Genomic DNA, 72089 nt, shown 5'->3' on the forward strand with positions numbered 1-72089 from the left:
ACGCAGAAGATAAAGGTAGCCAAACGGACGGCAACTACTCACACGTTCTACCCTGTAGTAGCTTTCGACGAGTTCCCGCCTCTACTCCAAGAACTGAAGACACAGAGGAACAGGAGCAGGCACGCATTGGCTCCGCTATAGAAACCCGATCGATCGACGAGAAACACACGTCTTAACACGAGAACTGCACAGGAGAGTGGCCGAGTGGCGACAGCAGGTCTGTGAAGATAAGATGGATGAATTCTTACTTCGAACCAAGAACGAATGGCAGGTAGTCAAGAAAATACGACACCAGCGGCCACCTAAACGAGCCATCCGAGGACCAGATGGCCTCTTCTATGACGAACTCGCCCAGGCAGAGCTGTATGCTACGACTTACCAAGAACAGATGTCTACACCAGCGACCCCCGTGAACGACGTCCGCCTGCAAGAACAGGAAGCCGTCGTTACAGCAGAATGGACTGCTTTTCGTACTACGCCTGTGCAGAGCCGCCCACAACTCACCACACCAGCAGAGATCCGTAAAATTATCCAGAAGACTCGGAATAATGCGCCGGGCAACGACTCCATAAGCAACACCGATTTGAAACAGTTGCCCAGGAAGCCAACTGTGCTCCTTACCCGAATTCTCAACAGCTGTCTTCTGCAGGGATATTTTCCTACGGCATGGAAGACGGCTCGAGTAGTTCCAATACCCAAGCCAGGTAAAGACCCAGCAGAACCCAACAGTTACCGGCCAATTACCCTCTTGCCGACCCTTGGCAAGGTGCTCGAGAGAGTGCTGTTGCAGAGGCTCCATGACACGCTTACAGCGCATGATGTTATACAACCCGAACAATTCGGTTTCAAGGACAAGTTATCTGGCGAACTTCAACTTCTACGGATCACCGAACGGATACAAGAAGGATACAACAAGCAGCACTTCACGATTGGTGTCTTCCTTGACATCGAAAAAGCTTACGATAAGGTGTGGCGGCCCAACCTTATCGTCAAACTGCATCGCACTACCCCTACTGCGGATTGTTACATTAGACTCATAGACAGCTCTCTGCAGGACAGGAAACTGTATGTCCGAGTCAACGATAAAAACTCCGAAATGAAACTGATCTCCGCAGGAATTCCGCAGGGCTCTGTCATTTCGCCTCTACTTTTCAACTTATATATAAATGACATCCCAACAGTCCCCCTTGTTACGGCGAGTTTTTATGCGGACGATACGGCCTTTCTGACAACTGGACGACACTTGGACCAGCCAATCGCTAGGATGCAACGGCAACTTGCTGTAATGGAACGCTGGGCGCTGCAAAATAAGATAACGATCAACCCGACGAAGACGGCAGCCGTTCTGTTCACACGGAGGAAACCAGTTCTGAACGACAAGCTCCAAATAGCTGACCAATTTATCCCATGGTCGCCGGGAGTGAAGTATCTCGGTGTCTACCTTGACAAAAAATTGCTCTTTATGCAGCATATTGACGACAAGAAGACGGCAGCCCAGAAGATGGCCAGGTCATCGATTCCGTTCCTGAAGAGTAACGATCTCAACCCTAAGACTAAACTCCAATTGTATAAGGCAACGGTGGAACCCACAATGTTGTATGGCTCCACCTCGTGGGGAACTACGTGCGTCTCCAACTACAACAAACTCCAAGCGCTGCAAAACATTTGCTATCGATGGATAACAGGAGCTCCATGGTGGACAAGAAACGTCGATATCCGCACCGCACTCCACGAGACCACTATACAAGAGAAGGTCCATGACAAGGCTCTACGAGTTTTTGACAAGATCGATGCCCTTAGGGACGAAGTTCGACAATTACAATCTGTAGGAACGGTAAACCCTGCAAGATGGCACAAGTATCGAGTACCGAAGTCAATAACGTTTCACTCCCCATAGGCAATCTGTCATAACACGAGGAAGCAGTCACACATAACAGCCTTGACACATTTCACCCTCCACAGGAAATAGACATCACCAAAGACAGAAGGCTAAAGGACCCATTGCGTGCCCAAGTCTAACTGAATGTGTAATAAATAAAGTGTTTTCTTTTTATCCTTACATCCCATCTAAGAAGAATAAGTCATCAAGGATGATTTCTTCAGTCCACACTACACACTATATAAAATTAAAAAAAAACATAGTCAACGTCTATTTTCAGGAGTTCTGGGAACCGGGATTATGCAAAACTTTATTTATGTGTGTATAACACACTAATTAATTGAGGTTACTAATTAGTAGCAAGATCGGCAGGGGAAGGAGTAGTAAAGTGGCGAGTACAGGCAAAGTGGCCATTGCACATTTTTTGTGCTTAACAGTGCTGCTGCTTGCCGAGAAGTGATCAAACTAGTTCCGATATACATCGCCATTGTTGTCAATGAGAGTGACCGAGGAAGTTAGTAAGAATGTTTCTGTTTTTTCTGTTGTCTGATGTATTATATTATTCTTGTTACCTCACTCGTAAAGACAATAATAATTTTTTACGACAGCGATGGTTAAACAACATCTTTTGGTCTACAATGGTAGTTCTTTGTTATTTACTTTAGTCTGATAGTTTCTTCTGTGGATCACTAATGCCAACATGGCTTCCGATCGGGAAAAGTGGCTATGGTGTTCACCCCAAAAAGAGTTAATTACTTCAAAAAAACACTAATGATACAACAGATAAAACTGACTTCTAAACCCTTTGTATACACAAAGCTACTATCTGTCTCTCTATTCCTTTGTGACAATTTTGAATTAACTTATGTTATTCAAGACCATCTCTGTTCTGTTATATTTGGCCCAATACAAAAGTCCGATTGAAAAGAGACTGCTGCAGCCGCTTGGCATTCTGTCATACACCAGGGCGTGAGGAGATCTAGAAAATGTACCCGGAACTCATAAAAAAACATGGCATCCTGTTGCGATGGTACTGACGACGTTACCCGGTTATGTACAGGAAACTGATCACTACGTAAGCCTTCAGAAAAATCGGTGTAGTTCCAATATATTACTTTCTTTTTCAGTTAAAAATCTCTGGTGTGAAACCATATAATATGTAGATTCAAAATATGTAAGTGATAAGCTTCTGTCAGTAACCATGATTTGGTGAAACCTGAATTCCTCTTTGAGTGGCCACTAACAATCCTCCCTCCCCCTTCCTACGCGGCCCGAAGGGTCGCCCTATAATGTTAATATTGGCTCTTAAGCAAAAAAGTTTGACGACCACTAGTCCTCTAAGTAACCACCGAAAAGCAGCAGGCAGTTCTGTCGCATTTACCTCGTGGTACGCAGGAGGAATAATTTGTACATAGTGGTCATCAGTGTTATTAACCGCGATTGCACGTCCGAGTGACGTCGTTGTGGTGTATGCCATTTCAGCAGATAATAATCCGTGCTGAGAACCCTTCTTGCCGTAAAGTAACGACGTAGCCGCTGTCTAAGCTTGAAACAACCATTCGGAGCATGTTGACAGGCTGTATACAAGTCACATTTTGCGGACGACAATAGGAAGAGGAGAGGAGATTAGTGTTTAACGTCCCGTCGACAACGAGGTCATTAGAGACGGAGCACAAGCTTGGAAAATTTGGAAATTTGTAGTAAGTTCCTATGGGACCAAACTGCTGATGTCATCGGTTTCTAGGCTTACACACTATTTAAACCAACTTACGTTAAGCACAATACACACACCCATGCCCGAGGGAGGACTCGAACCTCCGACGGGGGAAGCCGCGCGAACCGTGACAAGACGCCACAAGCTTGGATAAGGGAAGGATGGGGAAGGAAATTGGTCGTGCCCTTTCAAAGGATTTAGGGAAAGCACGGAAAGCCTATATCAGGGTGGCCCGATGTTGGTTTGAAACGACGCCCACCAGAATGCGAGTCTAGTGAACCACAATCGGAGACAGTGTGCGCTTTATTCAACGGCACTGAGAATGCAGGCGTACTTTTATCTCCATTATACAGATGGCGGCTTCCTGCGACCAAAGAGGATTGAGAAAGAGGTCTCTGATAAAAGAAAAAGACCCTTACTATGAAAGTCATGAGGGTGCTGCAAAGCGTTTTTGAATGCTTTATTACGTTTATTATTAAAAAAAATAATACGTCGTGTCATGCATACAAAGGTTAGGCTTTCGAGTAGAACAAAATTTTGCGACACACGGCTTAGGAGACTGCTACAGTGTATAACGTCGTGACACACTGGTTTGGATAGCTCTGTTAGCGAAAGCCGACACTGTGATATTCGACTGGAGGAAATGAGCACACTGGATTGTATGTGTGGAATAAACTTTCCAGAATGCACATTTACAGATATGCGAGAACCGTGGCACACAAACAGACAGTAATGGAAAGAGCAACATTTCAGATACATTGGAGACGTCGATGACTGACAAAATTCTTTTGACAACGGTTTACTTTCCGGTACATCGACATAACATTTAAATTAATGATTTCGGCTGTTACCGACCACATTCCAACCTTATTTAAAGGTACATTAAGAGAATCACTTCGTCAGTGTGCTTGTGGGTGATTACTGCTTCGTCTTCTGATCTGAAGACGGCGGGTGGAGGCCGAAACCGGTAGCTTAAATTTTAACTGATACGGGACAATAAATCATTGCACGAAGAATACTGCAAAGGAACACTGGATGAACTTACAATTAGAGAAGTAAACGAAAAACAGAATCGCAAAAATCTTACAGATGAAGCGTGACGGATCGCAAAAGCGGTATTAAGTGAGTTAAATTGTCACTAGTTGTCAGAATTTGAGCGTATTCTGGTTGTTCGATGTTTCGCTCCATAGCAAAAGTTTGTTGGCGCAATGGTTAAACAACAAATGAATTTAAACGAGCTTCGTAAACAATGTAAAGCAATCAGTTACTGTCGACAATGTGACGCAACTTCGCGATACCACACATCAAACCAGGTGAAATGTAAATATTACTCATGTACCAAACTTCACTATGTAAAAAGGTAATGAGGCTCAAAAAAATCCATTAACTGCGAATTTAGTCTTCATACGTTTGAAAACACACAATTTTCTGACAATGATCTATTGTTCCAGCAGGTTAGTAGTAGTGGGCAATCATGCCCGCATAATCCGAAAGCAATATTATTTTAAATTCAGAACCGCTGAAGGTTAATTTTCCCAGGAAATGTTTGTATAAAATAATACAAAGGGCATTTGTATAATCAGCAATGTTAGTAGGTTAGTAATAGCGAGAGTATGTTAGTAAATACTTTAAAGAAGCAGCCTGTAGTGACTCCTTTTGCCTGTTAACGTATAACTTGACTCATTCCAAGTCCCTGAGGACTCTAATTCATGATTTTACTTATGCAACATGAATTGTAAATGAATCAATGGAATCAACTTTGCATAATGCCTATTTCATGGCACGATTAGGAATTGGCCAAAAATATACAGCAAGCAATGGAAGTTACGGAAGATGGAGAATGATTTTAATATATTATGAAAATGCTATCTGCTGTTTGGAGCAGAATTACTGGAGGATACAGGATACCTTCGATTTTGCCAGAGAATGCACAACAGTCGAGCGACATCGACAGATGGGGGAATAGTATACCCAGCGTCTGAGATGTAGGAGGGGCGACTGATATTAGTTTCGCGGTGAAAGACGATTTCAAGCCACATGCCTCAGTGTACACTTGCTACTCATTAATATCCATTAAATGTTGTGGTTCACTTGAAACTGATACTGAAATGACACGTTTATTTGTCTGGCAGTGCAGGATGCGAGAAGATTTGGGAAGGTTGCTTTTTTGTCGGGCTAAGGGGGCAAGGCGTGGCTGCGGCCCTCAGTTGTCTCCCGCTGGGTACGCCCTAGGGAACGGAAGCCGCCGCAACAAACTGTCACTTCAACGGTAGTACATTTTCAGGACGGTGAATCATTGAGGAAATCCTTCTGGAGGAAAAAGAGAGAAGTAGGTTAGTTATTACGAGAGACAGAGAAGCAGCACAAATAAATAACGTTACAATAAACTTGCTTACCATTACTTGTACTCACATTTTCGGAAGTAGTAGTAGTATAAAAGGAGAAGATGCTAATATTATAGTTATTGATAAAGAATATAAAAATGTATGGTATTATTGGTACTAAGTGAGACAGCATGCGTGGGGTTTAGCGCTGCTGACATGTGTTTCCAGCATAACATTCACCAATTATAAAAACTCAGAACACGGGTTCTGCTAGGCTAAACTGACTATAGGAGCATGAAGTGAATATATTGTAAAAACGATATCTGCTACACACGGCTGTACGTTACTTACGCAGTTAACATGTAGCATCAATAAGCATCTTGCTTTCACAGATAGGACTGTATTAATGGGAGCAGAAAGTGTGTGAAAACTATACAGAGGCTAATGAATCGATAGTGATAATCTTACGCCGCCAGTGGTCATGTGTGTGATAGTTAATATGCTTCGGGAATACGTTATCCCATTATCAAATGCATCGTCAAAAGTGCTAGGAAGATTTTTATGTTTGACAATGCATGTTTACAGGCGGGTTTTTACTTTTGACAGTGCCTAATGGCATAAAAGATTTAAGCAGGCACCCACACAGGATTATTTTTTGGGGGTAGATGGAGGGGGACGACTAAGACAACCCAAATGAAGAAGCTACTTTTACCTAGTATGACTTTTTCATATTATAATATAAATACAGATTCGATTAAACAAATTATGTCAGACAGGCGGCCAAGAATTGACTTGCTGTTTCATTCGTCTGAAATGGTTCATAAACGTGTTAACAGCTCAAATTTTCGCTAAACTAGTAGATAAGTGTTTATTTAATTTACCATAGTATTACTTAAGTATCAGTCTCACACAGTACGCTGTAGAAAGCAAACAACTCGAAAAATTGAAAGAAAATAACAGAAGGTTACAAAGTAAAGTCAGGTCGTTGAGGAGAACGAGATAATGTCAGTTATAACGTCGAGGTTCATATTAAGATGTCGGTTAATGGACAGGTGTGCCGGTCCATTCATCTTTCATTGTCGAACGCAAGTAAGTGTTCATCCGACGCAGGGAGCTAAAATTTCGATCACAACTGCGGGTTGGTGCACGAGGTACAGTAAATTTTTGAAGCAGTGTTCCAATGTTTGGGAAGAAAGTCTCCGAACACGCCCCTGCTGTTTCGACTACGTTTTCGGCTTGTCACTCTAGTCAGCATTTTCCCATATCTTCTTCCACCTCTCGAATCCACTTTTTACAACACTTTCAGTTTTTCAATCACTTGATCTTTTTCCAAATCGCCGAAAGATGCACCATTTCCACTCATATCAGAAGTACAGTCCTTAATATGTTGCTTCTCCTCCCCCATGACTGCCATTTCCTCCATTATTATGATGGAAAGAATACACATGACTGTAGAGTGAGTTTGAATTGCCCTGGTATATGCACGACCAGAAAGTATATGGGAAACAGAAACTGCAGCATATACAGTCTCCAGAAGTTGAGAGAGCTCACCGTCTCTCATTAAGAATCCTACTGCTCCTAGAAAAGACATTATCAAGTGAAAGCCTCCTAATTGAATAACTACATTAGTGAATAGCACATTCCCTCCATTAGCTTCCATTCCAACTATATCTGTAGCTTTCATGTAGAGTGGTTGATCAAACGTCAAGATACATGTTTGCTTTGTGGTCTTTTTACTCTCCGTTATGGCATAAGGTAACGCAGTTAAAATAGTGCTATAATCTGTGGGCGGGATGTTAATGAATGGAAGAGCTAATACATTTGAGTGCGTATAAGTTTCTCCACTTTTGATTTTCTCCATAAAACATTGCCATGCAGGAATAGAAAGCTGTAAAACCTTCCCCATCATGCAAGTAAAATCGTGATTGGTAGGCGCTGTTGCTTCAGTGAATAACTGTTCTGAGTAGACATTTTGCAGAACAAATTCTTCCATTCCAACTCTATTCTGCCTTCGGAATGCTAGCAGACAAATTTTTAGAGCACTTGCTGTTTTAGTAGAGCTCGGCATGACAGAGAGTTTGGTTACTTCCTGATGTTCTATCACTCCCTGGAGTCACACACCTGATTCCACACATAGCATGGAATGTACCTTTGCGCGTCATTGTTACAATATTGAAGTCAGCGTTATCAAAAACGAACTGTGAGAACGAATCATTTGAAAATTTGGTTTCTAGAACTGAACGGCAGAAGCCTCAAATACAGCCACAGTGCTATATGAAGAACAGAAACCCATATTCGAGACAACTTCATGAATGTGTTTTGATCCCAGTTTACAAAACATATGCACTTCAAGACCAAGTTGCAGTGGGGAGATAAATGAACGAGGCCTCGTAGCTGACACAATCGCATGGGATATTGCTGTACATTTTTAAAGGGGACTGTTCACTACATTTATTTTTTGACAAAACCACACCCTTCACAAACTAGAGTAAAGTGTCAGGAACCATAACTTCAGCATTCTCTGTCAAGTGGTTGATATCTGGGTAATCGGCCTGCTCTAAGGAGTCATTCTTATATCTTCACGGATGATAGCTGCTGCTGCTTCTGCTATTCTCTCTTTTTTTTTCATTAACACCTTGTTGATTGTACCATTGATTGAAAAGTTTGTGGCCACTGCCACGAAAATATACAGCTGGGGGATTATTTGGCATTGTGGCAAACAAGACCCCATCAACGAAGTGTTCAGTCAGTTTATTTTTCAGAGTTTTTATACTCATTGTCTCTCCTTCTGAGAGACATTCTTTAACTTTTGAAACAAATCGAGCAGTGAAAATTGACATTCCTCTGAACTATCTATCAATTTGCACAACTCTTGAAAAAGGCATGAAAGTTGGTATCTTGAGGACGGCTTTTTTTAGAACAGAGGAGGGGTTCGACACTAATTCAGCATAGTAGTTTTGATGATAAGGGGTTTCTGCAGCTGCTAAACACAAAACACTGTTGATGCGTTCGGCAACCTTTCTACCGAAATAATTATCGCGTTTCTCTGCTTTCTCAAGCAGCGTATGTTTTACAGTTAAAGAGCGAACTTCAAACACTTCACGGAGTTTGTGGTGTTGTTCCTTTGTTTCCGCCCCTATGTCATACTTTTCAACTCATATGAAACAGTCTTTTTTGAAATTCAATGTATAAGAGGAAGAAGATCTTAAACTTTTATCATCTGCTTGTGCAACATTCTGATTAATTAGTTTCCTTATATTACGTTCCTAAATATATTCATGTCAACATACCTTATGCACTTCAATCAGTCCAGCGATCTGTAGAAGATTATGAGCCCCATCCTTCCGTTCCTTGCTGACGTGTATCAGAGCTTCCAATTCTTAGACCTCAAATACAATTCGTATAAATGAAAAGATGCACAAGATCTTTCTCGCGTAAAATTTTTCGAGGAATATATATACTAACAAGAGCTCTGTTCGAGAAATTTAAAATATGGTACAAACTTACTTTTGGAGGGGATAAGAATTTTTCCGAAGTTTCAAAACTTTATAAATTTTTCTCCCATTTGTTGATTTTGTTACTAATTTGCCTGGGGTATGATGTCAGAATCCTTAGTCGGGCAGGTAGTATAGAAAATTTAAAAAGGAAAATCACTATGTGATGAAAAGTATCCGGACACCCCCAAAAACATCCGTTTTTCATATTAGGTGCATTATGCTGCCACCTACTGCCGGGTACTCGATGAAAAGTATCCGGACACCCCCAAAAACATGCGTTTTTCATATTAGGTGCATTATGCTGCCACCTACTGCCGGGTACTCCATATCAGCGTCCTCAGTAGCCATTACACATCGTGAGAGAGCAGAATGGGGGCCTCTGCGGAACTCACGGACTTCGAACGTGATCAGGTGATTGGGTGCCACTTCTGTCATGGGTCTGTATGCGAGATTTCCGCACTCCTAAACATCCCTAGGTCACCTGTTTCCTAATGAGGGCCGTAATGTGTAATAAACAGACATCTATTCAGATCATCACACAGGAATTCCAAACTGCATCAGGATCCACTGCAAGTACTACGACAGATAGGCGGGAGGTGAGAAAACTTGGATTTCATAGTTGACTTGAATCGTATGGAACACCTTTGGGATATACCTCTCCTCAGTCCAGCACTCAATTCTCCAAGAAACCTTCCAGCACCTGGTTGAACGTATGATTGCGAGAGTGGAAGCTGTCATCAAGGGTAAGAGTGGGCCAACAACATATTGAATTCCAGCATTACCGATGGAGGGCACCACGAACTTTCTAAGTCATTTTCAGCCAGGTGTCCGGATACTTTCGATCACACAGTGTAGACAGGTTGAAATTAGGTATAATGGGAATTACTGAAGTTCAGTGGCAAGAGAAGGAGGACTGCTGTTCAAGTGAATACAACAAGGAATACAAGATCAAATAGCGGTAATGCAATAGTAGGTTTAATAATGTTAAGAAAATATGAATGCGGTTAAGCTACTATGAGCAGCATAGTGAACGCATTATAGTAGCCAAGACAGATATTATGCGCACACTCACCTCAGTAGTACAAGTTCATATGTCAACTAGCTCCGCAGACAATGAAGAGTTTGAAACGGTATGTGATGAGATGAAAGTAATTATTCAGATAGTTACGGGAGACGAAAATTCACCATTGATAAGGGACTGGAATTCAATAGCAGGAGCCGGCCGGGGTGGCCGAGCTATTCTAGGCACTGCAGTCTGGAACCATATGACCGCTACGGTTGCAGGTTCGAATTCTGCCTCGGGCAGAACGTGTAACTAATGGGGTGCTTCGGAATAAAAGAGGAGAGACAAATTTGTGGCACAATTTGATTAAAAGAAGGTATCGGTTAACAGGAAGCATTCGAGACACCAAAAGATCACCAATTTAGTATTGGAGGTAGGTATGGGGATAAAAATTGTAGAGGGAGGCCAAGAGATGAATACAGTAAGCGGATTCACAAAAATGGAGGTTGCAGTAGTTATTCGTAGAGGAACAGGCTTGCACGCGATAGAGTAGTTGGAGAGCTGCATCATATCAGTCGTCGGACTGGAGACACAATAACAGCAACAACAAATATCTTCACAGAGAAAATAGAGCTTGGAGAAACATAATACGTTTTCATTGAGCACGAACGGTCTAAAGGCGGAGTTAAATTTTCTGTGAACGCTGTCGAACAGTTAATTCACTGTTGAGAACCAGACATACGCAGTTTTAACACAGTAGCGACTAAAGCACTTACAGAGAGCACGTAGATTATTATGCGCGTCTTCAGATGGAAAGTAAGACTCTGAAACACGCTGACAAATTTTGTAACTAAAATAATTTATGTAAAACATCCATTTACTTGGATAAAATATATCCTTTTAACACTAAAAGCGCTTTCTATCATATTATTCTTATAACAGTTGAACTTTATTGACGTAGCTATGGGCATATGGATTTTCTCAGATACCGTTGTGCGGCATTTCACTTCTTTTCTTTTTCAGAAGTGACAACAATAAGTGTGTTTTCCATCATCTATTTATATAGTTCATACGTTGAAAATCATGGCTCATAATCCGTATATATTATAATAATTATTTAAATAAAAATCTTGTTAATATAACACTTTTTTAAAACGGACAAAGAAGTACAAAGTAATTTCATCTAGTCCCACGTAGACAGTCGCGAAAATTTGTACTTATCAATTTTTAATAGGTATGAAAATACTTTTAGAATTTAAAACGGAAAACGTGGGGCGTATGCAATAGCTAACAGTAAGGAGGTGAACTACTCATGCATCAATAATGTATTTCACGTTTTTCATTTTAAATTCTACAAGTATTTTCATAGCTATTAAAAATTCACAAGTGCAAATCTTCAGGACTAGCTGGATGCAGATAGAATATATATGGGGCAAGGAGAAATTATTTTATACTTTTAAGTGTGTTTTAAAAATGTGTTATATTACGAAGTTTTTTATTTAAATAATTCTTTTCTGTTTTTTCGTCTTGTATGTATCGAATTTTTTAACCGATTTCAAACATTGTGATGAGATTAGAAAGAAGAGATGTAGTAAATTTCAGCATTATTTCACTTTCTCTTTACCTGAATCAAACCAATACGTTGCTCCCACGATTATCTCAGAAAGACCTGGAAGCAACCATTTTTACCACGAAACTTACGCAGGCGAAACAGGAAAAGGGGGAAATATCAGTGGTATATAAAGAACCCTCTGCTACATCCCAGACACGAGAGCGAGTTAATATTGCGTTGTCATTCACTTTTGAGTTATGTGGAAAGTTTCAAGTCTGTAGCTCATCCGGAAGCTAGTTGAAAATCAACTATAAAATCTGTACCGAATAAACAGACAAGAAAGCGACCTAATAAAAAGTGTTGAAAGGTATGTATGTATGTATGTATGTATGTATGTTCCACATCTCCTTCTAAACCAATGGACAGATTTCAACCAACTAGGTACACATATCACTCACTGTGTGGAATGTATCGCTGTGGAGGAAGCAACCACCTAACTATCAAAGGGTTGAGAGTGGGAGTGAAAAAGAAGTATAGTGTACGACGCGCGAATATCCAGACTTAATACATCAAATATTTGAGAATGAGAGCATTTAAGGACTTACGACAAACTTTATATATAATTCCAAACCTTTACGAAACTTTTTCTAGCTGACAGCCACTACAAAATGATAAAATTGGAAACAGTTATATGCTTACTATAGTGGAACTGCCACGAGAAGCATAACGTTTTGATTTGTTACTTATTTACTACAAACTGTATTCACGGTACTTTTCGCAGACAGTACTCACGTATACCACTGAATGTACCTTAAAAATCACGTCATTCTACGAGCAATAGTTCAAGAGATATGACGTCATATCCACTCAGATGCGTGAAAAACTGCCGCATCGTGTATGACACTTTAATTTGCTGCTAATTCGATTCACAACACATTTCGCAGACAATATCTACATAAACCGCTGATTTCATTGATTGATTTATTTATTCTTATGTGTGATTAGCTGTGAAGATATGCGTCATATGATTTCAAATTTAGATTTGTTATTGTTGACACTGCTCAAACTATGTATCTCTGACGGTTGTACGATATATTTGACGTGCTACCGTAAACATAGAGTCTAATTGTACGACATCAAACAATTATCTGTGTTTCGGTAGATTCGATATAAAATGCTGAGCGCTTTACGTCTGCTTTTGCTATTCAGATTTCAGATTTGCTTTAAATCTAGATTTGCTGTAAGTGAGACTGTGGAAAAAAATTAAATTCTTCTCAATCAGGTAGTTGTACGTATCGTTGTGTTAGAAGATCTTTGGTGTAACTGTTGAAGTTCTTAGTTGTTTTACAACGATTTAGGCGACTGGTTGCAAAGAAAAGGTAAGTGTAATTTATATCAGTTGCAATCGACGTTTACGATAAAATATTTTACTTTTTGAAGAGTTTTATCGTCCGCACTTTGACAGGGAGCGAAGCATTTAAATATTACTTAAATAAAATAAACTAAAGCGCCATTTTGTGTAAGAAGTATTATAAAAGTTTGGACATGTGCACATAAGATGAATTTACTCCGTGTAGACATCTAGAACCAATGGGCGCATTAATTTGTGTAACTTACGCTACGGATGTTTTTAAAATCACTTGGTTCCAGTGACTGAGGCTACCTGTTTTAATATTTTCGTACAGGAATTTGCGCCCTTCATGATGTATGAAGTGCAAAAACCAAAAATAAATAGATAATGTATGAAGTGCTAGTTTAGTTACTAAGTAACGTGAAATAACTTTGGTTACGTTTTGACTTAAGCAGCCCAACAGACGTGTTTTTTTTTTTTTTTTTTTTTTTTTTTTTTTTTTTTTTTTTTTTTTTTACTGATGGGCAAGTAACATGCACATCCCCACCGTCAGCGATCGGTTATATATACTGGTCTTTTGGTGCACGTCAAAGATATACGTTGACAGCATTCAAGTAATTGTCTCATTATAATTACATGAATGTTATCAGTCAGCAGGTGTCTGGCATCCGTTAGAAAACCATTATACAGGGTGAATCAGAGCACCACCGACAAATTTTCAGAGATGATAGTATGGACCAGAACTATAAAAAAAAGTGTCTAGTAAACAGGGGCTCTACAGCGTATTACTGTGAAACACATCTCTTCTGCGGTGGAAGAGTGTTTTCACTCATTAATCAGGAGTGGACGAAAGAAAGAGCCTAGAGACGGTTTCATAACTCATAACAACTAAATATAATTTCAGAGATTTGAATTGTGTTGATTTTTATAAATTTATTTTAAGTAAGAAAGCCATTTTGGAGATTCTTGAAAACACTGATAAGTGTGAAAAGTCTGAGAAATACGACTGTTGTTTTGAAAGTTGTTAAGGTTTCTTGCTCTCGAATAATCAGAGAAAAAGACATTCGTATTTTGCTTTATTTATAAATAAATAATTGTGATATATAATTATTTTACTTGTGAGGTAAAAAAATTGAAATGTCTGAGTTTAACGCAAGGTAATCCGGGATTTTCGACCTCCTTGTCCTGGTTTATAGATTTTACAGATGGTAGTCTACTTCTACTGACCAAGTGCTCATAGCTCTTCGATATGAGTTTTAGAGCCCATGTTTACTGGACGCTTTTTCCCTCTTGGCCTACACTACCTCTTCCCAATATATGGAAAGCATCGAAGATGAACAAGTGCTCATAGCTCGTAAGGTATGCATTTTAGAGCTCATGTTTACTAGAAATTTTTTTCTTGCCTTGATCCTTACCACCAACCCTGAAAGTTTTTCGATGGAGCTCTGATTCACTCCGCATGTAATACGGTGCTGAAGATAGGCTTGTGCACGATACAAGTCCATTTATCAATTTTTAAAAAAGTTCAGTCAGGTGGGCAGCTTATGTCTATCCCATGTCTACATCAAAGAGATAATTCAATTTGTGCAGTAGTTAAATATGATTACAAATCTTTGGATATTTAATAATTATAAAGTAAAAGAAGAGGAAAAGTTATCAAGGTTTTTAGCAAGCTTTATGTTGGATATCTCTTTTCGAAAACTGCAGTGCGATGTTGAATGATAGCCCTGATTTCATATTTTTTTTAGTCATCGTCCCACCACCAGACTGTTACTACACAAATTAGGAACACATACAACAAGGAAAAACATATAGGCGTGCACTGTGTATTTCGTAGTTAAATTTATGCCACCCATAAAATCTTTCAGTTTTGCGTTGGGGGCCAATATTAGCTTTACGTGTCTGAACGCGTTAATGACAGGAACATACCGCCCAATATCCACATGATCCCGCGGAATTCCCGGTAGTTATTTGAATACATCTGATTTTATGACATATTAGTCACCACAGTGGTTGTTAAATGATGCACTTCACTGCGTTTATTTTCAGTGCTACAATTAGGTCTATATTTCGTAGGGGTTCCTTAAATTATGCTCAGCGCATTTAGAACGATAGTACTCTACAAACTCGCTAGAATCTTGAGCTCATTTAATTACAACTCTATGATATATTGGTTTTATTAACACTTGAAATATCACCATAAGACTGATGTTTGGTTTCATTTTTTTAAAACGAGAATCCATTTTACAATTAAACAGCAATGTTTTATGCTGCAACTGACAAACAGTGGGCTTTTGCGTTTCTTGTTGTAATTCTGAATCTCATTACCTCAGTTAATTAATTATAAGTGTCAACTTCAAGAAGCTCCCTTGCTTGTGTGTAGTTTAACGGACAAATCTCCGATGTAACGCTAAATCATTACAGCAAAGGACAACCTAAGTGCAGTAGTGAGGTGAAGAAAATTTGTTCGCTCAATATATTGTGTTTTTTGTACAATGTGATCAAAAGGCAGTATATGAGTAATATTCAGGCAGTTTATAAGTCTCTTTCAGCACCGTTTAACGATAGCGGTGGCAGAGCCCTGTGGATGTGACAGCGACATGGCAGCACGGCCATCTGTATCGCAGCAGCACCATCAATTCGTACTTGCTGCTCTGTTGCCAAATTTCGCTCACTGTCGTTTCCACAAGAAAAAATAAACTTGCAGCCAGTGTGAAGTGAACATTTATCAACAAGGTAGATTCTGGTTCCCAGCGTGGCAGTGCTTGTGTGTTTGCTACAGGGGGAGGGAGAGAGTGAGTGAGAGAGAGAGAGAGAGAGATAAATCGAAGTAGAAATCCACAATCTCCGATCTGTTTACAGATGGATCGCAGGTACACACTGCTTGAATAAATGAACGTTATACTGCCACAAGAAACCTCACAGGACTTTCTTTTTCTCTATTAGCCACGGCCCTTCGCTGTTGATATATGAGCAATTATTTTCTGTGACGGTACCGCGATTTTCGTTATCTGTGGCTGTAGGAACTGTCATCTCACGATTGTGCGCAAATGTTCATGATTGTTCATCGTTTGGGTATGGTCCTACTGATATTACGCTATTCAGAATTTCATATTTAAATCCCTGGAAGAGACACGGGACGGTTGTATTTCCGACATTCAAAGTAAGGTGGATGTCAGTGGCTGCTGGAGAGGCTTAAGCAACAATATCACGTAGATTTGTTTTGGACAGCACTGTAGCAAAAGATAATCTGTTCTCGTTGTGGAAAAGAGTTTGAAATCATCAGTCATCAATATTTCTAGTTATTAGAGCTGTCGATGAATTATCTTCCAAAAGTCCGATGACCGCTACGCGCATCCAGTGCCTTATCCTCTGAGCAACCCCTCTCGGAATGGTCATTGTAGACTCATGTTAAAAAAGGAGTGTAATTTTAACGTCATAGTCTATACGTATTTTATACACAGTTGCAAGTAGATTAGACGATATTTGGTAACAAGTACAGAGTGGTTATAATTAAACTTCCGCTGCTTGAGCCAGTGTAGACGGAAAACTATTTACTGTATGGGTAGTGAACTTTATAGGCATGAAGTTCATAGCTTGCTGTGTAGGATTTGCGTTGTTAGTAGTGTTGGTCTCATGACCTGGCGTTAGGTGGCAGTACTGGTATGGGGACGTAGGGCTGAAATACGGGCATCAACTCATTACAGTTTCAGACTGCAAAATGGGTCTGGACAAGACGAGCAGGATTTTACTCGGAGAGCTGTTTTACCAAAAAACAACAGCAGTAGTGCTGCTGCTCCTCACGGGTATTAACGCATTAAAGGAATACGGAGAGGCTCTCTCTCCGAATCAGGATTGAACAACATAAATCGTAAGTTAGAATTAACTGGTGACTTTGGAATTGCTCCTAGGAGAGGCCGACGGCCAGTTGCGCCGCAAATTGTCGCAGAAGTTACTGTTGCCATGGCTGAGAATGCTGGATGCAGCATGAGACAAGCAGTGCACGAGCTGTGTCATAGCTGCTGAATATTCCATGGTCCACCGTTCAAAAATTATTGCGCACAGTTATGAAATAGTAACAGTACAAAGTTCCTGGCTGTTGTGGATACAAATGGTCGTCGCATTGACCAATGTTTGTTACCAGAAGCATAAACATGGTACACAATTAATAATTGTTACCCTCTCATGTGGAAATCAAAAATGTGCTTCTTTCAATGGTTTATTCGTTACTTTTCTTCGCACGTCGTTACAAATTTTTGCACAAAGTTTCATTGTCCTACGATCACTCGTTTTTCATGGGACCCTCTGAAGTAGCGAAAGTTTTATTATTATTATGCAATGATTCGCTAGGCGAGAATGGCAAAGGCAATTACAAACGAAATCGTAACAATTGAAATTTTCAACAATCTGCTGCTGAGAGATAGTGATGAACAATATAGCGGATAAATCAGGACAGCGTCTTTTGTAGAAAATAATGAGACTTTTTCAGATAAAGAAATGAATTAAAATTAATAAAACAGCTCCAGCCTTTGAATAAACTGTTACCTGTAAGATGATTTTTCTTGTTGTTATCGGCGATCTGTAAATGTGCTTTATAGTTACGTTTCACTGACGCCAGGCGTTCAGCATTGTCAGCCGTTGACGAGCTATTGGAGCCATTATCTTTACCACAATACTCCGCAAGTAATCTTGTAGTGTGTGACGGAGGGGACCTCGCGTACCACTGTCACGTCTCCCATTTCCCGTTCCAGTTGCGAACGGTTCGCGGGAAAAACGATCGTCGGTAAGCCTCCGTGTGTGTTTAAACCTGTCTAATTTTATTTGCATGACCTTTTCGTTTGATACATGTGGGAAGAAGCAATACATTTGATGAGTCTTACAGGAACGTATTCTCTGGGAATTTTCAATATATATTTTATTCTTATAGGAACGTATTCTTTAGGAATTGTAACTCTAAACCACACCGTGATGCAGCTTCAGTGAATGGCAATGGAAGAGACGTTATAGTTTTACATCTCACTTAAAAATTTTACTAACGACAACGCAATCTTCTTCATAATGTGGCTACTGGTATTCCGCCTGTATTGAATCAGTTGTGAGCAGGGCGCGGACTTTTAGGTTTTTGTAATAAGGATTTTAAACTTTTATTTTCTTGTTATAGCCATTTTAGGCTTAAACAAACTACTTTAGCGTTTAGGAGACCTTTAATGAAAAATCTAATGAAAATTGATATTAACATAGAAAATATTATTGTAATTTTGACCCAGTTATTCTACTTCTTTGTGGAAAATACACAGTTAACTATTCCATATACCGATACTCGAAAAAATACCCAAAAACTGAGACATTTGCTCGTGATACAATTAATTTCTATTTTTGTAATAATTCAGTGAAAAACCTTTTACCCAAAAATTTTGTTTCATGTGTCACTCACGTGTGATGTGTACCTATCTATGACAACAATTCGTGGCCAAATCTACAACTGCAAGAAATTTTATCTTACATTATGGTGTTGCAGTGCACAATTGTAAAGTGAAGCTTTTTCTATTGTGTGTCAGAACATTTTTGTAGGCTGAGAAAGATATATTTGCAGCCAGTGTTCAGTGGTGCATAATTCATCGTCGCAACTGTTTTTGGCCCCTAATACGATCCACATTCGTACATTATAAGCTCAATAATGACGGACACTTTCTTCATAACCCGTATTCATCTGCAGAATATTCCTTAACTTAGTTACGCACGTTGTACCCGCTTAACGTGGTATTTATTCCAGGTTCATCTGCACCTCGGAGATCATGCTTACAGCATCTTTCAGTGATGGAGATGTCGACATAATATAAAGTTGCCAAGAGCAAGATGCACCGACGTGTAGGTGTGGATTCAGGTGGGAGAGGAATGTTTGGAGGTATTTTCTTAAAGAAGTGAATGCGAGTAGGAGCGCTAGGAAATACTTTCTAAACAGAGAAAATGATACTATTAACCTCAGGAAAATTATTTCTGACTTCCCCTGCTATACGTTGTAGGTTTGTAGGTGATGGTCGCGGCAGGTGCGATGCATCATATTGGGATAGGATCATTCATTGTTGCTCCTGCTTTTATCATATAGACAGGACAGTCTGTCACCAACAGCAAAAATTCCTATCTTTTCCTCGTTATAGAATACATAGGTAGGGAATCTCTGATAGTGTGGGCTACAGTATTGTGATTCGTCTTCTCCAATTATTTATACATGAGTAGGTGAGATTTCCCTGGTGCTCTGGAATCTAATTTCCATAGCATGATATTAGCTATAAATCTGCAACTGTTCGTGGTCACGTCGACTGAAAGCCAAATATAGTGGTTACCCATGCCTGTTTTAATATCAGCAATAGCCTTGTCATATATTTTTGCACTATGTCAGCTCATCTGGTATACTGCGGCTGCTGATACTCTCCAGGAAACCCTAAAAGTAGGGTTCTTCAGCACGTTCTGCGGCACAAGTGGCGACACTAAAGCCTCACACAACTTCAGATTAAAGCTGTCCTCTGCACTACATGTCATCGAGGAAATTAATGGTTGAATGTGTTTTTTGTTCTTCTTCTTAGTGATGCTTGTAATGTGAGCTGCGGAATCTCTGTGTTGAAGGATCTGTGACATTTTATCATGGCTTATTTAAAATTAAAACAAACGAACACTAAGGGGATGACAGTAACTAAAATACAAGAACCAGGTCATGCAAAATATCCACTGCAGTTGAACAGCATATGTATGTTAGTAAACGAATTTTAAATATCGATTTGGAATCGAGAGAAAGAGAGTCGCAAGAAGACTGGTAAACAAAATGAATGATTAAAATACCCTGTGGTTACCCAATTGCTTTTGATAGACTTGGAAAAAAATTACTCGGCCGTTAGTTTTGAAATTGGAGTCTTCCCAATCCACTGCCGGAAAGACCTATTTTTGACGATTTTTGTTTAGGCATGACAAAATTCCACTTCAAGTGCACTACTTAATGCGAATCAACACACGACACCACTTTATTTTGTAACTACAAAAATAAATAGACTAAGTGACACCGACTTGTTCCTTCAGTATACCACTCTGTTCTCGGACGGCATTCAAGTAAAGGCTGGTTGAGTTCGTCCCAATGCAGAGGCGTGTGGACATATTCCCAAATCGACAACGCGGCAACAACGCGTCAGTATCTGTCTTTTAACATCAGCATCAAAGTGGTTCCAAGAATTAACTAAGTCTTTGAATCTCTAGAGACGTTTGGATGCTTCACTGACGCCTAAGTGAAATGATTGACGTTCACATTTAATTATCGGTATCCTGGACTCCATTCATAAAAAGGAGTCATCTGAGACTTTTTGGGACTATCATCACGCTGCACTCAACTGAAAACAATGTTGTCAGTGGGAGTGCTACACTGTTTAAGTTTTATAGTAACACAAAGAAACAGATGCACCGTCTTTAGCATTGTCATACAATTCAGATGCAAAATATTCCGTAGATTATAAAATTTGGTGACTTATTCTGTATTAGTGCTTATCAGAATACCTAACCACAATGCCGGAATATCTCATGGGTTAGATTAGTGAATTCACACGGGTCGTATATCAATAAATTCAAGAGGAAATATACTAAATTTCAGCAAAATTTATTTAGCACTTTCTCGTTAAAATTTTTTGCAGTGACGTTTTCACTCATTTCTGTACACTTCGTCGACTTCATTTTCATTCTTTCCACGATAAATGAATCGGTCCGTTGCTCTTTAATCACTCCTTGCCATTGTTCCACTGGTCTGAACGATGTTTTTTCTTAATTAAAGAACCTACACGCTTTGTTCGTGAATTTTGAACTCCCACCATTCTAGTCGGTTTGGCAAAATGAAGTCTCAAACCTACATTGACTGGCAGCTAAAATACCTATCATTTTTATTACGTATTTTTACAGTTCTTGGTTATGAAATATTCTGGATGTCCCAGGCGGAATGGTCAGTATTCAAGGATAGGAACAATCGTTCGAAGCAAAAAAAGTCTAGTAAACATAGGCTCTAAAATGTACACCTCAAGAGCTATGACCACTTCCTCATCTTCGATACTATGAAACAAATGTCCTCTACTACAAGCTCTTTGTTTTCCACATTTTGGACGGAGGTAGTCACAAACTTTACACTTATACGATACGATATTGCAGTATCTGTGTTATTCTTATTACGATGCAAAGTTCCTTTGGACTTGCATGCAATATCTTATTTATCTGCCGTTATCAAGAAAGCGACTTTCAAATACAACGTCTGACCTGTACGGTAATATACATAATGGATGTACGAGTACAGGTCGTAGACGGATGGTTAACGACATATGGAAGTTTGGATTTCGCCATGAGCCCTGCACGGATAGCCAAATGATAAGGTGACCGCTCGCGATAAGCGGGAATCCGAATTCGAGCCCCGATCCGGCACAAATTTTCATTGTCGTCATGCCATTCCACAGCTGATTGTAATCTATTGCGAGTAAATTTAATGTATAACTTTATACTTTGTCTGTTCTTCGCAGATTGATGTACTGTATGTGGAGATAATAATGCTTTCAGGTTCTAAAAATTTCTCACCATCTTTTCTTCTGTTGCTTCTTTCGCCTAATTTGAATTGTACCTTTTTCTGAATTAGAGGGGAAAGTATTGCGTCGCAGTAACACAAGTAAGGGTCATAGAAAACTTTAGTAAGCCACAAAAGCAAGCAGAACAGTGTCGCACACAAAGCTTCCGTCGAATCCTACCTTCAGTGCGCAACGTATTAATCTATCGCTGTTGGGCCCGAAACGCCTTTTCTGTCGATCTTTACCCACTAAAAGGTGCACCGTTTTTCATAATATGAGTGGGCGCGTGGCGTACTTTGTACGCAGGTAAAGAATAGATGTCTTTATGTTACCAAATTAAACATGTATGAGGAAAATCACAGTTTAATCTTAGTTTAATTAAACAACGATAAAAGAAACTTATAACGTGTGAAAGTCTAATTAAATAACGATAAAATAAACTTTCATTTTACGAACTAAATCAGCGTTTAATTAAACAATAAAAAAATAAACTTTCGTAACATCAGTCTGTTGCCGCGTACACTATTGCCACACACTTATGACCCAGTCGAAGCGTTAAACAGCGCAGCTACATCAGACCCCTTGCCAACGGCTTATTTTATTGCTAGTTATCTTGCAGGTGACGCCTCAGTGTGGGATTTGCTGCTATCTCGGAATCTGGGTCATTTTCTTGCACGGATTGTACATTTATTGTACGGAACTCGCTGTTTATTTTATATTACTGATGCTCGCTTGGACGTGTGAGAACACAGCTTATCACTGTTTAGCTGAAACAGTAATAAAGCAATAGGTACGGACTCGCAATTGTAAAACAACAATGGAATGGCACAAAACAATATTTTTTGTGGCTGATGCAATTTATACATAGGCGCGCCTGCTCGAAAGTTAAGGCTGCAATCTCAGTATTACGTGTAGGTCAGTGGATATGTAGATGCAACACTACAACTCAGAGGCCCGATAATCAGTTATTAGTCTGCCCTATGTCTCCATTCCGTCACTTATCGCTTCGTTCCTATCTAGCAATGATTTCTCTTTGTGAAAAATGGTGAGGTGTACTGTAATGCTGAACTGCAGGTCCCCTTGTAACTGGATTAGTGAGTCAAGAGCAGACACATCCAATAGGACCATGCGTAATAAAGCACTGCGGTGTTCAGGTCATCCTTCGGATTGAGAGAAGCTTTACGAAAATGAAATACACGTCAAACTCAGTTAGCAAAAGCAGAATGTTTTACGTATTGACGTAAAATATCTCCTCTTCAAATTATTACACGTGAACGTCACCGCGGCAGCATTTAAGCCTTTCGTTTGATTTGGATTGTATACCGTACATAAGTGTCACAAATGCACATGTACCATGAAACAAAACGTTTGGTAAGTCTATAACCGCCCAATCACCTCGGTCGCTTCACAGTGTCGTTGTGAGAGACGCACTGTTCAGTAGCTACATTGTTAGTGTCTTTTCAAACAGTATGCGCTAAGTATTGTTAGACAGTACTTCGTGCATACTGCTTCGTCTAAATAAATCATTGGTCACTCCAATTGTGCAACAAAACTTGTTGAAAAAAATCCCATATCGCGACCATGTTTAGTCGTTCGTTAAATACCACTCGTTTACTTTTGCCCATCTTCAAAATGAATGTTCGAGATAGGTCATATTTTCCTAATTCTTTTTTTTGTTATCTTTGAAATCCGTCTGCGTGTTAGAAATCCAGAAATTTTTTCACACTTTGATGGTATCTTCAGCAGGATATTTCTTTTCAGCATTTGGCTTGTTAGTATCTGGCGAAGATATTCGAATGCTAGAATACGACTTCCATCGGCATAATTATGTGTACATAGTCTACCTGTTTTATCCTCAACATTTTGCCATCATGCTCTGTAGACGTCTCTGCCGGCAATGCCCCTTCCTTTCTCTCTCTTTCGCTCTCGTTGTCAAGAACTTTAAAGATGTTAATACCAAGCCATCACGCCTATCCACATAGAGATTTTAATCTGCGACCGCTCGCACCTATTGTTGTCACGCAGTAACTCTCGTGTTAATTTTTTTTCTAGTAAAGATAAATTTTATGTTTTTTAACTGTAAGCTGCATACAAAGTTACATTTATCAAGTAAATTTCTTCTTTATTATTACCAACACATTATAAATTCGTATGACCATTAAATGATACATGTGTATTATTTGCCTAAAATATATCAGTAAGCAATGGTTACAGAGTTTAGCATTGCATTCGCTATATATGCCTGAACAGCGCTTCAATGCAATCGTACTAAGTGAACAACTAAGGTTAACTTCAGTCTCGTTTTACCAAACTGTGTCAGGCCCCTCTTTTTGTGACATTTTCACTTCTGCGAGGTACATGTAAAACACCAAGGAAAGCCGATAATTCTTCAAAAACTTTCTGTGGGTAGTCTCGAGCACTCCGTGAATAAGCGGCTATTCTGTCTAACAGTTCTTGGTTTGTGTATTTTGCAAGACCGTCAATTAAGTGGCTGTATAAAGTAGTTTCCAGGAATCCAGAGCCGTGTTAGAATCCTTTGGTCCCACTTTTCACCTGGAAAATTTATGGTAATATTTTGACGAGCAGTTTTGCTCAGGAGATTCATTCTTGAATCAAAATATTTATTTACTTCATAAAGAAAACATTTTAATTGTACTCACTTAGTTGTCACAACTGTATGAAAACTCAGAATCGAGGATCAGTATTTAAAAAATGAGATTTTGTCATTGTTTGTCCTCCACAAGAGTGTCAGTATCTGGATGAAAACTGGTTAATTTTAGCGTCAATTCACTATCTACGTTCAGACTACTCCCGTACTTATTTTACGGAAGGGTTAAGTTGAAAATGCTCTTTTACGTTGATTGTTTGTCGGAAAGCCCATCAATTGTCTCAACGCAGTTTTGGCGGTTGCTGGATAGCCTTTCCGAAACACTTACCCAGAACATGACTAATGGACTGTTTAAAAAAAGGCGATTTAGGTTCTTAGACACATGATAGTTCAATTACTTGACGACATTATTAATTTTTTTAAAAATAATAATCTTTAAAGGGATTTATGATCCATTGGATTTCGCCCTCAAGTTTACGGAAGTAGTTCCTAAAAGAAACATAAAAAAGCTTAAACACTCCTATAGTAAGTCTGGTCAGTAGATTTCTTATTTATATGAATGAAAAACAAAATGTATAATCGTGGTATAAGGCAAGTTACTATTAATTTCAGAAAACCCAGTGTTTGAAAAGTTAACTACATCAGAGAAAGCTACAGTTTAAAGGATATTAGGGTTTACAATTAGACCCAGTAAAACGTTTGCATAAAATTTAGGAAAGTATATAATTTTATGTTATCTGAAGTTGGAGGACAAAGATCTGAGATTATCTTTTATGGTTGTAGCTGTTGTTTTATGACTTTTGGCTATGCTGGTTTCCGGAAAATCTTGTAATACTGAAATACGTCGAAGAAATCTTGTTCCACTGTTGGAGCTCATCGCTGAAGCTTCATTATCGTTGCTTCTGCATTGTCTAGCACAAAAACTTTTAAACGTCCTTGCCTTTCGGAGTTAAGAACCTTCAGGAAATTGAGAATATCCGCCAGACGTGCCAACCGTGTCAACTAATTGCCATTGGTCACGCAGTCTAAGTAGGAACTTGCAAATTTTCCATCACAGACTCCATCCATGCTGTAAAAAAAATCGTGAGTTCGTCGCAGAGTTCAAAAAATCTGAACGATCCTGTACCTATCGCCAACGATCAAACTTTACATTGAAGTAGAAGCTGTGTGTATTCACTGTCGAATTCATCTTACAAACCACCAAATAGTCTCCAGTTTTTAGGCCTTGCATTAACAAAGTTGACGATTTTACTGCATAATCAAGAGATTCTTTGAGATTCTCGTCCAAACCTTTAACTGCAAGAGCCTCTCCCTGTATACTGTAATGTGCCCACTTAACCAAGGGAGCAACTGATCTAACTTGGGTGACTGAGCCACTATGACTACCAGACATAGCAGGTGCAACCCCCCCCCCCCTCTCCCCTCAAAAAACTTATACAATTCGGCCAATCTGGTACATTCCCTCTCATAAGTTTGAAAATCTCTTCGCCAATTGTATTTGTCGGTGAAGAATGGCAAAACAATATTGTTTTTCAATATTACCGTTAAACTCAAACGACCAAAAGCTAATAAATTAGCTTGACCAGCAACATTTATACACTCATCAAGCTGCAGCGGAAAAAAACGATTTATTGACAAACAGCACGGATTCAGGCAAATCGTTCTTGTGAAACACAACTAGCTCTCTATTCTCACAAAATAATGAGTGCTATCGACAGGGGTTGTCAAATTGAGTCCGGATTTTAGATTTCCAGAACGCTTTCGACACTATTCCTCACAAGCATCTTCTAATAAAATTGATTACTTATGGAGCAATGTCTCAGTTGTGCAACTGGATTCGTGAGTTCCTGTCAGGAAGTCACAGTTTGTAGTAACTGACGGAAAGTCATCGAGTAAAACAGAAGTAATATCTGGCGTTTCCCAAGGAAATGTTATAGGCCCTCTGCTGTTCCTGATCTTCAAAGACGACGTAGGATACAATCGGAGCAACCCCTTTAGATTGTTTACAGATGATGCTGGCATTTACCGTCTTGTAGTCATCAGATGATCGAGACCAAATGAAAAATGATTTATACAAGATATTTCTATGGTGACCGCTAGGTTCGCAGGTTCGAATCCTGCCTCGGGTCTACAGAGTCTAGGGGACTGATGACCTCAGATGTTAAGTCCCATAGCGCTCAGAGCCATTTGAACCATTTGTTAGAGAACATCAAGCATTTAGTGAAGTGTCCTTATAAACGAGAGCTTGGTAAGACACAAAAAACGGGCCTCGCCTTACAATCAACGCAATCCGGGCGTTTCACAACTACGCTCCGTGGCAGCCGTGCATACATTACTGCTAATTAATAATTATTTCACACATCCCTTTGTCACAAATATTACTATTATTCAACGGTTCTGATAAATATGATACCAGCGAAAGCTCAAACTGCATTAAATACCCGATAATCAAGTTTCAGCATTTTTCGCTTGACGTAATTGTGATAAGGCGATTAACATGAAAACAATAAATTGAGAAACATTGTATCCTTAACATGTATTGTACATAGGAGATTGCTCACAAAAATGTGGTCTGTCTTACTGAAATCTTTTACAAAATTATCCCAAATATCATCTTTCTCGTAAGTAGTTGCGTATACGTCACCCGCCCCCCCCCCCCCCCTCTTTCAACTAAAATAAAGTACTCTCATTGTAAACGGAAGAAGACGATTCAGCGATTATGGCGAGGTGTGATATACCTATGTGTATGATCCGATGGACCGACAACCGGAGCTCGAAACGAAAGGTCGGTTGTTATGAAATCGATATCACTACTATACGTAACATGCAGTACTTTCCCATTCGGTTTCTAACGACTTCTTTAGCAGTGGTTGCACTGAAAACCCACCTGTTTTATACCCACATTTAGCCCATCAGTTGCGTGACAGTTGAACAATGATGTCTTCTGCTTGTTACCGGCATCTAGGTGGCACTTCAAGTACTCGGTGTTACATGTCGTACATTCCTCACCATTCCGGCTTTCAGAGTTGCTCTTGCATCTTGTGCACTCAGCAGTCTGTAAGTTTTTTTTTGTGGTCTTACAATCGAGTGAACTTCGGCTTCTGTTGAAGGAGGAGGAGGATATTAGTGTTTAACGTCCCGTCGACAACGAGGTCATTAGAGACGGAGCGCAAGCTCGGGTGAGGGAAGGATGGGGATGGAAATCGGCCGTGCCCTTTCAAAGGAACCATCCCGGCATTTGCCTGAAGCGATTTAGGGAAATCACGGAAAACCTAAATCAGGATGGCCGGAGACGGGATTGAACCGTCGTCCTCCCGAATGCGAGTGCAGTGTGCTAACCACTGCGCCACCTCGCTCGGTTTCTGTTGAAGGAAATGTTTATATGTCTTTAAATTACAAATTGTCTTCCACAAGCCGTTGGCAAGCATCAGATTTCGTACTAAACAAGATAAACGTGTGGTTTCAATCTGTTATCATTGGCAGGTAAGGGTCATGTCATCTCCTCTTCTCAGCCAAGTAATCATAGAATTTACAAGCTGCTGACCTGACTAGTAAGTTGTTATTTTAGGTACTCGACGAATTACCAAGTTACCATAGGTCACTATTCTCCGACAGTGACAATGAAAGTGGATGTGGAAATAGTGAAGATACTAAGCTAAAAAAAAAAAATTGTGACAGTGAAGTCTAGTATTTCAGACGCGGTGTGACAGAAAATGATGCGGAAGAAATACGTGTGTTACCAAATTGTAAAAACGAAATAATTTATCTTCAGCATCTCGGACACAATACCATTACCAACTTTTTGGGTTGGACTAGACCTAACGTTTCCATTGTATCAAGTATTCCACCATAATGTTTACAGACTCTTCTTACTCCTGAACTTGTAGAACATGTTGCACATCAAACTCATTTGTGTACGACATAGAAAAAGTGAGGAACAGCGAACTTTCAGCCAATGAATACACGTAAAATAAAATAAAAATTCAAGACATCTCCTTATTAGTGTGAAAAGGCTTCGCAGTTACTCATACTACTAGCATTCAGAGGCAACAATGCGGACAACTGCATCTCGCTTATTATGCCTTGAAACAAATTTTCATGTCTATAAGTAACGTTCATGTAAATGCCAATATCTAACAGCAGAAATGTATGTGCTATACATGTGACGTTGGACTCCGCATGAGTAACAATATTAACTGTTCGCGGGGTACCACAAAAAGTGAACATGCGATGATTTATTAGTGGTTTTGTTCTAAAACCATATACAATAAAAATACAACACTTGTTCTGAAAATGCTTGTGCTTGCTTTGTTTTTACTTGATAGTATGTACGAGGGCATTCTGAAAAGTAATGCTCCCGAGTGTTCTATTCTATTCTAAATATCGGTTGAGGTGTTACATATCACACATATTACTCGATTGGTTCAAATGGTTCAAATGGCTCTGAGCACTATGGGACTTAACATCTATGGTCATCAGTCCCCTAGAACATAGAACTACTTAAACCTAACTAACCTAAGGACATCACACACATCCATGCCCGAGGCAGGATTCGAACCTGCGACCGTAGCAGTCGCGCGGCTCCGGACTGAGCGCCTAGAACCGCTAGACCACCGCGGCCGGCTTACTCGATTGACTTTCCCGCTTCGCTGACGCAAGTTGTAGCCCGCTGCCGCTAGAGTGCTCCGAATCGTAGCGTGTAACATGGCGGTGTGTGATGTAGCGATGTCAGTGAGTGAGAAAAGTGAAAGCTACGACATCTCTAACAATCCGACTCCCCGGTTTCACTGTCATCGATGATCTTATACAGGGTGGTCAGAAAATGTGTGAAATGCCTGTAGGAATGTTACAGGGCAGGTTGTACTGAGACATAAATGTTAAGAAAGAAATTCGATACGTTGCTCCGTTTCCGAGTTATTTAGCATAGAGTTTAGCCAATCGGGGCGTCGCGCGCTCGCATTCAAGCAGCCTGCCAGGGGCGGTGTTGCCCAACGAATGCTTTGTCTCGTTAGCTGAAACTTGAATTTACGCGCGCGACCATCTGATTGGCTAACTTCAATGCTAGATAACTCGGAAACGGCGCAATGTATCGAATTTCTTTCTTAACATTAATGTCTCAGTACAACCTGCCCTGTAACATCCCTACAAGCATTTCACACATTTTCTGATTACCCTGTATACTGTATTGAATTGGCCCCGTCCGATTTTGATCTGTTTCGAAAACGTAAACAACATCTTCGAGGACTTCACTTTGGCAGCGATGAAGCGGTGAGTAGAGGTAAGGTCGTAGCTCTGCCAACAATATCAGACAGTGATAACAAGGTCTATAGTGACAGTATTAACAGACTGGTCTCTCGTTAGGAGAAATATGTTCGTTGCCAGGATGACTATGTTGAGAAATAAATATGTAGACATGAAGAATAAAGATGCAGAATGTTAATAAACTTTGTTTTATTTAAAAGCTTTATGAATTTTTACGTAAAACATTCGAGGCATTACATTTGAGCACGCCCTTGTATGATGAGAAAATCCATTACAATCTAAAATTTCTCTATGCGTTCTCATGTTATTTCTGATAAAACAATTATGCCTCCTGCTATGCTGTATATAAAACCATTAAATGAAAAAAGAGAGTTATATGGCATCGCTGACTGGAGGAAGCCGAGGGTTTGTTCATCTCCATAATCAGAATGGGATATCTTCCGCCAAGCACAATGCACCCATTCCACGCGATGTGTTAAGAGTTGTGTTTTAAAGTGCATCATGTTGAGTGTGTGTGATGGCAATTAATGAGTGTATAGTATGGTGTTATGTTTGTGTTGTACGATGGCGAAAAATGTAAGAGGGTGAAACGAGATGCAGTTTCATAGCTGACTCCTCTCGATTAGAACCGATGGTGCCGTCTAACTTACGTTGACATTGAACGCGCGGATAACCATCAACACCGCCACCGTGAGACACTGCGGAGAGGTCTCGAACTTCATCCAGGACACAGGCCGAAAGTTCGGCGATCAGGAACATTACACTGCCAACTCTCTTCCCCTTTTCAATCAAATACTGGCGGTGAACAGTTACTTTCCCATCAGGATTCTATCCGGCTAACTCCAAGTCGAGCAGTACCACCCTGGTGTACGTTAGTGACCTCGGCTACGGGGGTGGGTAGCCCCGCTGGTAAAAATATATCGCTAAACTTGATTTTATGGTAATACTGAAGCTGATGCTTATGAATTTCCTTGACTTTATTATGATCTTCCGTTTTCTTATGGCTGTCATTAATTTTGATTCTTTTACAGCCCTGTTAAGACTTCCTTGTATTTCGTATATGAGTCAGTATATTCAACTTCTCCTGTTGGCGACAATATGATGCTTAAATTGGGGCTGATGGTCTTCTCTGTGAACAGTTGCTGTGAGCTGAACTTCTTGCTACAATGTGTAAGTGTGGTACAAAAATGAAATATTCGTTTCCGACCATTAATTCTTTATCTAAAAGTACGGAGGTTGCACAAAACTATGGAAAAACTGCGAGAGATGCATCCTTGAACATAAATGCAGATGCTAACCAATACTGCAAGTTGCGTTGTTGTATTTCACCATGAATGGCAAATGGGCAATGTCCTCAAGATGTTGCAAGTGCCAGTCGTCTTCAGAACAGTGTTCTTTGAAGTTGTGAGTGAATTATGTCGGAGATAAGTGAATTCGAACGTGGCCAAGTTGTTGCTGCCCGCGTGAAGGGTTCTTCTGTAAGGAAGGGAGTCGCAGTGCTGTTTCAAGAAGCACCGTACCGAAGATTATACCACACACATGGAAAGCGGAACAAACATCATCCGCTACCATCACAATGAATGTGTGTGTTGAGTGATTGTGACAGACGATCATTGAAGAGGATTGTGACGAAAAATCAGGGGAAGACAGTTGCAAAAGTCACTGCAGAACTGCGAACCATATCAGCACAAAAATAAAACGAATTGAGGTCGATGAGCAGGGAATTGCAGGGAGAGCTGGAATTTCAAAATAAGTCATCAGCGATGCAAAGCTGCATGACAGGAAAACGTGGTGCTGAAGCCACAAAACGTGGACTATGGAGCAATGGAAGACAGTCATTTGGTCGGAAGAGTCTCATTTCGCACCTTTTCACAACTTCTGACCGAGATTAAGTTTGGGTACGCCGTCCCAAGCCTACCATGCAGACTGCTTGCTGCTAAGATTGAAATACGGCGGAAGTTCGGTGATGATTTGTGCAACCATATCGTGATATTCAAAAATGGTTCAAATGGCTCTGAGCACTATGGGACTTAACATCTGAGGTCATCAGTCCCCTATAACTTGGAACTACTTAAACCTAACTAACCTAAGGACATCACACACATCCATGCCCGAGGCAGGATTCGAACCTGCGACCGTAGCGGTCGCGCGGCTCCAGACTGTAGCGCCTAGAACCGCTCGGCCACTTCGGCAACCTACCGCTGTTTAGCAGGAAGGTTGGTATAAGAATCCCTTGAAAATCATAGAGGACATGTATTTATCCATTCCGAGACGACTGGAAGAATGTGTTTTGTTTTTGGTATTTCCATATTTTTGCTGTCCCCTTGTACTCAGTTTAAGATGATCCATCTACATAATTTTGATCCTAAAAGTTTCGGACACCCTGGCTCTCTTAAGTTTTGTGGCTTGCCAATGCTCTCTTTGAAACATGTTTCATCTTAGTAAATTTCTCCTGGTTTCTAGTCGTCATTCAGTTCTGTACGTGCCGGACTAAAACGTTGACTACCTTAAAGTTCAGATGGGATAAGAAGTCGCACTGTTGGAATGGTGGAACAAATTTTTGTGGTTAATCTTGTATTCTCTTTGTATGTTATTAGTTGACTTACCGACGTGGACTCTGTCCCTACATCCACCTGTACATTTAGGCCATCGATTGTTAATATGACTACGGTCTTCTCTCAACTATGTACTTAAGGCACCCGGATACTCTAGTGTGTTTCTGAGTTGCAGTTTGAGTAACAAAAATAATAATAAAAAAGCAAACACTGTCGTACGTAACGTGTTCCAAGATCTGAGGTCACTGTTAACTTTCTTTTGCAATGTTCTTTCTAAATTTGTTGAACTTAATAGAAGAGACAGAGAAGATCAAAAGTAGAGTGGTACGTTTCGTCTCGGGTTTGTTTACTAGGCGCGGCAGTGTTATATGGAGACGCCCAATAAATTCTAGTGGCAGACGCGACAGGAATAGCTTTCGCCTCAGAAATACCTCTACGATTCGAAATCTGATAGCGTGCGTTCCAAGATGAACGGGGCACGATATTACTTCTCCCCCCATACGTTTCACGAAATGACTACGATGAGAAAATCATTGAAATCTATGTTCATACGGAACTTTGCTGACTGTTGTTCTTTTCACAAGGAGGTAACGCAATACCATCCGGGACACACCATTTAGTGGCTTGCGGAATATAGACGTAGATGCACTTCGTGGTAAGTCAGTTTAAGTGGAGTCATTTTGCATTGTTGAGCTTCTTTTCTTGTTAGTGTTTCGTCCACCAATGACGTTGTTCGTTAAACACAATTAAGCCTCAACCATATATCAATAATGTTATTTTTATTTTGTGGTCGGGTGCTTTCCTTGCCGTTACAGTCATCAATTACGCAATGGGAGGAATGTCATGGGCACCATCTACCTGTGAAACACATTTTTGTAGACTTTGTTCAGTATGTATTCATATTTTTCGCGACAGGTGTAACTCATATCCATGTCTTGAAAGAAAGCACATTCCACGTTAACTATTCGAGCTGGTCTGTTTTGCCATATTAAATGGTAACGTATCAACTAGCATGGTTACAGTGCCCCATGCAAATAGCTGTTGTAGTAATAGAGTGGCAGTTGGACCATCAGTGGAAGAAACCACGTCAAATGTAAAAGGGTGATTACCCTTTAACGTTTCTTCGATGACGAGGTCATTAGAGACGGATCACAATCTCAGAATTGGGAAGGAATCTGCTGTGCCATTTCAAACGTAACTTCCCGGTATCCACCTTAAGCTGTTCAGGGAAATCACGGATAATATAAATCTGAACGGTCCGACGGGGATTTGAACAGCTGCAATGCCGAATACGTGTCCTGTGTCGTACCACTCGGGCACTTAGCTCGGCATACCAAACTTTTTTGCTCGTCCTTTCTGTTTTTGAGGGGCGGTGGGGGGGGGGGAGGGGGAGGCACGTTGCGTGTACCCTAGCATAAGATAGTTGGTTAAAAGAGTAGCAGTTATCATAGTAATAGCAATTTACTACTGATCGTTTTATTAACGTCAATAAGTAATTTGTTACGTTATGAAAGATGAATGAATGAGCATACCTTTTCCAATTAAAGCACGGACTCTTGGCTGCAGCTGAATATAAAAATCTCATTCTAGAGAAAGCGAAATAAGAGGCTGAGATTTTTGGACAAACAGATTGGAGAACAGTCCGACGATTTCCCGCATTAAACTACAACTACAACTTTGTCTCCAGAGGTTTCTGTCACTGAACATGATTTTGTAGACATCTGTATCACTTCGTTTGTTTTCTCAATCCATTTCGTCTACAGAGGCCTAAGTAAGGAGAAATCATGTGAAAAGCAACTGTATGAGGATGTTACGAACAGTGTAAGCCTTGTGAATAGCATTATCGACAGTATGTTATTTGTATTCTCTCAGAGAATTGCTATCCAGAAATTTCCTACATTTAGTTAAGGCGTAATATATGGTATATGCTACGTCAGTCGAGACACAACGGAAGCTCAGATAAACATGCGGGCTGGAAGCAAATGACAATATCCTTTTTAAGGGGCCATTGTGAATTTAGACTGCGCCTGAAGTTTCTGGGAAATGACAAATTCACACCTCGCCGTATAGAAATAAATGGTTTTTATTTCCCGTAAATGATATTTATTTTGCGTGACTGATTTCGAATCTTTCTTTCTCACATTTTATGAATATAGAGTAAGTGGAATAAGGACGGGAAAGATCCGCCGTGGTTTAGTAACAAAAGTCGGAAAATTGGAAAATGCCGAGGAAGCAGAGACTGCTGCACTCTCAGTTCAACAAAGAAAGTGCACATGACAAACACGTAAAAGAAGTGAAACTTCCTGGCAGATTAAAACTGTGTGCCCGACCGAAACTCGAACTCGGGACCTTTGCCTTTCGCGGGCAAGTGCTCTACCATCTTTTTTTTTTTTGTTTTTTTTTTCGTTGCATCTGCTCGGGGCGGACGTCTTAAGACGTCCGTTTAAGTTCTTTGTTGATCGATTGACTCAGTTTTTTTATTACAGAGGGCTGCTAACCCTCTGACCGAACACGCTGAGCTACCGTGCCGGCTAACCATCTGAGCTACCGAAGCACGATTCACGCCCGGTCCTCACAGCTTTACTTCTGCCAGTATCTCGTCTCCTACCTTCCAAACTTTACAGAAGCTCTCCACGTAAAAGAAGTAATTCATGCATCTGTAAAAATATCGGTCCACGAAGTATACAATAATTCCACCGCCATACCTTAGCATAATATCTTGCTGAGAACTCGAGAAAATCCTGATTCTGCATAAATTCACTAAGCGGAACGAAGGCTTATACTCAGTCACTCATACACCAGACTGGTGTGGCAATAGAAGACAGCAAAAGAAAAGCTTAGTTTTATTTCATTTTATTGGCGTTTGAGCATTCCCCATACAGCCATCCACTAAATCATAAAGCGATGCAACTGCCCTAGACACAAATGCCAACTGATAAAACAAATGCAAATGATGATGACATAAAACAAAAGCAAAAGCAACGTTCAATAACATACCGCGGTCACAAAAAGTTATTTACTTCACGTGAGCTAGCTCATATCTCTCTTTTCGCTTCCGTTAGAAAAGCGTAAAGTTGTTTATACCCTGCGAAGTCTGTAGTTGCCAATAATGTTCGCGCAGGTGTTAGTAGCTGGTATGTCTTGCTCACAACATTACTTAGCAGCTTTGATGAGAGGTCCCAACGGCGGAAAATATGTGATTTGTGTATTTCATTTCGCGGTAGACACAAAGTGGAGATGGTGCTATGCCCGTGCAGTGTAGGTGCAGTGCAAATCGGCAGTGGTTGAGCTTCAATCGAACTATGGTAGCTGCAAATTTCCGTGAACATCTAAGTCCGTGGTTCGAAGGCCTGTTTGGTGACACTGGTTTTATTTGCGCATAGTATTAGCTTAAGTTTTGAGTTTCGCGTTCAAGAAATCATTCAAACAGGAGGATCGTACAAACTTACCGTAGTTTGATCGTCGCGCAGACACCGGTATGGAGGACATAGAAATAGGCATCCTTGCGGTTGAGAAGAAACTTGAAATGAAAACAAGTAAGTCGTCAGGTTCGGGTGGTGTCCCAGTTCGGCTTTACGGGAAGTACTCTACGCTACTGGCCCTTTATTTCGCTTGCGTTTCTTGCGAAACTCGCGCCCAGCGCAAAGTCCCCAGCGAATGGAAAGAAGCACAGGCGGCTCCCGTATATACGAAGAGTAAAATAACGGTCCTACAAAACTGAAAACCAATATTCTTAACATTAGTTTGCCGCATAATTCTTGAGCATATTCAGAGTTGGAATATAATAAATTTGCGTGAGACGGAAAAGATTCTGTCGACAAATTAGCTCGTGTGAAACTCAGCTTGCCCTTTTCTCACACGACATCATACGCACCGTGGATGAAATGCAAAAGGTAGATTTCGTATTCCTAGATTTCCGGGAAGCGTTTGACACGGTGCTCCACTACAGACTTTTAACAAGTTTGGAGCATGCGAATTATGTTCATAGATGTTTGAGTGGCTTGAAGACCTTCTAAATAATATCCTCTGCGGTGAGTGTTCATCAGAGACAACGGTATCGTCAGGAATGCCCCAGGTAAGTGAGATAGGGCGGCTCTTATTCTCTATACACTGTAAATAAGTGACTATCACGGACAAGATGAGCAGCACTCTCCTGCTGTTTGTTGTGGACGCTGTGGTGTACGGGAAAGTGTCGTCGTTGAATCACTGTAGGATAACAGAAGATGACTTAAAGAAAATTTCTAATTGGTCGGATGAATGTAGACAAATGTAAATTAATGCAGATGTTTGGGAAAAATAATCCTGTAGGGTTCTAACACAGCATCAGTGCTATGCTGCTTGACACAGGAGCATATAAGGGCGGTAATAGAGAAAACGAATGGTCGACTTCGGTTTATTCGAAGAATTTTAGAGAAGTGTAGCTCATCTATAAGTGACACTGCCTACGGAACACTAGTGCGACGCATTCTTGAGTACTTCTGAAGTATTTCGAATTCCAAGCAGATCGGACTGAAGGAAGACATCGAAGCGATTAAGAGGTATGCTGCTAGATTGTTACCGGTAGGCTCGATCACCACGCGTGTACTGCAGAGATGGATCTTGAATTCAAGTGGGATTTCCGGAAGGGAACACGACGTTCTTTTCGCGAAACACTACTGAGAAAATTTAGAGAACCGGCGTTTAAAGCTGACTGCAGAACAATTCTACCACCACCAACGTACATTTCGCGTAAGGACCACGAAGATAAGGTGGGCAGCATGCAGCCCAAAGCAATCATCAGTGCGGCCCAAGAAGTGCGCATCTATAAGACGCTCGTTTTTTTTTAAATAAAAAATAAAAAGAAATAAAAGAATTATGCATAAAATTCCGTTTATGTGAAGTTATGATAAACTGAATATTTTCCATTTGATACTCCTGGTCCTTCCAATTTTTCCTTTTTTTCGGGGATTATTGTTAGTGTTAAATACACTCCTGGAAATTGAAATAAGAACACCGTGAATTCATTGTCCCAGGAAGGGGAAACTTTATTGACACATTCCTGGGGTCAGATACATCACATGATCACACTGACAGAACCACAGGCACATAGACACAGGCAACAGAGCATGCACAATGTCGGCACTAGTACAGTGTATATCCACCTTTCACAGCAATGCAGGCTGCTATTCTCCCATGGAGACGATCGTAGAGATGCTGGATGTAGTCCTGTGGAACGGCTTGCCATGCCATTTCCACCTGGCGCCTCTAGTTGGACCAGCGTTCGTGCTGGACGTGCAGACCGCGTGAGACGACGCTTCATCCAGTCCCAAACATGCTCAATGGGGGACAGATCCGGAGATCTTGCTGACCAGGGTAGTTGACTTACACCTTCTAGAGCACGTTGGGTGGCACGGGATACATGCGGACGTGCATTGTCCTGTTGGAACAGCAAGTTCCCTTGCCGGTCTAGGAATGGTAGAGCGATGGGTTCGATGACGGTTTGAATGTACCGTGCACTATTCAGTGTCCCCTCGACGATCACCAGTGGTGTACGGCCAGTGTAGGAGATCGCTCCCCACACCATGATGCCGGGTGTTGGCCCTGTGTGCCTCGGTCGTATGCAGTCCTGATTGTGGCGCTCACCTGCACGGCGCCAAACACGCATACGACCATCATTGGCACCAAGGCAGAAGCGACTCTCATCGCTGAAGACGACACGTCTCCATTCGTCCCTCCATTCACGCCTGTCGCGACACCACTGGAGGCGGGCTGCACGATGTTGGGGCGTGAGCGGAAGACGGCCTAACGGTGTGCGGGACCGTAGCCCAGCTTCATGGAGACGGTTGCGAATGGTCCTCGCCGATACCCCAGGAGCAACAGTGTCCCTAATTTGCTGGGAAGTGGCGGTGCGGTCCCCTACGGCACTGCGTAGGATCCTACGGTCTTGGCGTGCATCCGTGCGTCGCTGCGGTCCGGTCCCAGGTCGACGGGCACGTGCACCTTCCGCCGACCACTGGCGATAACATCGATGTACTGTGGAGACCTCACGCCCCACGTGTTGAGCAATTCGGCGGTACGTCCACCCGGCCTCCCGCATGCCCACTGTACGCCCTCGCTCAAAGTCCGTCAACTGCACATACGGTTCACGTACACGCTGTCGCGGCATGCTACCAGTGTTAAAGACTGCGATGGAGCTCCGTATGCCACGGCAAACTGGCTGACACTGACGGCGGCGGTGCACAAATGCTGCGCAGCTAGCGCCATTCGACGGCCAACACCGCGGTACCTGGTGTGTCCGCTGTGCCGTGCGTGTGATCATTGCTTGTACAGCCCTCTCGCAGTGTCCGGAGCAAGTATGGTGGGTCTGACACACCGGTGTCAATGTGTTCTTTTTTCCATTTCCAGGAGTGTATATTGTGTGTGACAGAAAAATGTTCGTCTTCTCCCAATGTGGTCCAGCTAAGCTAAAAAGTTGGACACCCCTGCACTAGAGGCTGCATCGTGGTCGCAACTAATATTATGTAAAATAAAAAGTGACATGAGCGCATAATCTGATAACTATGTTGCATCAACAGTTATAACAGTAATCAGATTTTTAAGTGTGAAATGCGAGTGTGGAAAAAAATACAATGTTAGACACTTCATTTGGGGCAGGCGTAGGCAGGAAGAATCAAATTCCAGTACACATATTTTTAATTACATTTAATTTAAGATAAAGATAGAATGGGATGGCCAGACAAGGATTTGGACTCACTGACTCCCAAGGAAGTGTTGTGAGTCGGTCAGTCAGGTACCGAACGTCCCTCTATAGGTTACTAGGTGAGAATCCCGGCTTTACCCAGGTATCTATTGACTCCAGTCTTTTATTAGTCCACCTACTCCTCCCTCCTTTCTCTCTCCATCTCTTCCTTCCTCCTCTCGTTGTCCGTCTCTTCGTGCCCCCTCTCTTTGTCCATCTCCCTCTTCCCAATATCTCTGTCCATCTCCTCCTCTGCCCTCCCTCGGTCAATGTACTCCTCCCTCCTCTGTCGATATGCTCCTCCCCTTCTAACTCCACCTCCTCCTCCTCTCATTGTCAATCATCTCCTCCCCCTCCCTATGTCCATCACCTTCTCCTATCTCTCTGTCCATCTCCTCCTCTCCCTCGTCATCTCCTCCCCTTTACTTTCCGTGTCCATCTCCTCCTCCCTCCCTCTGTCTGTCCATCTCCTCCTCTTCCTTTTCTCTGTCCATTTCCTCTTCCACCACTGCCTGTTCATATTCTCCTCCCCCATCTCTCTACCTGTTTCTTTCGCCACATGTTTCTGTCCATCTCCTCCTCTTTCCTGTCCCTGTCCATCTCTGTCTCTCTCCTCGCTCTGTCCATATTTCCCTCCCTTATCACTGACCATCTACTTCTCCTCGTATATGTGCCTGTATCCTCCTTGCCTCTCGTTTTCTGTCCATATCGTCGTCCTCCCTTCTCTCTCCACATTGTCACACTCACCCTACAGTGTTTGTTTCCAGAATGTAATTGATACGTGTACCAAATTTGATTGAAATCGTTCCAGGAGTCTGGATGAGCATTTTACCCATGGCTTTATTAGCATACGCACGTGTCAAATATATTTCACATGTACTAAACATATTTCACACGTATTTGTAAACGTATTTAGCCCTGTAGTTTCATTTTCACGCAGTTTAATGTTTATACCTTCGTATCTCGTGAACTATGTGTTGTGCGGTAATATAATTTTGCACTTACACCCAGTGGTGCATGTTCCTACTGTCTGCTTAATGTATTGTGAATAGAGTTAGTAGTAACGAACTAATAAATTAAAACGTCATGTTTGATGCGGCAGTTTCTGACGCATCTCTGTGTTTATGACGCCACATCTCCCGAATCATGTGTCGTACTTGACATATTTTTCTATGTACATTTAGCGGCATAAGCGGACACCGTCTCCGAAATATGTTGCGAATAGAGTTAGTAGCAAAGAAGTAATAAATTAAAGCGCTATTCATTATACAGCAGTTTTCTCTTGCATCTCAGTTTTGACATCATATCTCCTGAACTACGTGTCGTACAATGATATATGTGTGGAAAGTGTTACAAATAGAGTTAGCAGCAGCCAAGTAAAAATTTAAACGTCTTGCATGATTGATGCGGTGGTTTCTCACGCATTCAGTGTGTATGACGTCGTACCTCTTGAACTAAGTGTCGTAGAATGATGCAATCTGTATGATACATTCAGTGGTATATGTGAATACTGTCTCCAAAATGTGTCATGAGTAAAGTAGGTAGTAAAAAAGTAATAAATTAAAGCGTCATGCTTCAGTTAGCAGTTTTACTGCATGAACAGAGAAAATGTAGTAAGCGACAATTTTTTTTTCCTTTCATCATTTTGCGGGGGTCTTTAGCTAGAAGAAGTTCCGTAAAGGTTTGAAATTATGTTTGTTGCAAGTCTCTAAGTGCCTCTCACTCTCAGATACTAAAGTATTGGTATTCGAGCGTCGTGCGCTAAATGCTTTTTCACTCCCCCCCCCCCCCCCCCCTCCCGCGTCCTCCGTCCCATCCCCCTGTCCCTCCACCCTCCTTTGATAGATGGGTTATTCTTACCCCCACAGTGATTCTTTCCGGAAGTAAATTACACGTGTACCAACTTTGGTTGATATTGATGCAGTGGTTTAGGAGGAAGTGTGGAACATACATACATACACATACTAATCAAAATATCCACGGGTGTGCTGCCGGTCTATAGTGTCCAACAGGCACAATATTTCGGCGATCATACATGTCGCCATTATCAGGTGAACTGACGGACTGAGCTCCTGTGAACGTGCCGGCACGGAGATCCGTATGCTATGGCTGCTCAGAGGGAACTGGGTTCGGTCGCCGTACCGTGTGAGTCACGTGCAATACCCTGCACGATTTGTAGCAGGTTAAGCAGATCAACTGCTGTTCCTGCGTAGCGGATTCTTTTGATAGATGTGGTCCTCACTTTGTTGTACGTCTTCTCGTAGTCACGGATTGCAGGTCAACCTCTCTGGCTGCATGGTGTTATTCCAGCAACCGGTCCGACCATCTGGTCGCTGGACGCCAGTGGAGTTGGTTTCCCAGTCCACTGACCAGCGGGTTTCTAGGCGTCCTCGCCGACTCGTAGAAGTTCCTTGCGAGCGCGCGGAAGCGGCGCTTCAGCATCGGAACTCCCGCGATGTCGTGGAGCATCCGAGTGTCGTAGTCCCTTGGCAGGTGGAGCGCCAGCCGAAGGGCCTTGTTCTGCACTCGTTGCAGCGTCTGGACGTGAGTGTCGGCGGCATTTCCCCACACCACGGCCGCGTACTCCAGCACTGGCCTGATTAGTGCTAGGTAGAGCGTGAGGCCGCAGTGGGGTGGCAGTGTCGTCGTGGGGTTGAGGAGGGGGTAGAGCGAGCGCATCCGTCCAAGCGCCCGGCCCCTCAGCTCCCTGATGTGTGGACCCCAGGTCAGGCGTCGATCCATTGTGACGCCGAGGTACTTTCCAGTACGCGACCACGGGATGGGGCCTCCCATGATCCGTACTTGCGGCAGCGCGTCGGGTATGCGGCGACGCGTAAACACCACCGCCTGGCTCTTCCCGGCGTTGAACTTGAGCCGCCATTTGGTGGCCCAGGCTCCAATCTCATTGCAGGCGAGCTGCAGGCGGCGGCGCATCAGCTGCGCGCTCATGCTGCGCGTGTGCAGCGCGGTGTCATCGGCGTAGAGCGCCAGATGGACCCTCGGCGTCGTCTTCGGGACGTCGGCGGTGAAGAGGGAGTACAGCAGGGGGCCAAGGACGGACTCCTGCGGCACTCCAGCACGTATGTGGCGCGCCGTTGATACGCCACCGTCTGCACGCACATGGAACGTGCGCCCTCGCAGGTAGGACTGGAGGAGGCGGACGTGCGACACGGGTACCCCCTGTACCAGCAGCTTATACAGGAGACCGTCGTGCCACACGCTATCAAAGGCCTTGGAGACGTCGAGGAGTACCGCCCCAAGGTACTCGCGACGCTCCAGGGCCCCCATCGCCTGCTCCACCAGTCGCAGTAGTTGGTGCTGTGTCGAGTGCCCACTGCGAAAGCCAAACCGCTCGTCAGGAAGCAGGCCTTCTTCGCTGACGTGGCGCTGTAGCCATTTGGCGAGTATCCTCTCGAAGGTCTTCGAGAGGGAGGGCAGTAGGCTTATTGGGCGATTGTTCTGCGCCAGCCTGGGGTCCTTCCCAGCCTTCGGAATGGCGACCACCTCTGCGTGTTTCCACGCATCGGGATAGGTGCCTGTGCGAAGGATGGCGTTGAAGATTGCTATGACAATACGCACTGCTTCCGGTGGCAGCTTCTTCAGCAGTGCGTTGTCGATCCTGTCGCAACCCCCTGCCTTCCTGGGCTGTAGGACGTCGAGGTGGTGTTGCACTTCCTCCGCAGTGGTTGGTTCAATGACGTCGTCCGCCTCCTGATGGGTCAGGTACAGCGGAAGTCGCTCTTGCACCTCCAGGATTGTCTCTTCGTCGACCACATCGTCCAGAGTGGTGAAGTTCTCGGCGAAGGTGTCCGCAAGCACGCTGGCCTTCATGTCCGGCTCTGCGGCGACGTCACGGCCAACTTGTAGCGTCGGGATGCGCTGCCCCTTGCGCAGAAAGCTCCTGGTCATGGCCCAGGCGCTTCCGTCGTCGATCCTGAGCGTGGCTATTTTGACAGCCCAGTCCCGATTACGGTGGTGGCCGACGGCCGCCGAAATCTCCCGGCTGCGCTGCCCCTTGCGCAGAAAGCTCCTGGTCATGGCCCAGGCGCTTCCGTCGTTGATCCTGAGCGTGGCTATTTTGCCAGCCCAGTCCCGATTACGGTGGTGGCCGACGGCCGCCGAAATCTCCCGGCGCAAGCGGTTTAGCAGCCGTTTGGTGGCAGGGTTTCTCGTGATCTGCCACTCACGAAAAACCCGGTTTTTCTCTCTGATCAGAGCCAAGATGTCCGGCGGAAGCTGCTTGGAGTTGTCCTTCGGCTTCCGCGGTCCTCGCGGCGCTGCTGCATCTGCCGCCGCAAGTGTGTAGTGGGCGAGTGCTGCTAGTGCTGTATCCACCCCCTCCTCGTCAGGGTCAGGTGTGGCTGTGACCGTCTCCGCCAGGTGCTGCTGGAAGTGCGCCCAGTCGGTGTTGAGGCGGGCGCTGCGGTGCTCAGGTGGCGCCATACCGTCTGTGTCCAGGTCGAAGATCACTGGCAGGTGATCGGACGATAGGGCACAGCGAGTGCTCGCGATCGCGTTATGTGCTGCCCCTTTCAGAATCGCGATGTCGAGCACGTCGGGGCGGCCGCGCGCCGGGTAGTGCGTCGGGGCGAAGGGACCCAGCACCACGGCGTCGTGGTCGTTAACGACACGGAGCAGCCGTCTGCCGCTGATGGTGGTGACCCTGGAGTTCCACTCCGTGTGTTTTGCATTGAGATCGCCGCCGATGAACAGGTTCCCGCGCATCGACAGCAGCGTCTCGATGTCCCTGGAGTGGAGGTGTCCTGACGGCTGTCGGTAGGCCGCCACGAATGTTACATGGCCCACGGAGGTGTTAACCACGACGCCGGTCGTCTCCAGGGTTGGCGTCACCGGGAGCAGCACCTGGTGGTGGCGTAACGACGTCTTCACGTACACCGCCGTTCCGCCGCCGTGGGTGGCCCGGTCGGTGCGGTAGCAGCGGAAGTTTGCCGCCCGCACGTCCACACCCGGCTTCAGCCAAGTTTCTGTGACGAGACAGACGTCCACGTGTTCGTCTCGCAGAAACTGGCGGAATTCTCCCGCTTGGGAGCGTATGCTGTTCGCGTTCCACACGCAAACGGTTAGACCCTGGATGTGTCTATCCATGATTGGGTGTGGGAACAGCTGGTGTGGTGGTGGCCTGGGCGGCCGACTGCACTGCAGACGCGATCATCTGCGGGAGTTGTTGGAGGAGCAGCTTGAAGTCCTCCCTCAAGGCCCTGACTTCATCCACGACGCTCGCTGCGGATGTAAAGTCAGTGCGGGGAGAGGATGCTGCCTCCTGCGCTCGAACAGCGGGCTGTGCGGCTGCTGGCTCGCGGGCCGGGCGCTCCCGCCGATGTCCGCGCCGGCGGACGACCCTGGCTGGCGTTGGGTGCTCTCTCGGCGGTCCGCGCCCGCGCACGGCTACCGCCGCTGGCGCAGGCTCCGGTTGACTGCCACGCCCCTGGACGTCAGCGGGGGCGACAGGGCGCTGCTCGACCGATTTTGCGGGTGCCTTGTCGGTGGCAGCGGATGCGTAACTCCTTCCGGTTTGCACCCGCGCGGAACGCGCCGGCTGACCTCTTCTTGATGCGGCGCGCCGGAAGGCAGTGCAGCCGCGGTAACACGCCACATGCTTTTCGCCGCAATGGCAGCATGTGGGCGCGTCCGTCCGCGGGATTTTGCACTCCCGACTGGGGTGCTCCCCCGCGCATTTGACGCAACGGGGAGGCATCTTGCAGTACTTCGCCACGTGGTCCAGGCCTTGGCAATTGAAGCACTGCGGTGGGCCGCGTCTTCTGCGCAGCTTCTCCACGGTGACGCCGACATCGGCCACGTGGGTCAGCTGGAAGATCCTCCGATTCTCGACGGTTCGTCGAGAACCGCCATAAATAGCGGCATGTCGGAGAAGTCCCTGGGTGACTTCATACGCGCCGTGGCGCGTATCGGGAAGCCCAGGTCCTCGAGCAGCTCCCGCAAGTAGCCAGGGTCCATACTGAATGGGAGCTTGCGGAAAACGACTTTCAGCGTCTTCACCGGCTCCGAGGAGTAGGTGAAGCTGTGTAGCCCTTCTCTCTCTGCGAGGTCCATGACCCCGCGGTAATCTTCTGCAGTCTTCGTTATGACTCGGTTCAAGTCACGCCCTGCGACTCTGAACGTCACGTTCCCTTTGACGACAGATTTCACTTTCTCCCTGAACTCGCGGAAGTCGCCAGTCCACTTGATGACCACAGGAGGTGGTGGGGGCGACTTCATCTGCTGCTGCTGCTGCTGGCTGTCCATGGGCTCACTGGCATCATTGGAGAGGCCAGCGAACCGGTTGCCGGTGTGCACCGCGGACTGTTGCGCAAGCACCACAGCCCTGGCAGTGTGCTTGCGGGAGGGCTGTATGAAACCCTCGTCGTCCACGGTCGGGGGAAGGGTCCTGGATCCCTTCCGCGACGCCTTCCGCTGGGTGCGGAGCGTGGGCGCGCTACTAGACGTGCTAGTGGCGGTCCTTTTGCTGTCTGTTTCCGCACTCGCGTCAGCTGGTCGCTTACGTGAGTGCTGCACCACTTCCCTAATATCCGGAGCTGGTTTGGCGCCTGGGATGAGGCCCATCAGGAAGGCGAGCTGCCTTTCCGCTTCCGGCGTGTGGGCTGGGTCCCCAGAAGGCGCTGCCTCCGTCGAGGTGGTAGCCTCAGGTGTCGAAGCCGTCTCTCTTGCGGCTCGCGCCTGTTGGGCGGGCGGCTGTGGCGCGCATGAGGCCGAGGGTACGGCCGGCGGGCCACCAACGTCGAGCGTGCGGGCAAAGGCGTGCAGGGGCATGCCCCCATCCGCCGAAAGTGCGCGCCTGCCTCTCTGGGTCACGCCCGTCCGTCTGGACCGGTCGGTCGTAGGTGGGCGGCGGTTTGTGACCGCCGTCGGGGCAAGCCCCGCCGTGCGGCCGTCCGCCGCGCCACTCGCTGCCTCAGACGAAGCTGGGGTCGCATAACGACCGCCCTGGTCCCGAACGGCGATCCGCCACCCCCTCCGCTTCCACACTGCAGTCCGCTCGGTACGGCATCACAGCTCGGAATGGGTTCGGTCGCGCTGACGCTGACGCTGCACTGGTGAGGGTTGACCCTCGGCTTGAGACGGAAGTTCTAGCGCCGGGGCGCTTCGCCTTCCTCATGGCGGTGTGGTGAGTGGAGTCGTGGCGGTAGAGAATGGCTTGGTGGTGTGCATGTTGCTTTTTTTTTATTTTTTTTTTTTTTTAATAACCCAAAGAAGACAGGAGGGAGAGAGAGAGACAGTAGAAGTGGTGGAAATCGAAAGGCCTCATATGGCTGGCCTGGTGCGGGTTTTTTTTTTTTTTTACATATATATAAAGAGAAAAGGATAGTAGAAGGGACAGTAAGAGAAGCAGGAAGACGAAAGGCTCAATTGACAAGCCGGTCGTTGATGAGGTGGAAGAGAAGAAGCAGAAGTGAGAATGACAGATGAAGATTATAAACATGAAGACCAGCAGAGCCGGTTGGCGACTCTGACGGTAAGGCAGACACTCGTAGATGGAGGGGTCGCAGGCAGGAGCAGTTGGCAGGGAAGGGGCAGGAAGAAAGGAAGGGGACACAGGGAGTGAGGAGGGATAGGGAAAAAAGGGAGGGCGACCAGTGACCAGGCGGCAAGGAGGTCAGGCCATCGGGTGGTGGCCAGACGGTGGAGGCGAGTGCCGAGGGAAGGGTTCGGTCGCGGCGGCGGCAGATTTAAATACCCTCCGCCCGCGGCGCGCTCCCTCCGCCGTCCGCGCCACGGTCGTGCGGTGGAACAGATTGCGACGGCGTCTGAGATGACGTCGGTGTGATGGCTCTGTCCGCCGTGGTCGTCACAACTATACGTTTTCTCGATTTACTCTTGATTAACCCGACCGCTGGTTCCCAAGCCTTGCTAAGATTATAGCCACAGTCACGGTTTATGAGGTCGCCATTGGTGCGAATTTCGATGGCCTCTCTAACAACGCTGTCCCAGTATCTCGACGTCTGTACCAGAATCCTCGTGCGGTCATACTCCATGGCGTGATTTTCCGACAAACAATGTTCAGCGACCGCCGACTTGCTCGGATACATCAGTCGAGTGTGCCTCTGGTGTTCACGGCATCGATCCTCGACGGTACGCATCGTCTTACCAATATACGACTTGCCACATTGACACGGAATCTGGTACACGCCGGCCTTCATCAAACCGAGGTCATCTTTGGCGCTCCCCACCAGTGCACGAGTTTTATTTGGAGGACGAAACACAGTTCCGACCCGGTGTTTCTTCAGAATGCGGGCGATTTTCGCCGAGAGTGCGCCTGTGTATGGAACAAATGCAGTGCCTACCTCCTCCCTCGTGACTTCATCCATCTCAACAGGTTGTGCTGCAGTGGTTGGGCGGAGAGCACGTTGAGTCTGCCACTCTGAGTACCCATTTTTTCGAAATACAGTTCTCAGATGTTCCAATTCCTGGGGTAGACTCTCTGCGTCAGAGATAGTGCGCGCCCTATGTACTAGAGTTTTAAGTACCCCATTCCTCTGTGAAGGGTGGTGGCAGCTGTCTGCGTGCAAATACAGATCAGTGTGCGTAGTCTTCCGATACACCCCATGACCTAGGGTGGCGTCAGCCCTTCTCTTGACCAAGGCTCAAGGAAAGGTAATTTACCCTCCGTTTCAGTCTCCATAGTGAATTTGATGTTGGGGTGTATGGAGTTTAGATGTGTAAGGAAGTCAAGGAGTTTATCCATACCATGTGGCCAGATGACTGACGAACGTGTCGTCCACGTAACGGAAAAAAGCAAGTAGGTTTCCATATGGATGACGACAGGGCTTCCTCCTCGAAGTTCTCCATGTACAAATTCGCTACCACCGGTGAGAGTGGGCTACCCATGGCGACTCCCTCCGTTTGTTCGTAGTATTCTCCATTAAAAAGAAAATACGTGGAAGTCAAGACATGCCTAAAAAGTTTAGTGGTCTTCTCGTCAAACTTCTGACTAATCAATTCTAGTGACTCTCGCAGGGGTACCCTCGTAAACAAGGAAACGACGTCAAAGCTCACCATGATATCTGACTCATCCAACCTGAAGCTATCAAGGCGTTTAACAAAATCCACGGAATTACGGATGTGATGAGGGCATTTACCCACATAAGGACTTAATATTCCCGTCAGGTATTTGGCCAACAAATATGTAGGTGCCCTGATGTTGCTGACAATGGGGCGCAATGGTACCCCTTCTTTGTGAACCTTCGGGAGTCCATATAGTCTAGGCGGTACCGGACCTTGGGGTAACAATTTCTTAGCGTCACCCTCCGGTAAATCTGCGTCCTTGAGAAGCGCCCTCGTCTTGTTCTCCACCTTCTTTGTAGGGTCAACGCTGATCTTCCGGTAGGAATCGTTATTTAGCAGGCTCTGCATCTTATCAGTGTAGTCCTTATGGGAGACAACAACTGTAGCATTGCCTTTGTCAGCCGGTAAGACAACAATTTCAGAGCGCTCCCTCAGATCACGAATGGCCGCCCTCTCTTTACTGCTGATATTTGACTTCATCGGCTTGGATTTCGTCAACGCACGACAAGTTTCACGACGTATTTCCTCGGCTGATTCTGGCGGAAGTCGAGCTGCAACCTGTTCAACAGCACTAACAATTTCTGCGACCGGAGGGAACTTGGGGGTGGGAGTGAAGTTGAGACCTTTCTGCAAAACCGAGACCGCATCATCACTCAACACCATGCCACTCAAATTGATGACAGTCTTGCACGGAACCTGCAGAGATGGTTTGTCAAGGAGACGTGAGAACTTAGCTGTTTGACGTCCCGTAGCCTTCTTATGGGCGGAATCAGCTGACACCCAGGTGACACCATCAATCCAATCCCAGGAACAAGAAGTGAACTTACTAGCCAGTTGCAAATGTATTTTGAGTAATTCCTGTGAGATAAACTCAAGGCTCCGGCGGGTGAATTGCACTCTCTCACGTACCAATGCGAGGCTGGCTCGTTTCTTGATTCTCTCAACTGCTGAAGAATCGATGTGATGCATAACCTTAGCAAAATTTGGAACAACATTCTCGGAACGACATCTCTTTAGAAAGGCAAGAGTACTTAGCAAACGACATCTACGGTGGCGTAACTTTTCAAATTTCTTCATGCTGCGATACATCTCCTCCCCGTAAAGGTGTATGATGTGATTCTTGAGTTTCTCCCGGAGTATTTGATAATCAAAATATCCACGGGTGTGCTGCTGGTCTATAGTTTCCAACGGGCACAATATTTCGGCGATCATACATGTCGCCATCATCAGGTGAACTGACGGACTGAGCTCCTGTGAACGTGCCGGCACGGCTATGGCTGCTCAGAGGGAACTGGGTTCGGTCGCGGCGGCGGCCGATTTAAATACGACGACCACGGCGGACAGAGCCATCACACCGACGTCATCTCAGACGCCGTCGCAATCTGTTCCACCGCGCGACCGTGGCGCGGGGCGCGGACGGCGAAGGGAGCGCGCCGCGGGCGGAGGGTATTTAAATCGGCCGTCGCCGCGACCAACGCCGTCCAGGACGCAATGGCAGGCACCATACCTGATCGCACCTCACAACAACGCAGTGCGGCCCTGCCCCAGGAAATCCTGGGCCTAATCTCAATGAGGAATCGCCTCAGGAGACAATGGCAGCGCACCAGGCGCCCGTACTTCAAACGGCACATTAACAGACTACAGGGCATCATACACGATAAAATACAAACACACAGAACACAACAGTGGAACCAAAAACTCGAAGGGCTGGACACCACACGACCTGGCGTGTGGCAACTAGCCCGACACTTCACCAGGGAGAAAATATACACCCCAACGCTTCAAGGGCCTGACGGACCTGCATACTCAGCGGAAGAGAAAGCAGAACTAATGGCCCGAACACTCGCAGCGTCATTCACACCATCAGATCCACCGTTCACACTTGCTACTGACCAAGAGGTTACACGCATTCTAGCCCAACCATCGCGCGACGACATTCGACATGCTATCACAGCCGAAGTCTCCTGGGCTATAATGCATTCCGCTGCTAGGAAAGCCCCTGGTCATGATGGCATTCAAAACCGTGTCCTCCAGGAGTTCACGGATAAAGCAACTGAGTACCTAACACACATAACGAATGCCATACTAAAACACCAACACTTCCCTGCCTTTTGGAAGACGGCCAAGGTCCTGATGTTCAGGAAGCCGGGGAAAGACCACAGCCTCCCACAAAATTACCGACCCATCAGCCTTCTGAGCTCGCTCAGTAAGGTTGTTGAGAAGGTGATTCTCAAACGCATCACTAGGCACTGCATAACAAATGACATCCTGAGACCGGAGCAATTCGGCTTCAGGAATCACCACTCCACAACACAACAACTCCTACGGGTCGTTGAACATATAACACATGGCTTCAACATAAACAAAGCTACAGGGGCAGTGTTCCTGGACATCGAAAAGGCTTTCGACCGTCTATGGCACAACGGCCTCATCCGCAAACTCAGCGACGCGGGGTTCCCCGACGGGCTGCTGCGTCTAATACACTCATACCTCACAGACAGGAGCTTCAACACTGACGTGCAGGGAAAACAATCAACACGACACGGTATACACGCGGGAGTACCCCAGGGAAGCATCCTAGGGCCCCTACTGTTTAACCTCTACACAAACGATCTCCCAACCACACACAACACAATGATGGCAATCTACGCGGATGACACCGCCATCCTCGCGCAAGATTGGAAACCATCAAACATTACGTCACGCCTACAGACTGCACTCAGAGTGGCCGAGCCTTGGTTGGAGAAATGGCGTGTTAGAGTAAACGTCGACAAGTGCGAAGCCGTTCTGTTCACTAAAAGACCGAAGCAACTGCGCAAACACCGCTCCTGCAGACCAATAACTCTACATGCACGTCCAATACGTTTCCGCGAGAAAGTCAAATACCTCGGTGTCTGGCTGGACCGGAAATTACTCTGGGGGGACCACATACAACACATGACCAACCGAGCTAGCGTGAGGCTCAAACAGCTCTATCCTATGCTCAACAGGCGTAGCACACTGAACAGAAGGGCGCCGAGGTCCATGTACATGACACTTATCCGACCCCTGATGACGTACGCAGCTCCCGTCTGGGGATACGCTGCGCCTACACGCCTGCGCCGTCTGCAACTCATACAAAACAAAATGCTCAAAATCATAAGCAATGCTCCACGATACACACGCATCGCGGACCTTCACCGGGAATACCGACTTGAGACTCTCACGGAGGTAATCCACAAACTCACCACAAGACTATACAGAAACTCCAGACATTCGCACATCCCGTTTATTCTGAATCTGGGGAACTACGACCACAACCATAGATGGAAACATAAAAGACCAAAAGACATACTTGCAAGGACATAACATCTATGGCCCAAGCATACGCAAACATAACGGCACAGGCGAACCCCTGTTAATCAGACGCATGTACTGGATATCCAGCTGAAATACACTGCCGAATAACTGGCACCACACAGGGAAGCCGTACCGTACACTGCATGCAAACAAGCTCCACACACCCCGACACAGTGAGATGATCTATGGCCGATCTCCCACTACTGTATAACGATCTTGATTGTTCCAGGAATGTAGCAACTGCAGCAACTGGGACACATCGCCATCGCTTGTCACGGTAATGATGCATGATACCTATACTAACAAATCCAACCTTGCCTGAGCTATCGCAGCTAGTAAGCCACTACTGCTCTTACTACCCATCCCACTGTCGCAGAGGTTTTTTTTCCCACGGCACGAGCCATGGCACTTTTTTCCCTCTGCTCTTCAAATCGCTACCCTCACTCGCGTTTCGTCCACTATCTATCACCTTATGGACCGTGTTAATGCGTAGCCTTACCCAGACGCACGGACATCATCACAGCCCAGCATCCTGTGATCCACCTACTAGATAACTAACATGTTTACGGAGGTGACAGTAGAACTTTTGGTTTGGTCACCACGTTGGTGCGGGCGTGGAGGGGCCCCATCTCTTTTAAAAGGACCGAACCCAGTTCCCTCTGAGCAGCCATAGCGTACGGATCTCCGTGCCGGCACGTTCACAGGAGCTCAGTCCGTCAGTTCACCTGATGATGGCGACATGTATGATCGCCGAAATATTGTGCCCGTTGGACACTATAGACCGGCAGCACACCCGTGGATATTTTGATTATCAAATACGCCGGGAGAAACTCAAGAATCACACATACACATACTGATCAGCCAGAACATTATGACCACCAACTTCCTGTCGATATAAACCCGTCTAGGCGATAGCACTGTCACCTGGTGATGAATGACTGCTAGTCAGACACACGCACTGTGTATGTACGAGGGTTGTCCAGAAAGTAAAGACCGCATTTTTTTTCTTCAACAATTCTTTATTGAACATAATGAGAATTACACACACGGAAAAATGGTGTTTCATCTACATATCCTATTTTTCCATGTAAACTCCATCCCGTTCCATGGCTCTCCTCCAGAGCGAAACAAGGGCGTGTATGCCCTGTAGGTACCAATCCTTGTCATGGTGGAGGAGCCAGTGCTTCACTGTGTGACTCCCCTCCTCATCGTCCGCAAAATGTCTTCAATGAATGGCGTCCTTTAATGGCCCAAACAAGAGGAAGTCCGAGGGGGCTATGTCAGTGCTGTAGGGTGGATGGGGTGACGCTGTCCAACGCTGTTTTGCGATGTGTTCAGCAATCCTTAGACTTGTGTGGCGCCGAGCGTCATCGTGTTGCAGAAAAACATCTCCTAGGTTGCTGTGGCGCCGAAGTCGCCAGAAGCGCGTCTTGAGTTTTGTTAATGTGTTCACATGTGCTTTTCACCTCTTGGCATCACATCAATGAGAATCACACCTTCACAGTCCCAGAACACGGTGACATGTGCTTCTCGCCTCTTGGCATCACATCAATGAGAATCACACCTTCACAGTCCCAGAACACGGTGATCATGACCTTACCGGGGGAAGCAGTCGCTGTGAATTTTTTTTACTGTGGGGAGTGGGAATGGCGCTATTTCATCGACTGTCGTTTTGTTTCGGTCTCAAAATGGTGAAACCAGGTTTCATCACCTGTCATAAGTTGGAACAAGAAGCCTCGCACTCAGTTTCAAAACGTTGTAACAAATTAAGAGAAATGTTTTTTTTCTGTCCGATTGCCATTTTCATTGCGAAATTGCCGGCTTACTCATGTCTGGAGTAACAATAGAGGGCTGTTTGCCTGGGTTGTCTGCTAGCGTAGTGAAAGGTGTTTGCTACTGCAAGGGAAGTCTGGTTTGTTTTCGGTTCTAATCTCGATGGTGGCAGATAGACTATCATTAAAGCAATTTTAAGAAATTCTCGCGCCCCCAATACGTTTTATTGCTACCATTATTCTGTACTGGCGCCCTGTGGATGTCAATATGAAACTCTTGTAGAATTTCATACTTCTTACTGCCTTCCTTTTTCCACTTCTGTCAGTAATTGAATTGACTTACGTGTGGCACTGAATGATTTTTAACTGACTTTCGTTATGAATCTTCACGCATTGCTAAATTTGCACACTTTCATGGAAGGTCAGCAACGGCAATCCACTATGACTGGTCTGAACGTTGACATAAACCGTTTCGCGGCCGAATGCGCATAATATTTTGCTAATTCGTAACGATCCGGGGTACTTTGTCTTACTAGAACAGCTGTCTTATCTCGATAAGTTGAAATTCATTTTTATTAGTACAGTTCATACTAATTAGCGTTTCTTCTTTCTTTTATATCTTATATTTACGTGTTGTGTTTAACACACTAATCAGCATTAATGTAGTCTTACACATGATTGCCGGCCGGTGTGGCCGTGCGGCTAAAGGCGCTTCAGTCTGGAACCGAGTGACCGCTCCGGTCGCAGGTTCGAATCCTGCCTCGGGCATGGATGTGTGTGATGTCCTTAGGTTAGTTAGGTTTACGTAGTTCTAAGTTCTAGGGGACTGATGACCACAGATGTTAAGTCCCATAGTGCTCAGAGCCATTTTTTTTACACATGATTGAAAACAGTCTGACAAAGTTCGGATAGTTTGTCAATTTCAGGCCTGTGCATAGTATGTTGGTAGCACTTCGTCGCCTTGTTTGTTATGCTGTGTAGCAGACTTTAAAGCTGTGCGGATCGGCATAACGAAAAGGCGAGGGGTCTCGCTCGTTTTGTCCACGACTGTACCTGATGCTGCATATTTACAACTACAGCGCTCCAGTATATAGTTACTCTGTTGCAACTAGCTGCCGGGCACGTCTTTAGAAGCGACAGAGGTCTTCTACCACATTTTAATGCAGTAAGGAGTCGACAGTTGAAAAATGGGGGAAGTATTGGGGGAGGGGGTAAACGTTCTAGAGGGAGACCTAGGCTCGACTACTTAAACAGATGGAAGTAGAAATAGGTTGCAGTTGTAGTGCACATGTGAAAACACTTGCACAATGCAGACTAGCATGGAGAGCTGTAAAAAACCATTCGTCGCATTGAAAACACTATAACAACATGAGTTGTTTTCTAAATCGTATGGTATTTGCCAGCCATTATTTGGAATGAATCAAAGTGATTGCTGGAATCTCGTTCATTTTACGTCGTTCGTGACAGTTTTGCGGTGATGGAACCCTACCATTTGAAAAAATAAAACGCACGAACTAAACAAAAATACGTCAGATGTGAGAGCACTTCATTAACCGTTTTACTGTACACTCGTTTCTACCCATGATGAAAATTCATTTGCCCTAGATGGGTAGGTTTCCGCGGTTCTGCAAGAGGAATTCAGTGTGTTTTGAACTTAAATCATGCAAGAGATCCAACCGTCTCGGAGTATCATTTCAGTTCTTTAGGTAAAAGAGAATATGACTTGCCCTAATACCCCGTTGTTACATCTCATTGCATTGTCTGAAGAACCAACAAGAAAAGGTGTCAGACTATTGTTACCGCAGCTACAAATAGCTTCGTGGTTTTGTATGTTCGTAATTTCAGTATCAAGAAACATGCATTACATTCGTGTATTGTGTTCACTGACTTGAATTGCTATCGTTATATGTATTATTGAAAAAATTCTTTAATAAGCTATTTGTTTTACACTGATGTATATTTCTTGTGACTACATCACTGACATTTATTCTTTTCTTTTTTTTCAGCTACGAACCAACCAGGATGGCCAATGTAAGTTATGCCAGCTTATGACTTGTGGACATCTGTATTCATGTAGACAAATTAAAATCTACTTTCCTTTCGTGAAAAATAGTCGTTTCAGGCTAGTACCAAATGCTGGTAGTAACACAGAGAATCACCGAAGATGAGGCCTCAAGATTAATGATAGCGTAAGAAATTTAAATATCCTAGAGGTACGAGATAAAGACGCTGGCTACTGTTGTTTGTGATCACGAGACTTTTATATTATTCGCACATTATCATATGACTGTTATTAGCCTGTAATTCAAACGTTTGGCAAAGCACGTACTACAGTTAAACGCTATACGTATGTACAGAACGGTCTACAACTTCTCAATTTCCAGGTTCCACGTTTCTGTAAAATCATAGCAATGATTAACATAAATTAGACTGACAGTAGAATGTACTCTGCAGGAATTGCTCTCCGGTGTTCTTTAAGGACAATGTTCTTTCGGCTGGTTCCACACAATTCAACCTTATGCAGCCAGGAGAACTGATGTGGATAGTGCCGGTCTTGATTCCACAGTAGTATGTAAAATTGGATCACAATCAAAATAGGAAACTACATCTGTCAACAGAAGACCAACAGAGTAAGGTAAAGCGTAATCGCAAGACATCACTACACATTACGCCAACGCTTGATTTAAAAATTGTGAACTGAAGATACAAACCTGAAACAACTAACAAAACTGGAACTATATCTTCTACAACAATGAACCCGTGGGTTCATTGGTATACGGTGGCTTCTATCAGTCAACATTCTTGTCTTTTTTCCAACGGTAAGTCGAGGATCATTCTGCATTCCTTTGGTCCATTCTTATAGTCAATGCTACTGACTCCACAATAAACGTGTGTATATCAGCATCGCCGTGACTGCGACATATAGTTGCCATGAAGGCCATCCACTATGCAGTTTGGTAGGAAACAAAATACCGAAGCAACTGCAGCGTGTGTATACAATTCTCTTGCGGACATCGTTGGCTTCTGTCGTGTATTTGTGATTATATATTTGTCCCGCCATGAAATGAGTACTCTTCATCGATTTTGCGCTGGCTTCTACGACTAACATTTTACTGTTTTCGGAACCGTCGCCAGAGCCTTCAAATGACGGTTCGTGTCACATGCGAAGATTTAAAACTTTTATTTTTATTCTTGCATGACCAGCTTCAGTCAGGTCAAACAATCATTGTAGATCTACAACTATACAAAATTGGAAATTGCGATTGGTCCTGTTTGCTACTATACCTTCTCACTAATTTAAAGGAGGTTCTGTTACATGTTGCATAACAAAACAGAAAAAAAATAAAATAAAATTCGCTATCGCCAACTGTGTAACACAACCGAAAAATGTTTTTCTTAACCAAAATTTTATACTTGAGGTGCGATAAGTCTCGTTAGACCAGTAGCGACAACGTAGGTGACCCCATTTCCTCTCTTCACGGACACAGATACGGTCGCGTCAGATGGGTAGTGTCCTAGTGCAATATACATAACTGAAGGTTTTACTGCGATTGCTGAGGAGAGGCCTCAGAAACAAACATATATGTTCCTTCTTCTGTTTAAATGTCGTCCTTCGTCGACTCTGTATAGCATTTTCGTATTTTCAGAAATATTTATGTTTTTCCTATTGTAAGTGAAAAAATAATGTTTCATTACTTGCACGTTTCTGTCCTTGCAGCACGTCAGAAAATTTCACCTCATCTTACAATCGCAGTCATCAGGCGTAATAATGAAAGAGATACAATCAGTAATCTTAGTATTTTGATCTTGACGCTACGTCACATGCGAAATTATAAATTTTCTTTAACTTTGAAACATACGTTACCACGTTCTTTTAGAAATATACAGTCACTTTCGTTTGATATAATTCCACTGTACTTCATAGACATATATATTTGTTTGCATTGCAATTATAAAACAGTTTTCTTTTTACACTTAGGTTTGTTAATGTGTGTTCTATATTTGGATCAAAGACCTCGCCTTCTTGGTGCTTGTTTCAAAATTCAGAGCTCTTTCTCAGTTTCCTCAGTCATCAGCAACTATATTAATGAAGAGACCCATACAAGTGGGCTTTTTGTTTGTACTAAAAACGTCTTCCTCATATCTTGACATCACAAAGTTAGAAAAAAATAGACTTTCTTGCGTAAAATCTGTCTTTAATTTCGTCTTCTGCCATATGTTATGCATTTTATGTGCTTGCTTATTTCATATTGGTTGACTTGATAAAGGCTGCCATCAGTCTAACCTTTGAATATTATTTTGTTCTTTATGACTTGTTTATCTTCAAAATATCTGTTACTAAAGGAGTAATTTAAGTATTTGCCCTGTGGTTACGAAGTTACTGCTAGTAGATAAACCATCTGTTCGAAGGCTTTGTCAATAGACATGCAAACTTATTTTAATACACTATTCTCAACAATATCTACTTTATTTTCAGCATGCATATTACCTACATCGGAAAAGGGATAAAGAACGGCATGTGGGGCATTTATATTATTGACTAACCTTTTACCCATGGCTTCATCCCCATGTATGTGTCACATATATTGCACACATATATGTCTCAATATCTCCTGTTTTACACCAGACTACTCCAGATAGTAAGTTAAAATTATCAATGGTAGTCAGATGTATGGCATGATCTTTGGTACCTAAAGATGTTGAGAAAAATATTGGCTCACCGTAGTGCATATTATCACGAGTTGTTTGACTCACCGAACAGCGAAAATAACTGCCAATGGCATGATATTTTTTAAAAGTATTCTAAGTCAACTAAATATAGAAAGGAAGTGCCAATATCTTTTTAAAGAACATTTTTACCCAGTCCCCATACCTAGGTGTAGTATGGCAGGCAGGCTCTGAGCACTATGGGACTTAACTGCTGAGGTCATCTGTCCCCTAGGTGTAGTATGGGTACCTTAGCCCCATACTGCACACACACAGAAAAATGAGTCAGGTTTATATGCCAGGTTTTATTGAAATGACATCATGAAAATAAATAAGAAAAATTTTAATTTCTCCCCATATCTGCATTTCCCCTTCTACTCCTCTCTCCCCTCTTCCTCACGCCTCCTCTAACCCTGTCCATCTTACACTTGCCTCCTCACAACCTGTCCCTCTTCCATCTACTCCCCCACAGTCCCTCCCACTTCCATCTGCCTCCTCACACCATCTCCCTCTGCCACCTCACAGCCTCCCTCTTCCGCTTGCCTCCTCACACATTTTTTCCATTTCCGCCTGTCCACTGCAACCTTCTTCTTCCATATGCCACCAGCATCTTCCCCTATCACCCTCTGTCTTGCAATTTTCCGTCTCCTGCTGACCCCATTCTCTTTATCGATCGCCTTTATCCCATCTCTCTGTCCATCTCCTCCTCCCCTCCCTCTCTCTCCATCTTCTGTGTAACCCGTTTTTCACCATTACCTCAGTGGGGAATGAGAGTGTGGCCCCTACGTGTACAGTACTTCTTTCCAGACAATAAGTGATATGTGTGCCAAGTCCAGCTGGAATCAATCCAGTGGTTTAGGAGGATATGTGGAACAACACATATACATGCAGAATGAGATTTTCACTCTGCAGCGGAGTGTGTGCTGATATGAAACTTCCTGGAAGATTAAAGTGTGTGCCGGACCGAGACTCGAAATCAGGACCTTTGCCTTTCGCGGGCAAGTGCTCTACCAACTGAGCTACCCAAGCACGACTATGCCCCGTCCTCACAGCTTTACTACTGCCAGTACCTCGTGTCCTACCTTCCAAACTTTACAGAAGCTCTCCTGCGAACCTTGCGGAACTAGCGCTCCTGAAAGAAAGGATATTGCTGAGACATGGCTTAGCCACAGCCTGGGGGATGTATCCAGAATGAGATTTTCACTCTGCAGTGGAGTGTGCGCTGATATGAAACTTCCTGTATTTGCAGTAGTAAAGCTGTGAGGACGGGGCGTGAGTCGTGCTTGGGTAGGTCAGTTGGTAGAGCACTTACCTGTGAAAGGTAAAGGCCCCGAGTTCGAGTCTCGGGCCGGCACACAGTTTTAATCTGCCAGGAAGTTTCACATATACATGTATTTCAATGAAATATACATTTTGTGGAAAACAGGTTTAATCTTTGATATTTGACTAGTTTGTTATGTGTATATCTCTTTCAGCTTCTCATTTGTGTTTCATTTTTCATGTAAAACATATGTTATTAATTGTCCTGATAATTTTCTCCTTCACTTACTTTTAAATGCATGCTTTTAAACAATTTCTCCTCTGATCGAATAATATAAGGAGTTCAGTCTTCTTTCCATAAAATTTCCTGAAATTACCTATTTGAACCTTTCTTGGTTTATTTGATATTATGGTTTGTTAAGAAATATTTTTGTATAATACCGCGAACTGTGGTTCATGCAGTACAACGTAGTTGGCTGGCATGTTGCGAGTCACCAGTTCAAACCCATCCACCAGAAATTATTAGTTATTTAGCATTTATCAACTAGACCAGGGCTTCACAACATACATGCTCGCGGAGCAAGCTGTGAGCAGCAAGGCGCGAGCTTGGAGCAGCGCGAGCACGCTACCCCCACTACTGGACCAGAGCGGAAAGTGGGGAGAGTCACGTGGGGCACACAACAGCTGCCGCCAGTCAATGTAAATCTGCGGCCACCTGCAGGGATATCACTCACGAATTATTACTGCAACAAATGAAACAAATAAAGGAGAATGTACACGTGCCACATAATTTTATTAGCTTAGTGTATGCCTCTACATTCGTATTAATTTGTGAACTGTTACACAGTAAAAGGTGTCACTGAAGTGTGGGATTCTCGGTTATCTTGTACTATTTGTCCTGTACAATTGCGTTTATGTTCGGAGTAATTGTTCTTGTGCATTGTAGGCGCAGCGTGCAGTTTAAATTTCGATCAGAGAATGCGTTTCTCAGGTGCGTCTTGTTACATTTCATTGCAGAGAACAGTTGTTCACAAACATACGTGGAACCGAACATTGATATTATTGCAGCCGCCAGTTTGTGCAAACGAGGAAATCTATCCTGATGGAAGTGTCTGTAGAATTACAATATGTTTTTCTTGTTCTGAAATTTCTGTCTATTCTCTGTCACACTGCAGGTTAATAATTTCTAGTTGCAGCTCAGGACGAATCTTTTCAATATTCACAGAATATGGAGAGGCGAACAGATCAAAATCTCTGTCTAGTGCTGTCAGATCTTGAAAGTGTTGATCAAATTCTTCCTTAAAGACAACTAAACTATGTGAATGACGTTCACAGTCTTTGTGAACATCTTTCATGGATGAGAATTTGGGAAAATGAGCTATATTTCCTGTTTCCAGCTGACTCACACAAAGTGTCAATTTCATTTTAAAAGCTCGTATTCGATCTATGAAATGAGTAATTAGCAGATCTTTACCTTGTAGTGAAATGTTCAAAGCATTCAGATGGCTAGTTAAATCTGCTAAGAACGCGAGATCACATTTCCATGAAGGCTCTTTCAATTCAGGAACACACATGTTATTTATTTCCATGAACACATTTATCTTATCTAATATGCAAAAAAATCGATTTAATTATTCGCCATGACTAACCCAGCGGACCTCGCTGTGATAAGGCAGGCTACCATACTGGCTTTCTACACCCTCAAGAAAGCGTTTAAATTGCCTGTGTTGTAGTCCATGCTTCCTTATATAATTGGTTGTATGAACAACAACAACCATCACATTTTTTAGAGTGATACTCTTTGCACATAAGTTTTCCTGGTGGATCACACAGTGAACGCCCCTTATTTCATTCAGCACGGTCAGTTTTTGCGTTTTCTCCTTCAACAGCGCAACGAAACTTGATTTTGTTCCCTGCATTCGGCATGGTCAGTTTTTGCATTTTCTCCTTCAACAGCGCAACGAAACCTGATATTTTCTCTGTCATCGCTGGTGCACCGTTTGTAGACACTGAAACTAACGAATTCCACGAGAATCCTATATCTTCAACACTTTCTTCAACACTACTTAATATATCACCTCCGGTTGTAGTGTTCTTCATGGCTATTACATCGAGGAGCTCTTCCCTCACCTGAAGATCTCTATTAACACCTCTAATAAATATGGCAAGCTGCGCTGTTCCAGTGATAACAACACTTTCGTCCAGAGCTAGAGAATACGCCATAAAATCTTTACAGATATTTGCAAGCTGGCTCTGGACGTCATCTGCCATGTCCTGTATGCGACGTATAATGGTCATGTTAGATAATGGCACAATCCGAAACTGTTCAACTTGAGGTGGACACATATGTTCCGCTGCAACTACCAAACATTCTTTTATTAAATCGCCATCAGTGAAGGGGCGCAGGGATTTTGCTAAAGGCAAAGCAATTTTGTAACTCACTCTGAGAGCTGCCGCAGTTGATTTTTCTTCGTCGTCCAGATCTCCTTCCGGTAGCTTCCTTTTAAGTTTAATAACTTCCTGTGCACGATCTGGTCCATCACATTTTCCACTTCCGTAGTCTTTCGCGTGGTACGACATATAATGTCGCTGCAAATTAAATTTCCTGAAAGAATTCAGCGTTTTGTGACATACTAAACATTTTGCAACACCATCTTTTTCTGTGAACAGATACAATTCCTCCCAATGGGGGTTGAACTGCGAAAGTATGGTTGGGGTTACACAACGGCGACTTGACATGATTCTTAACCAGCGCAATGACTGTTAGAGCTGATCGTAGTGCTTTAAACGTTACACAGTCGGCGCGAATTCAATAGGCAAGCTGCAGCCCTATTTAAACGTGCGCACGCATTTCCCCTCCCTCCCTACTCTGCGAACTTGAACCTGCTCGCGAGCACGTGCCTGAGCAGACGCGAGTACTCGCGCTCAAAACCGACCAGTTGTTAAGCCCTGAACTAGACAAAGTTCTCAGAAATATAATAAGTTTATAATATTTGTATATCCTTGAATATTAGATGTTTGTATAAATAACAGCACTCGCCATCCAGGCTAGAGTTCTGTTTTGACTATACACTTTTGTTCGTAATAAATGCGCTTTCAGTTCGAAGTGTTGTTTTCGATTGTCGACTCTGCTATAATATTTGGACTACAGTGTGATTACAACGAGACATTCTTTGGATGGAAAGACCGAACACTTGAAAAGGTCTACATCACCATGGTTCCAACTGGGCAACATGAAATCTGTTGCCTAAATGGTCAGGGACTGGAGTACAAGCAGTATTGTTCGTACAGCCCATATGTTCAGGAGACCGGAGGATTTTATGCCAACAGTAACACAGCAGCACATGGGACATCCGTCAGTGCTTTCCAGAAACGCTGATGGGTACCCAGTGACATGGCTGAAGCCATATGTCAGGAGGTATAGAGAGGGTTGAAGAAGAGATGTATCAATCTTTGGCTCCAATTTCCACCAGCTATCGAATGAGCGCCACGAAGGACTCAGCCAGCTTAGACTTACGCCACCACAGTACAACTACAACAGAGCACCTGACCCAACACAGGTACAACAAACTCTTCCACCAAGTGTAACGACCTGCAGTATGGACATTTGGAGGAAAGAGCACAACATGATGGTATGTTTCTGTGGCGGACGCTCTTAGGCATGTTGTATGCTACTGCAGGGAAAGAAGACGAGTGTTTGATGACTGTTACACCTCCAGACATTAGCCATCGCAACAGTCCTATTAATACGAGTCAGTTGCAGACAGCTTTAATCGAACCGTGGGATGGAGATTATTGAAAAGGACGCTTCCAAAGACTCCGTAGCTATTCCCCATTGGCCTGCCGAGATACCAGCCACTCGCCTAGCTGCCAAATTCAGGAAAACGAAGTGAGGCCGCAACAGATGAAAATCTTCCATGGTCTACGATTATCAAGATAATAGGATATATTACCGAGCTCATCATCGACAGTTAAAATCCCTGGACGTAAGTCAAATAAGGTGTTTCTTTTTCAGGAATACAAAATGCTTTTCTTCACCAGCTGAAGAAAACTGTTCAGTGATATGAAAGCGGTTAGGGTGAATGGTCTCAAACAGATAATATTTCCAGCCAGTAGAAACATACAATTCAAGAGTAACAGAGTGGCAGAACTAGCCATTCGAATTTGTCGTTTCAACAAAATGTACTGATGATGTTATTCTCAGATGGGAAATCCTGCAAGCGTCACAAGCAGTCGTAGGCCCTGAAAGATGAGCTCTTGAGAATCGAACAAGCACACATTTGAAAGATGCCTCTGTGCGGTTGTCTGCTGTCATCAAGGAGACGATTTATACTCGCTTATCAAGATACGTAACTAAAATATGGAGCTTTTGTTGACTGCAAAAAAACTATTCAGGCTCATAAAAGATGATCGTAAGAATTGCCGGCAGTGAAGGAGAACTTTGGGTCACTGACTGTCACAAGCAGCATAACTCATCCCTAAAGGTATGTGTTTAGGGACAGCCGAACCAGGAAGAGCTGCTTACTGTCATTGACGAAGAATCCTGCTTTGCTACCAATAAAGAAAATGTATGGGTGGAACCCACGGCCTAATTCAACAGGAGCTTGTCTGGCCAAGAAACAAGGACGGCGAATGATAGCAAAAAAGGAAAGGAAGATTGGAGTTTAACATTCAGCCCACAGATAGATCATTAGAGATGGAGCACAACTTCAGATTACAAAGGACTAGGGAGTGAAATTGGTCATACCCTTTCCAAGGAAAATATGGTGGTAGTTGCCTGGAATAATATTGCGAAATCATGGGAAACCGAAATATGTAGGGCCAAATGGGGGTTTGAACCATTTCCTCTATAATGTGAGTTCAGTGTGTTAACCATTGCTCCACCTTGTTCAGTACGAGTTTTCCCATTTTCTAACTATTTTTGGGTGCTTTCAAATCTGTGTGGAGAAAAGACTGACCAAGAAAACAATGGGAAAACGGTATACCAATATTGGGGATCAACCACCTATTAGCCGGCAGTGTTATAGGGTATCGGTGACTAAACGACGCATAACCAAGGAGAAAATGGAGAAGATGTGGCAAGACGCCATCGCTTAAACTTTTACAGGGTCCTTGGTTGTCTCCTGTGGTTCTTTGTGAGGAAGGAGGACTGTATCTGGCGTTTCTGCATCGACTGCCGAAGACTGAACAAAATAACGGAAAAAGATGTCTACCCATTTCCACTCATTGATGATACCTGAGACTACTTGAAAGGAGCAAAATATTTCTGAATTGTGGACATGGAGACTGCTGGCCATGTTGCCGCCACCCCTTTCATTGCTGCTCTCGCCGCTGTCCCCATCGTCACCGCCTACGGCGCAGTCTCTAGCAGAGCAGTGTTAAAATAGATGCAGCCTCGCTGTAGACGAGAGCAACGGGCCAATAAGCCGTCCACCTCCTTAACGGTCGGAGCACGAAGATACTGCAGCACTTCCGACAGCAAAGTAGTCAAGTATGAAATGAAAGTTTGTGAAAAGATTTATTCCTAAATATTACCATAATCCAACCTATTTGCTAAGCTGCAGTGTGAACATATATCATTCATTTTAAAAAATCCAGTAAAACAATGTTTGTTTCTTCTTTTACAACCAACACTGTACAGTTAAATAGTGCAAGGTTGAGCAATTGGGCATCAGGCATTGATTCATAATGCTTGTAACAGGACTCATACTTTGAAAGAAGAACATTTTTAAACACTTGAGGCAGCAGTATAAAATATGTTAAATATGACATGTCGAAGTTATAAACTGTGTAGGAAACAATTAATAGTCTACAGCCTTCAAACTGTGATATCTTTCAGTAGCCGGCCGTAGTGGCCGAGCAGTTCTAGGCGCTACAGTATGGAACTGCGCGACCACTACGGTCGCAGGTTCGAATCCTCCCTCGGGCATGGATGTGTGTGATGCCCTTAGGTTAATTAGATTTAAGTAGTTCTAAGTTCTAGGGGACTTATGACCTTAGCAGTTGAGTCCCATAGTGCTCAGAGCCATTTGAACCATTTTTATCTTTCAGTAAGTTTCCTATAAATGTTCAAAAGAAATTTACAAATATTGCGTGATTTCAGCCACTCAAACACGCAAAAGGGAGTTACATGATCATCGTCTCCTTCTTGGGTCTCATAGTCCTCCAGCTGAATCATCATAACATATTCGGTGATATCCAGAATGTCTGTGTTAAAGTGATTTCTTCAACACACCCAAGTTGTGCATTCGCTGTTCTCTCTTCTGAGCGAGGTAATGGCTGTTTTCAAAGATGTATCAGTGGCCATAACTTGTTATATATTTTCACTGCACTCGCACAAGTTACCAAGGACCATCTATCTGCATACGATCAGAACCTAATTCATTTTTTCGGTGAAGGGGCAGTAGAGCTCAGGGTAGTCGTCTTTCATATCGAAATCAAAGATAATACATATATATTTTTTAAAAAGTTGCATACACTGCTGCAAATAGTATACATTAACAGCGATTGATAAATAGGTCACCCAGTCATGAGAGAACTAACAAAGGCTGGCCGTGGTGGCCGTGCGGTTCTAGGCTCTTCAGTCCGGAACCGCGTGACTGCTACGGTCGCAGGTTCGAATCCTGCCTCGGGCATGGATGTGTGTGATGTGCTTAGGTTGGTTAGGTTTAAGTAGTTCTGAGTTCTAGGGGACTGATGACCTCAGATGTTAAGTCCCATAGTGCTCAGAGCCATTTGAACTAACAAAGGATGTAGATATCGAGATGTTCAGTGGGTGAGGTGAAGTTGCAACCACGTGATGTGGTAATTATCTGTTTTGTTTAATGTTAGCTACATTTTAAACACACCAGCTGTAAAAGCATCAGAGTGGGTGTGATATTGGACCAGGAGTTTCATCTGGCGTTGTATTCGAAAATCCGCGATTTGGTGATGTTGAAATGATATTATCCATGAGTGAATGGGTTTGACTGATATGTCAACGCAGATTTCTGCTTTGTTCCACAACAATGTTTACCCTCAGTCAGTGATACTGGGAAATCACGTGATCAAAGTGAAAGACTTTCTTGGAACACTTAAAGTATTTAACAACAGATAGTGTTCACATCTAGAGGAGCAGGGGTTTAAGAACCTAACGTTAATAGTTATGCAATACGGCAAGCTGTAGAGTGTCGACTAAGGTGGCACTCACATGACTACTGATTTTACAGGACATTGTGAAGTAACCTGTAGGCGTTAACTCGCCAAACTCTTCTTCCCCTTGGGGAAACCATCGCTCAACTGTATGATACATGCTGTATGTCTATAGAAGTAGAAATGTAGGAGCCCAGTGTGCTATATATAGACACAGATCTGCGGTTTTGTTTAAGTATATTTATATAACCTACAATATGTAAACCTTTATAAATCAATAAGAGCTTAAGAGCTACGTATGTACCATAAAAAATACTCTGTATGCCAATGTGAGTGTGTAGTCATAAACGCGCGGATGAAACATCCCCATCACAAGAGTCTGGTAGTCACCAACTGTTCCTGCAAGGCTACTGGAAACCGGAAGTCGGAGGAAAAGAATGGATCATTACTTCTCAATAATATATGTGTTTTAACTGTTGAATCCTGTTCTATCACTGTTAACACATCCTGACGGGATTCGCTTCATGCATGTATATTTTTTTCTAAAACCTCGTTTCCACCCAAATAGTAGCTATTGCAGGAGATTTGGCACCGTCTCAATAGAGTAAAGTACCAGATGTTTAGCGAAAGCAGTGATATTGCGCCACCTGATAAAATAAAAGCCAAACAGCATCTTCATACTTGATGTTGCATTACAAAAAAGAAACACCAGAATGAGACACGGAAATATTTCTGTTTTGGCTGGCACATGAAGACGATGTCTTCTTTTGAGCCAAACCTAATTCAGGATTCTGAAGCAGTTGGTGAGGGGTAATGTGAGCCTTATTATCGCCTTCAAACAGGACAGTATGAATGTAAAGGATATCTAGCCGGCCGGAGTGGCCGTGCGGTTCTAGGCGCTACAGTCTGGAGCCGAGCACCGCTACGGTCGCAGGTTCGAATCCTGCCTCGGGCATGGACGTGTGTGATGTCTTTAGGTTAGTTAGGTTTAATTAGTTCTAAGTTCTAGGCGACTGATGACCTCAGAAGTTAAGTCGCATATTGCTCATAGCCATTTTTTAAAGGATATCTACCAAGCACATGTAGGAACCAATATGTTGTTCAGCGAATTTGATACCATGTGTGGTGATTGTAGGAATAACTCACAATATGGATTTCTGCTTATTGGAAAAACGCGAAAATTGAATGATGGTTGATATAGACGAGACTTTCAGTAGATTCTGCATACAACGTGTTCAAATGGTTCAAATGGCTCTGAGCACTATGGGACTTGACATCTGTGGTCATCAGTCCCCTAGAACTTAGAACTACTTAAACCTAATTAACATAAGGACATCACACACATCCATGCCCGAGGCAGGATTCGAACCTGCGACCGTAGCAGTTGCGCGGTTCCGGACTGAGCGCCTACAACCGCATACAACGTGCAAATACTTAACTGTGCCAGTATATTGTAGGCTATGAATAAACTGGCATGTATGCAATGCTATTTAGTTGGGGGGGGCACAAGTAAAACATAGTTTATACACTGACAAAAAAATTAACGTAATATTAACGGAATAAGATGGCAGTGACAAGGCAGCAGCTTAGAAAGGTAAGGTTAGCGAAATTGGATAGCATTATCAAGGCAGCAGCTACGAAAGGAGAGATATATGAATCTAAGGTTCAACAGTTGAATGACAGGCTCCAATGACATGAGGTTTATTACGGGAATATCAGTGGAAATAGAGTTGTACGAATCCCTGATGGGGTTACGAATGAGTGAGTCAATAAAAAGGAGAACAACCCACCACCACAGCAAGTCCCAGAGTACGTAAGATGCATTTGATATCCAACTCAGTTGAATATGCAGCAGCATGATGAGAAAATGTAAAGTGATGAAGACATAGAAGGTTATTGATCAGAGATTACAACTTTTGACATTGAGATAGTGAGAGGAAAACAGTCTTTCTGAGACATTTAAACTACTAACACAAAGCATTAAATAGTTCTCACACAAGCCAGCAGATGGTAGCATAATAAAAGGAGAAGAAGAAGGAGAAAGATACGCTATCACTCATTTCAGTGCTAGCGAGATACGAAATATACGAATATGGGTCAGATAAGATCAGACCTATAGGCTATGCTTAATGAAGGACGCCATATGCGTTGGAGAAAAAGAATTTGAGCGTACAACAGGTTTAGTGGAACAAATATTCCTATAAACTTCAAACACCCAAAAATTATTCGCCGGAAGGGATCATATGCTGAAATATTAGGTATGACTAAAGCCCATTGACGAGACAATGACCCGAAAGGACGATTAAAAAGCCGAAATAGGAGAGAATACATGAACATTATTAGAGCAGCGTTCCCTATGTGGCTGAAAATACTTACAAGTTCGTGGCGCCCTCCATCGGTAATGCTGGAATTCAGCATGGTGTTGGCCCACCCTTAGCCTTGATGACAGCTTTTACTCTCGCAGGCGTACGTTCAATCAGATGCTGGAAAGTTTCTTGGGGAATGGCAGCCCATTCTTCACGAAGTGCTGCACTGAGGAGACTTATCGATGTCGGTCGGTGAGGCCTGGCACGAAGTCGGCGTTCTAAAACATCCCATATGTGTTCTATAGGATTCAGATCAGGGCTCTGTGCAGGCCAGTCCATTACAGGGATGTTATTGTCGTTTAACCATTCCGCCGCAGGCCGTGCGTTATGAACAGGTGCTCGATCGTGTTGAAAGATGCAATCGTCATTCCCTAACTGCTCTTTAACAGTGGGAAGCAAGAAGGTGCTTCAAACATCGATGCAGGCCTGTGCTGTGATAGTGCCGCACAAAACAGCAAGGGGTGCAAGCTCCCTCCATGAAAAACACGACCACACCATAACACCACCGCCTCTGAATTTTACTGTTGGCACTACACACGCTGTCAGATTACGTCCACCAGTCATTCGCCATACTCACACCCAGCCATCGGATCGCCACATTGTGTACCGTGATTCGTCGCTCCACACAACGTTTTTCCACTGTTCAATCATCCAATGTTTACGCTCCTTACACAAAGTGAGGCGTCGTTTGGCATTTACCGGCGTGATGTATAGCTTATGAGCGCAGTGGCTCGACCATGAAACCGAGCGAGGTGGCGCAGTGGTTAGCACACTGGACTCGCATTCGGGAGGACGACGGTTCAATCCCGTCTCCGGCCATCCTGATTTAGGTTTTCCGTGATTTCCCTAAATCGTTTCAGGCACATGCCGGGATGGTTCCTTTGAAAGGGCACGGCCGATTTCCTTCCCAATCCTTCCCTAACCCGAGCTTGCGCTCCGTCTCTAATGACCTCGTTGTCGACGGGACGTTAAACACTAACCACCACCACCACCACCATCGACCATGAAATCCAAGTTTTCTCACCTCCCGCCTAAGTGTCATAGTACTTTCAGTGGATCCTGATGCAGTTTGGAACTCGTGTGTGATGCTCTGGATAGATGTCTGTCTATTACACATTACGAGCCTCTTCAGCTGTCGGCGGTCTCTGTCAGTCAACAGACGAGGTCGGCCTGTAAGCTTTTGTGCTGTACGTGTCCCACACGTTTCCACTTTACTATCACATCGGAAACAGTGGACCAAGGGATGTTTAGGAGTGTGGAAATCTCGCGTACAGACGTATGACACAAGTGACACCCAATCACCTGACCACGTTCGAAGTCCGTGAGTTACGTGGAGCGCCCCATTGTGCTTCCTAACGATGTCTAATGACTACAGAGGTCGCTGATATGGAGTACCTCGCAGTAGGTGGCAGCACAACGCACGTAATATGAAAAACGTATGTTTTTGGGGGTGTCCGGATACTTTTGATCACATAGGGTACTATTACGGCCCCAACGAAGTCATCGAATGCCATGACTACTCAGAGCATCAGCCACTATGGGGAATACATCTCACATGAACGAGGTAATATCAGTCATTTCAGAACATCAAGAAAATTCATTATTAAACAATAATAATTATGGAGACTGTGGTCTGTGAACTCCACAGGTCTGCTCGCAAAGCATTATCTCATGTTGTTGTTGTTGTTGTGGTCTTCAGTCCTGAGACTGGTTTGATGCAGCTCTCCATGCTACCCTATCCTGTGCAAGCTTCTTCATCTCCCAGTACTTACTGCAACCCATATCCTTCTGAATCTGCTTAGTGTATTCATCTCTTGGTCTCCCTCTACGATTTTTACCCTCCACGCTGCCCTCCAATGCTAAATTTGTGATCCCTTGATGCCTCAGAACATGTCCTACCAACCGGTCCCTTCTTTTTGTCAAGTTGTGCCACATACTCCTCTTCTCCCCAATTCTATTCAATACTTCATCATTAATTATATGATCTACCCATCTAATCTTCAGCATTCTTCTGTAGCACCACATTTCGAAAGCTTCTATTCTCTTCTTGTCCAAACTATTTTTCGTCCATGTTTCACTTCCATACATGGCTACACTCCATAAAAATACTTTCAGAAACGACTTCCTGACACTTATATCTATACTCGATGTTAACAAATTTCTCTTCTTCAGAAACGCTTTCTTTGCCATTGCCAGTCTACATTTTATATCTTCTCTACTTCGACCATCATCAGTTATTTTGCTCCCTAAATAGCAAAACTCCTTTACTACGCCGGCCCGAGTGGCCGTGCGGTTCTAGGCGCTACAGCCTGGAACCGAGCGACCGCTACGGTCGCAGGTTCTAATCCTGCTTCGGGCATGGATGTGTGTGGTGTCCTTAGGTTAGTTAGGTTTAATTAGTTCTAAGTTCTAGGCGACTGATGACCTCAGAAGTTAAGTCGCATGGTGCTCAGAACCATTTGAACCATCCTTTACTACTTTAAGTGTCTCATTTCCTAATCTAATTCCCTCAGCATCACCCGACATAATTTGACTACATTCCATTATCGTCGTTTTGCTTTTGTTGGTGTTCATCTTATATCCTCCTTTCAAGACACTGTCCCTTCCGTTCAACTGCTCTTCCAAGTCCTTTGCTGTCTCTGATAGAATTACAATGTCATCGGCGAACCTCAAAGTTTTTATTTCATCTCCACGGATTTTAATACCTACTCCGAATTTTTCTTTTGTTTCCTTTACTGCTTGCTGAAATACAGATTGAATAACATCGGGGAGAGGCTACAACCTTGTCTCACTCCCTTCCCAACCACTGCTTCCCTTTCATGCCCCTCAACTCTTATAACTGCCATCTGGTTTCTGTACAAATTGTAAATAGCCTTTCGCTCCCTGTATTTTACCCCTGCCACCTTTAGAATTTGAAAGAGAGTATTCCAGTCAACATAGCCAGAAGCTTTATCTAATTCTACAAATGCTAGAAATGTAGGTTTGCCTTTCCTTAATCTTTCTTCTAAGATAAGTCGTAAAGTCAGTATTGCCTCACGTGTTCCGATATTTCTACGGAATCCAAACTGATCTTCCCCGGGGTCGGCTTCTACTAGTTTTTCCATTCGTCTGTAAAGAATTCGCGTTAGTATTTTGCAGCTGTGACTTATTAAACTGATAGTTCGGTAATTTTCACATCTGTCAATACCTGCTTTCTTAGGGATTGGAATTATTATATTCTTCTTGAAATCTGAGGGTATTTCGCCCGTCTCATACATCTTGCTCACCAGATAGTAGAGTTTTGTCAGGACTGGCTCTCCCATGGCCATCAGTAGTTCTAATGGAATGTTGTCTCCTCCCGGGGCCTTGTTTCGACTCAGGTCTTTCAGTGCTCTGTCAAACTCTTCACGCAGTATCGTATCTCCCATTTCATCTTCAGCTACATCCT

The sequence above is a fragment of the Schistocerca piceifrons genome, chromosome X (assembly GCF_021461385.2).
Source record: "Schistocerca piceifrons isolate TAMUIC-IGC-003096 chromosome X, iqSchPice1.1, whole genome shotgun sequence".
NCBI classification, from domain to species: Eukaryota; Metazoa; Arthropoda; class Insecta; order Orthoptera; family Acrididae; genus Schistocerca; species Schistocerca piceifrons.